Genomic DNA, 72,089 nt, shown 5'->3' with positions numbered 1-72,089 from the left:
TCAGCTCCACATGTCAGCATGTATAGTGAACGTAGGCACTAGGCGATGGAGTGTGAGATGGATGAGGCAACAGCCTGTCTACATTAAGGCGAGAGTGAAAGGCCATCAGGGTCTCAAGAAAGAAGGTATATTTGAGATTGTCCTGAGCCTCCCTTTTGCATCTCTCATTTATCCCTTGCCTCTGGTGGGAGATGTTTCTCATCCTGTGCCTCCTGCTCAGCAGCTTCCTCCACATCCTCCTCATTGGATGAGGAGTGCCAATCAATAATGTCCTGATTATACAAGTCCTCCCCCGTCTGCAGTGTTGGATTATACAGAGCACAGCAGATCCCTAAGAAAAGGGGGACCCTTGCTGAAGCATACAATAGGGTTCCACTGGATCAGTGAGTTACCTGAATCTCATTTTCAGCAACCCAATGGCTTGCTCAATGGTCATTCGGGTATTCATGTGGCAGATGTCAACCCTCTCCTCTTTTGCAATGCAAGGGTTCCTCACAGGCAGGAGTAACCATGTGTTCAATCAATAGCTCTGGCCACTAGAATCACCTTCTAGAAACACTGCAATCTGTGTGGATTAGGTCCACCCATAGTGCTGTTGGGGAAGAAGTTTCAATATTTTGATCCAGTGATCTTGAAGGAACAGTGATATATTTCCAAATCAGGGTGGTAGATGACTTGGAGGGGAGTTTATAGGTAGTGGTATTCCCTTGCATCCGTTGCCCTTGTTCTTCTAGGTCACTTCAGTATATGAGAAATTGTGAATGGAACTGAACACTGTGCGATAATGAGCCTACATCCCTATTTCTGACCTTATGATGGAGAGGAGGTCATTAATGAAGCAGCTGAGGAAGGTTGGATGTAGGACACTGCACTGCAGATCTCCCACAATAAGATCCTGGGATTGTGATGGTTGGCCTCAACAACCATAACTGTCTTCCTTTGGGCTAGGTGTGACTCCAACCAGTGGAAAGTTTTGCCTCTGATTCCCATTGAGTTCAGTTCTACCAGGATTCCTTGGAGCTGTTCTCAGTCAAATGCTGCCTTGATGTTTTCCTCACAACCCCTCCTGAATTCAGCACTTCTGTCCATTTTTAGACCAAGATTGTAATGAGTGCATACATGAAATATCAATTTAAAAAATAAGGTTGTGTCTTAAGGTAATCTTACCTGATTACCTGAATCCTCTGAATTACAGGACCAAATGGAAATACTCACATTTCAACTCTATCTCTCATTTGAATGTGTCCCTTCTGGTATCTATCAGGGATCCATAATTACTTTATACAAGAAATGTTGCAGCACAATAACTATCCCTTTATTTGTTGCCTGATTATTACAGTAATTATTTGTGGAATATCCTAACCACAAGCAAATAATTGTGTTTTCTCTCAACGGGGTCAAAAGCTCGGATCAATTCCTGGGGCTATTTTAGAGCTAGGGGTGGATTTAATTTCCACAAATGGTTTTGTGTGCAGAAAAAATGAAAAGTTAACTAAAAAGAATTAACATTACTGAGCACGGAAAGGGGTCAACATTAAATCCAGCCCTACTACTGTGACATTTCCATTCCTACAGTGGCTATCCTTTTTTTCATTTTTTTTATTTATTCAGTCATGGGGTGTGGACGTCACTGGCAAGACCAGCTTTTATTGCCTATCCCCAGTAGTCCTCAAGAAGATGGTGTTAAGCTGCCTTCTTGAACCATTATAATCCATGTATGATAGGTGCTCTCACAGTGGTGTTAGGTAGGGAGATGCATGATTGAGACCCATGGAAGCAAGAGCAAATTACTATTTCCAAGTCAGCATAGTGTGAGACTTGGTGGTGGTGGTGTTCCAGGATGACTGCTGCCCTTGTGCTCTTAGGTGGTGGAGATCTTGCGTTTGGGAGGCATTGTTGAAGGACACCAGGTGAGTTGCTGCAATGCATCTTGTAATTGGTACGCACTGCAGAGTTGCATCACTGATTTTGGGAGTGAATGTTTAAAATGGTGAAATCAAATGGATTGCTCTGCCTTGGATGGTGTTGAATTGCTTGAATGTTGTTAGAGCTGCACTAATCCGGGCAAGCGGAGGGTATTCCATCACTCTTCTAACTTGTGCCTTGTAAGTGGTGGCAAGGAGGTAAACTGGAAACGCTGGGAATACTCAGCAGATCAGGCAGTACCTATGGAGAGAAAAACAGATTTCAGGCCAATACATTTCATCAGAAGAGGTCTTAAATTTTAGGTTAAATTTTCAGCATCTGCACTATTTTGCTTTTGTGTAGGTGATGGAGCTTTGGGAATTCAAGAGATGAATCACTCACCTACATTCTATCTCAGTGTGATTGTCACTTTGGTGCCAGAGGAGCTGGAAGACTCCTCAGAGGAGGTTGTACATTGAGGAGGCACCTTCACTTGACTCATGTGCAATCTCCACCAGCTAAGCTGTGTACACCTCAGTGGGGTACCAGGATTTTTACTTGGTTTATTAATATCATGTTGTTATAATGATATAAGTGCCAATTACTCAAGGCCAGAATTTATTGCCCATCCCTAACTGATCTTGTTCAGAGGGCATTTATCAGTCTACCACATTGCTGTGCGTCTGGAGACACATGTAGGCCAAACCAGGTAAGGACAGCAGATTCTGTTCCCTAAAGGACATTCCCTAAAGGGTTTTTACAACAATCAGCAATGGATTCATGGTCGACATTAGATTTTTAACTCCAGATTTTTTTTTACTGAATTCAAATTCCACCAACTGCCACGGCAGGGTTTGAACCAAGGTCCCAAAAGCATTACCCTGGATCTCTGGATTACCAGCCCAGCAACAAAACCACTACACCATCACCTCCCCTCAGTTTATTTAAGCTAGGCACATGAGAGCATTTAAACATGAAGCTTTAAGACATCAGTAGCAGAGCTCTGTGTGTGTGCTCTGCTCAGAAGCAAAACTGAACTAAGACTGGATCGCATGATACACTTCCCTTCTAGTGATGTCACGGTGCTATCCCTTAAAAGCCATTTACAACAGTCACATGATGAAGCACACATTACAGGTGAGAAGGAGCAGTTATTGAAAATAATGACAGCAGTAGAGCCCTTGTTTGAGGGCACAGGATGCTCCAAGCTCTGCTGAGCTGCATGCAGCTGCTGAACCTCTCAGTCGACTGAGGAAGGTTCCTATCCAGGAGCAGCAGCAGAAAATGTGCAAGGTTCTGTCAACCTGTCCAGGTTGCACACAGTTAGAGAGAGATTGGAGGAGCCTATCTCAGCATGAGCACTATGATGTCTCAGGTCTTTGTGCTGATGTCCATGCCCATGTAAAAAATAGCCACCTGCATGGAACATCAGACGGGACAGCCCACTGAGTGCATGCTCACTCTCACCAATGGCCTGGACACTCAGGTTGCCACCTTAACCACGATGGAGAAAGGCCCTTCAGCTCCTCGTTGAAGTGAAACAAAGTGCTCTCCAACTCTTGGCTAACAGGGAAGTACAGCTAGGTCATGAGAGGGAGGACGAAAAGAGGGAACATGGAAGTGGGGAAACATGGAAGTGGGGACTTTGTTCAAGGTCCCTTCCTTTCCCGAACCCTTGACCCCTCCCACCCCCCACCCCCTCTCCGCAATCAGAGCCCTGCATCCTGCCTCCTGTTCCAATGCCATATCTGACCCAGAATAGGTGTAGGTGGGGCAGTCTTTGGCAGGACCCTCCCCTTAGCTCTGAAACCCAGAGGACACCACCACGGGCGTCTCATCTGTGAGACCAGAGGCACAAGCAGCCTGCCTCTAGCACTGCTGAAGCCACAGGAGTCACAACACTACAAAAGGAGGAGAAAGGGTCTGTAGTTGCACATCCTGGATGTGGTTAACGGTATCACATTGTTACATTTTTATTTCATGATTGTAAACCGTAAAATTTATTTCAAAGCTCCATTATCACATCCTCCCAATTTTCACCTGCCGCTTGCCCGGGGGGCTTCTGTTTTGTGAGGGATGGGGAATGAGAAGAGGAAAAGAATAGGTGTCCGTGATAGGAATGAATTATTGTTTGTGGGACTGCTTTGTGCAAGGGGCTGACAGGGGATGGGGAGCACCGTGAGTTCAAATTAATCTGTCAGAAGGCTGTACTGCCTCAGATTAACTGAAGCATGCCTGAATATGACTGTCCCAGGCATGCCTGACAGCTAGGTGTGTGGCTGCACATGCCCTCGCCATTTCAGGCTCCTCCTCTTCCTGCTCCTTCTCCTCCTCTGCACATGCAGAGTATTCATCACCTTCCTCCTCCTGGAGCTCCAGACTTCACTGCTGAGCAATGCTGTGTAAGATGCAGCAAACCACTACCAGCTTGGAAACCCTGGCCAGTAAATAATAAAGGCTCCTCAGATCTGTCCATTCATCTGAATCATATCTTCAGCATCCCGATTTGCTTGCTCAATTACAAATCTTGCGCTCATGTGTCTTCTGTTGCTCCTTTCCTGGGTGTCACTGCTTGGGCTTCTCACAGGTGTCACCAGCCTCATCTTTAGAGGGTAGCCCTTGTCTCCAAGGAGCCATCTGCTGACTCTGCTTAGAGATGAATATCTCTGGGAGACCTGGCTGATGCAGGATGAATGCACCATAGCAGCTCCCTGAATATCTTTGGCTGCAAATCGGCTGAACATTGATGGAGTGGAATCCCTTTAAGTTGATGAACACTCCAGGGTGATATGAGGGTGCCTCGATTGTCACACATGTGCAAAGTCTATGACCTCCCAGGCCTTTGGGAATCCAGCCAGAGCATCAATTCAGAGCACTGCTCATTCTGACTGCTCTCATCAGTGACAATGTGTGCATGAGTGCTCACCGTCATGTCCCAGTACATTCTCAATTTCAAACTAAGCTTTATATGTTAAACTAACTGCAAAAAGATGGCTGCCCGAGGATCTCTTGTGGATTAAAACATGCCCCTGTCTCAAGAGGGAACAAACAGAACCTTCCAGACTGATGTTGACTCAATGCCTTTTCCTGAAACTAATTCAAAAGGATGATTTAAAATTGGATGGGTCATCCAGATACAAATTCATTGGCTGACTCAAATTCTCAGGGTGTGAAAGCTACCACATAAGATGTATAATCGACTTAACCACCCACCTTATTTGGAAAAGGACTTTAGACTTGATAAAGGTCACTTGATGAGACAGCCATACTTTCTGCTGCTTTTTTAAAAAAGCAAGAAGCTGTTCTGCAGAGTTCCATCAGAAAGCTATCAAACCAGCTGTGAGTCATCTAAGCATTCAAGGTAATAAACAGCAATACCCTGAAAATGGGAAAAGAAGCTTACGTGATAATCAACCTCCTGGAATTTCAACTACAAGAAACCTCACAGTTACTGAGAATCATCTGCGTTACAAGACCTTCACTTCAACTAAAGCATCAACGTCATCTACGAAATGACAGGCCTGCTACGAAAGAGACTGAGACAGTCATAAATTGTAATTGTATTGTTTTATCTTCACCTGTATCTAATCTTCATGTGTATGTGATAGAGTCTGTGAGTCAATTGAGCGAAATGTCACATGATAAAAATCCTGTTCAAGTGTGTGAGAATGAATAACCTTTTTATTTTTAAAAAACTCATAAAAAGCTTGCTGTTGGGCTTACTTAAATTGGGACAATCACTCTGAGGGTAAGAAAATACATGCCTTTAACATACAAACTACCCTGGCAAACATGGCATCCCACCATTTTACCAACTCCCCACCCTCCAGCCTGTCACCAATGGGACAGGAGCTTTCAGTCCACTATTCCTATTTACTCTCCCTCATCCATCCATAATCCCTTCAGATCTTTATCAAATCACCAGAGTCACCTCCATGCTAAATGAAACAGCTCAAATTGCTCAAGTCAGTCATCATATTTATGTACTGTCATACCGGATGACATCTGCACTTTATCTTCACTATTATCTCAACATTCTTCCTCTAATGTGGCATTCCAAACTGCATGTAATATTCCAGTTGTGGTTTTACTAAGCTTTTGCATAGATTCACCATTGCATTTAGACTTTTACATCCCCTGGGCCAGGAATTGGACAGCCCTGTTTTTTTGGGCTTGGGGTTGTGATACACAGTCTGTCTATGCCAGGTCAAAATGAAATGGGCAGCACGTAAAATTTGTTCACCCACCTCATCTGCCTGAGTGACTCCGATACTGAACTGCTCTCTATAGTACCTGGCCTCTGGGCATCGCAGGGGGCCAAGTACTGTTCTGAACTGACCACATGCCCCAGGAAGCCTTCTTTTTTAAGCACTAATGCACACTACAATGCTTGGTGCCTTGGCAGACACAGGCTGAAGGAATCCTGCTGTTACATTAGCTCTTTCGGATTACTGACATCACAATAGCGCCCATTCAAGGTCTCCACACACGCACAGGGGATGCACCTGCGTGTGCCACTGCACTTCATTAATATCACACGGGCAGCGCAGAAAATGGCCAATTGACCTGCATAGTGTTACTAGAAGTTAGAACTGAATTTTGCATCTGAAACCTCTTACCATGAAACCAGTTTTTCATGAGCTATATTTCCAGCCTTATCCACTTGAGCTGGTACTTTTAATATTATGTAAACCTGAAACCCCAAACCTCTTTGCTCTTCCACATTACTCATCTTTCCACCATTCAAGTGATAATTGCTGCTTTGTTGAAATATACCACTTCAAATTTACCGACTTTGAATTCCATTTGGCACTTTTTCCCCAATTCGTTATCTTATCAAAATCCCTTTGCATATTTCTTTGTTTCTCAGAATTATTTGCTGTCATATTTTATTGTCTAAAAATTTGAACACCAAATTATTGATGCGAACAGAAGCTGACGGAACACCATATCCCTCCCTAATCATTCTGAGATATAGTCTTCTAGGTAGTTTTTATTCCAGTTAAATTCCTTTCTCTTAATTCCATGCCCCTTAGTACTCACCCCAACCCCATCCACCTATTACTTCAGGATCTTGGCCTTGTTTGTCAAGCAGAGCTCCCCCTTCTGAAATCTGCATTGCTTGTTTCAAATTACTTTTCTCTTCACTGAGATGTTTCGTAATTTCAGCTTTAATTAGAAACTCCAAATTCTTTCCCACCAGGATGGCTACTAATTATCCAGGTTAACTCTCCCTCCCAAAGTATCTGTCAAAACCATCTAGAGGAAGATACATGAAAACCAAGAGTCTTGGGTTGACATTGGGGTAGGAGTGGGGGTGGGTGAGGTAGGGGTAGGGGTCGGGTGGGGGTGGGGTGGGAGTGGGGGCAGTGGCGGGTAGGGGAATACATAAGAGACAGTAATTCTCCTGAAGAAAAAAGTTCTGTGCAAATCTATAGCATGTTGAGGATGCAACAAATGAGGGTTTATGAAGAGTTGAACCATAGAATTAATGAAAAGAAGTATTGAGAGTAAATATGGAGCTTTGAGCCCACATACATCAGCAATATCATACCTCCACCCCCCGAAATCTCAACCCAACACCACCCAACACCCAACCTGTTCTTAATTTCAAATGTGTTAGAATAGGACTAAAATCATTAAGTTATAGAATAATAGAGCAGAGAAGGAGGCCATTTGGCCTATTGTGCCAGTGACAGAACTATCCAATTAGTCCCACTCCCCTGCTCATTCCGTATAGCCCTACAATTTTTTTTCCTTTTCAAGAATTTATCCAAATCCCTTTTAAGAGGGAATGTATTCCAGATTACAATGACTAGCTGCATGTTTTTTCCTTGTGTTGTCCCTGGTTCTTTTCTATAATTAGTTAGAAGCCAGAGCCCTTTGGTCTATCAACAGCAATAGTAGCATTGATATTCAATGAATGCATACTGTGAAAGGGAGGAATTATGCCTTTAATAAAAGAATAGTTTCAGTTTGTTTGAATTTTGGGAAGTACACTAAAGGCTGCAAAGCTTGAGAGTCGCAGCAGGAAGAGTTTACTCTAATAATTCTGAAATTTGTCTAAAGACTTGTCTTGTTTTACAGAGTATTTGAGTCTTCGATCCCTGAAGGGTTATCACATCAACCAGTTATCTCCATCATGGCCATAGCTAGCATTGGATTACATGTTCTCAACAATGGAACGTTTGAGTGTAGGACAACTCTCTCCAGACATCAATTGTCCTCAATCGCCAGAGGAATTTTTCTTTATAATTTTGTATAAAGGTGATTATTAATCATATGATTAAGATTAATATATTTTTGTACAAAAGTTCCAAACTTACTGCCTGAATGGTGAAATGTAATGCTTGTCTCAGGAATAAAGCCAGAAACTGATATCCTCTGTACCACGCCTTACAAAGCATGAAAAGGCATTGGCTGGAACCTAGCAATGATTCACCAGGGAGGATGACAAAGCTAAATGGAATTAGTTATGATGAGAAATGGTAAAATTTGATTACATTACCTGCTGATGAAGAGGTTATGGGTAATCCAAATAGGGTATCTTAAGTAATGAAGGGAACTGACAGAGTAGATAAGGAATCAATCTATCTTCAAGTGGAACAAAGAGTCATGATGTAAAATCAGAAGGAAGCCAATTAAAAAAGAATCTAGAAAAAGGATCTTTCATGCAAAGGTTTGTGAGAGTGCAGGATGCACAGCCCACAATGCCAATATCCAGAATCAATTAAGGTGTTCAAAAGTGAGATAATTACTTACCCTAGAAGTAAAGGTGTTAAAAGAACATAGGAAGATATGATAAAGAGACAAGCAAATGAGTTAAATGCCTGTCATGACTTGCAAAATGGTGGAACAGGTTCAATGGGTAAATAGTCTACTCCTGATTATATTATTCATTTTTATCAGTCACAAAATTAAGTTATTATAATGATAAATCACTCCTCTATATTTACTGATCGAAAGGCATAAAATCATAATTTATCAATAAAAGCTTACTGTTATTAATGGAAGTTGATTTCAATGTTTTAAATCTTTAATAAACTTCAAGTGCTGGAAGATTTACAGACTTAACATCACTCCACAGAGGAGGAACTTTTGCAAACACAATGTATTGCAGAGGTAACATTATCCAGAATGACTGCAGAAACAGTTTATTCGGGCGCTGTACAATTAAGTGCAGCTGTCTTGTTTATACTATAGTCACTGCATTAAAGCTCAGAGGAGAGAAAAAGCAACAACTTGTTTGTGTTTAAGCACTTGATAAAATTTGCTTCATTGCATTTACACTATAAGAACGCATGTGGTTTGTAGGCAACCCAGAGTCTTATGGAATATGTATTGCAATGTCATGTTGGAAGTTGAGTTAAAATACTGATAGTCACTTGGAAAATTGATTTGGAGTTCACCATCACTGGACTCTATATATATATATATATATATATATATATACACATTTATATATACATATACATTTATATATACATACACATATATATATATATATATATATACGGCACATACATTAGACATTATAAAGCCTACTCCAGATTTACCATGAATAAACATCTCTGGTCCAAATGAGATAAAAAACAATTGACTCTGTGGCTGATTAGCACAATTTGATCCTGCTACACCTAAAATGCCCTTCTCGGTCTCTAGGCAGAAATAATGCTCTTCTAACGAAGATAAAGGCGGGAATGCAAAATGCATGGAAGCGAGCCAGGTCAGAGTGACACAGCTGCCCAGTTTTTCCTCTCAACTGACTTAGTGTCCAATTTGCCACCACATGATCTGTGCCCTTGTCAAAGTTGAATTTCACCCCAAAAAATGTGGCCAGAATATGGCCCAGAGGGTCATAGATGTGAAATCACTTGAAGTAAAATACACTGTGAGGTGTGACATTGAACCATTACGACCTGGAATATTCAAAATCCCATCCCTCATCTGAGGTAAGTTAGCTGCTGCATTACAATTGCCCTTAATGTTTTGAAGCTACATGGGGGAGAAATCTAGATTGCAATTCCTCATCGCTGCCCAGTGACCCCCAATACAAAGTACCTGTGAAAGACATCAGGTCAAAGTAAAACCAAGATTGGTTGCAATGATTGAATAGGTTGCCCATGCTTTCTTCTTGGGCTCAATCATAAAGAATGACTGCCAGAGCAAGGTAGTGGAGGCTTTCAGGCATCCACCTTAAAGAACCCCAGCATGAGTGGTGGACTTGCAGGACATTAAGGGAGAAATCTGGGGAGAGGAAGGGGACAAAAATAAATATTATTCTAGGCATTACCTTCATAACTCTAAAACACTGATGTCCCTCCTCCACTGTACTCACCTTTGTCTGAAGTTACGTAAAATGTATTTACATAGCACAGCGATAATCTATAGCTTTGCGCGCATGATGGACACATCTCTTCATATCCTACTCCTTGAACCAAGAAGTTCTTCCCCAATAAATTTATTTCTCAAAAAAACTATGCTTGTATTCTCAAAGGTGCTGAAATCGGTTCCCGCTGCAGCTGGTGGGGTTTAAGTGTTTTTATTAGTGAATAAGCAGCATTGCTGTGCTCGTTATAAAGTATCCTCAGAATGAATGAAGACAAAAGAGGTTTGTGCAAATCATTATAACTTATTTAATTTCCTGTGTGGGACCAATAATTTCAATAAGTATTGGACCTGCATTGAATGGGTGAGAAAATTAAAAATGATCACTTAGACATCAAATAATACTTAATAAATCTCAGCATTGTGTGATATTTTAGAATTCAGGGCGGATTTACAGTTTTGCCAGGTCTGTAGAGCTACAAAATACACATGTAATTTAAATATCATCTAACATCTATTGTGATATTATTAAATCAGATTTGCCTACATTCCTGTGGCTACTATTTTTCTATATCAAATGCCTTTTATAAGCTCCAAGTAATTAACTAAATCCAAATGTTGGCTATAATTCCTCCTTCTGAATAGGATTAAAAATGACTTCTTCAATTATTTTTTTTAAGAAGTAATTTTCTTGCCAGTTTTCTCTACTCCCCTCCTTTTCTCTACAAAAGCCACTTTTATTGAGAAACAACTTGACTGCCATTCATGGACGTGGGAAATCTGTTGAGGCGACTGATTTCCTTGAATTGTCTGAACTGAAATTAGATATGCACAAGTGCAGAGAAATTCTTGTAAGCAGGAGCAGAATTTAGGATATTTGTTTTCACCTCTCGGATGCTTCGTACATTTACAAGAAGGTTTATTATGTGACACCAGAGGAGAACGGAATGTTTCAATCCTTTATTGCATCAACTGTATAGGTGACAGATAAGCAATTGAAACTGGAAGTCTGATTATCATACAATCAGCTACTGTTGTTAGGAACATAGGCCAGAATTGTATGCTCTCCCCGCACCCCGGTGGATCCTAAAGTGGGTGGAGAGTGTGAAATTGCATGGATGGAATTCCCTCTAGGATCCCAGCGCTCCGACCTGGTCGCAATTTTACACTGGGGCAGGCAGGGCCTCGGATGGGAAGCCTGCCCTTGCCCCAATTAAGGCCCCTAATTGGCCATTAAGTTTTCGTGCCCAGCCTCAATTTTTAGGCTGGCAGGCAGATGATAGATCAGCGGGGAAGACATGAAATTGAACAAAGTTCGATCTCGGGCGGGAGAGGGGCCCCTTCTGACTGGGGCCGCCCTCCCTTTAGGGCCCGGTGACCTCTGGACCACCCTCTCTCTCCGACCTATCCCTGAAATTCCAATTGCCATCACCTCCCCCCGCCACCTCGCTGCCCCCCAAGGCCTTCCCTCGCGCCCCCACCCCCCAACCCTGCCCCCTGTCACTTATCTCTCCTCTGGGCCCACTTAGTTCCAGGTAGGTGGCGCCAGTGCCTCTTCCGGCCATTGCAATGCTGTTCCTGGAATGATTGGAGAGTTGCCGGCCATTCTGATTGGCTGGCAGCTCTCCAAGACGGGACTTTCTCCCGCTGATGTAACAGCATGAAATGGCATTGGGGCTGCTGAAGTTGGCGCGGGTGTATTCCTCACTAACTCTTTGGATGGCGGGCGCTGAGACCCTACCATCCTGAAAATTCTGGCCATAGAAACACAAGAACAGGAGTAGGCCATAGGAACATAAGACTTAGGAGTAGGAGTAGATCATTCAGCTCTTCAAGCCATTTAGTCATTTAGACCCTGGAACCTGTTCCATCATTCAATCAGATTACTTATCCTCCTCCTACCCCCTTTGGACAGCCTCCCACTCCAAGGTGGCATTGTCTGCATTGTGGGTGACATCCTGACAATCTTTATCCTTAAACTCATAGGTAAAAAGTACATTGATGGCAAGGATCAACATCCGCAGATCCTTATTCACTCTTTGAGTTCCCCTTTGTACGTTATTGGTCACTCACCCCTCTTCTGAACCTACACCTCTCTACAAGGTGTGACTGAAACCTGGAGCAAATTGTTCAAGTACTGCACCCTCCCCTCCCTCCCTACCCCTCCTCCCATTTGTCATACTCTCTCTAAGTTGCACTCCTGCTCAATAACTCTGAGAGGGAAAAAATCAAAACCGAGCCATCCACTGCAAGATGTGTTTACCCTTAATAGTCTTAATGTCCACGAACTCTTGCATATTGCAGTCTAGACATGCAAAGCTGCTCTGACATATTGTAGTCTAGATTATTTATCTTTACTCTTTAGTTGACTCCTTAGACAGCACCTTCTAAACCCACGACCACTACCATCTAGAAGGACAAGGACAGCAAATAGATGGGACCACCATCACCTGGAAGTTCCCCTCCAATAACTCACCATCCTGACTTGGAAAATTATCACCGTTCTTTCATTGTTACTGGGTCAAAATCGTGGAACTACCTTGCTAACAGCACTGTGGTGTCCCTACACCACATGGACTGCAGCGGTTCAAGAAGGCAGCTCACCACCACCTTATCAATTAGGGATGGGCAATAAATGCTGGCCCAGCCAGTGACTCCCACATCCTTTGAATGAATAAAAAAAAGTTGCAATCTGAAATGTAAAATAATTCTGTTGAATCTATACACCAGGTTAAAATTTCTAATTCTCAGTTCTGCTCCCAGCACAAGTCAGGCCCTTTGGACCGAAGAAGAACTATGTTGATAATGCAGTCATTTCCCCATAGAACATAATTTCAATGGCATTGCATGACCTTGAGTGACAAACCCCAGCAGTTTTAATATTACAGAATATTGCTTCCAATATGGCAACACATGATGTAAGGGAAATAAACAACTTGTGACAAAAGGTTTAACCCCAGAAGAGCAGAGAAGCTGTGATTCCACAAACTATGTAAATCCCGTCTTCCAACTTTTAGCCTAAATGCAGAAACGTACAGGTTGGTTTTTAATGGATTCCAGGGAGAGTAGTTACTGTGAGTAAATAATATTTTGATTTAGCCAGGCTGTTTACTTAACTGAGAGCGCTACTGTTTTACTTTACTGTAACGATTGTGGCTATTCTTTCCTTCAGTCCCATGAGTTTAGGTATGTTAACATCAGTTACATGTGTGTAGTCTTAATCCCAACAGTCTGTACCATAAAAATAAAACATTTTAGTTCCTGAGGAGCACCCAGTATACCAAAGGCGCATATGGATGTGCTGCAGTCTCTTGGCGGCTACTGATCAACTCCCAGAGTATGGCTTCTCAGGAATTATTGAATATTAGTACGAGAAAAGATCTGCTCTTATTGCCTTAAGCATCAAGTGGAATATCTTCACTTAACAGGAAAATGCATTCCTTAAGCAGTATTTCCCTAAAGGCATTGACATTGTGAAGTATGATTCCATGAAGGTCAGTGATTTTCCAGTAAAATAAAAGCAAAATACTGCTGATGTTGGAAATCTGAAATAAAAACAGAAAATGCTGAAAAAAACGCAGCATGTCTGGCAGCATTTGTGGAGAGAGAAACAGAGTTAATGTTTCGAGTCCATATGACTCTTCTTCAGAACTCATCTCCCAGTAGCACATTTAGTGAACATTGGATGAAGACAGAATTGATTTTGGTCTTCTACAGTTGAATAGTTCACTGATTCTCACATCCAGACTCACATATGAAGATGTGGCTTACATGGTTATGTAGTATTTACAGTACAGAAACAGGCCAATCAACCCAACTGGTCTGTGCCAATGTTTATGTTTCATCTGAGCTTCCTCCCATCACCTCTTCAATTAACTTTATCAACATGTCCTTTTATTCCTTTCTCCCTCATATGTTTATCTATGTTTCCCCTCAATCCATCAATGCTAGTTGCCTCAACTACTCATTATGATAGTGAGTTCCACTTTCTCACCATAGTCTGGGTGAAGAGGTTTCTCCTGAATTCGCTATTGGATTTATTAGTGACTATCTTATAGTTATGACCCCTAATTCTAGTCTTACCCACAAGTGGAAACATCCTCTCTGCTTGTATCATGTTAAGCTCTTTCATAATCTTAAAGATCCCTATCAGGCTGCCCCTCAGTTCTCCCTTTTCTAAGGAAAAAAGACTCAACCTGCTTAATTATTCTGAGCAGGAATAATTTCTCAGGTGTGGTATCATTCTAGTAAATCTTTCTGCACCTCCTTCAGTGCTTTCATATGCTTTCCATTGGAGATTATAACTGTTCAGAGTACTCCAAGTGTGGTTTAACCAAGCTCTATATAATTTTAATGTAACTTCTTCTTCTCCTGGCACTATTTCCTTCTTTAATTAGTTTTATTTATACGTAATAGTGCCTCTGTTATCTCTTCCATAACTTACTTCAATACGTGATGGTACGAAGATTGGGAGTATTGTGAACTGTGAGGAGGATGGTGTGGAACTTCAAGAGGACATAGGCAAGTTGGTGGAGTGGGCAGACAGGTAGCAGAAGAAGTTCAATGTGGAGAAGTGTGAGGTGATGCATTTTGGTAGGAGGAACATGGACAGACAATATAAAATAAGGGGTGAAATTTTGAAGGGAGTGCAGGAGGAGTAAGACTTGGGTGTATATATGCATGAATCATTGAAGGTGGCATGACAAGTGGAAAGCACAGTTAATAAAGCTTATAGTGTCTTGGGCTTTATTAATAGGGGCATAGAGTACAAGTGCAGGGAGATTACGCTGAATTTATATAAGACATTTGTTAGACCTTTGCTGGAGTATTGTGTATAGTTCTGCACACCACACTATAGGAAGGATGTGAACACATTGGAGAGAGTGCAGGAGACGTTTACAAGAATGGTTCCAGGGATGAGAAACTTCAGCTATGAGGATAGATTGGAGAACTTGGGACTGTTCTCCTTGTTGAGAAGAAGGCTAAGAGGGGATTTGATAGAAATGTTCAAAATTATGAGGGGGCTGGACAGTGTAAGTAGGGAGAAGCTGTTCCCATTCGTAAAAGGATCAAGAATGAGAGGGTGCAGATTTAAAGTGATTTGCAAAATAAGCAAATGTGACATGAGAATAAATGTTTTCACACAATGAATGGTTCGAGTCTGGAATGCACTGCCTGGAAGTGTGGTGGAGGCAGATTCAATTGAGACATTCAAAAAGGCATTGGATGATTATTTGAATAGAAACAATGTGCAGGGGTACAAGGAAAAGGCAGGGTAATGGCACTAGGTCATAATGTTCATTTGGAGAGCTGGTGCAGGAGCGATGGGATTAATGGCCTCCTTCTGTGCTGTTAAAATACTGTGATTCTATGATTTTGTGTGGGTGCAATCCATCCAGATTAGGGATATTATCCTGTCTAGATTTTATTAGTTTATCCACAATATTATGACAGGTTTAGATAAGGTAGACAAGGAAAACTCTTCCCATTAGCTGATGGTACAACGGCTAGTGTTCACAGATTTAAGGTTTTGGTTAAGGGATGCAGGGGATAAGTGAAGGGGAGCTCTTTTAGACAGTGAGTGGTAATGACCTGGAACTCACTGTCCACAATGATTTTCAAAAGGAAAGTGAAGAAAATAAACTTTCAGGACTACTGGGATCGAGCAGGTTGCTGGCATGGACTGAAGGTCCTAGTGGTATCCTTCTGTGCTGTAAATGACTCCAAGGCTCTTTCCCTCTAATCATCTCCCTCCTTTCTACCAACAATATCTTTATGTCATTTTTGATCTCCATTTCTAGTATCATGTGCACCATGTTAGTCTACTTGGTAAATATCGAGGCAAAGTTGACTTCTTCCTGAATTATGCTCTTTAACCATCCTCTGTTTTGCTGTCTTTGCACTTAGTGCATGGCGTTTTCTTTAGCTTCATACAGGGAGAAATGCAACTAGAGGCCATTAATATAAGATAGATACTGGGGAGGTGTTGGCGTAGTGGTATTGTCGCTGGACTAGTAATTCAGACACCCAGGGTAATGCTCTGGGGAGATGGTGGAATTTGAATTCAATAAAAATCTGGAATTAAAAGTCTAATGATGAGCATGAAACCATTGTCGAATGTTGTAAAAACCCATCTGGTTCTTTAATGTCCTTTAGGGAAGGAAATCTGCCGTCCTTAACTGGCCTGGCCTACATGTGACTCCAGACCCACAGCAATGTGGGTGACTCTTAAACACCTTCTGCAATGGCCCAGCAAACCAGTCAGTTGTATCAAACCGCTACAAAGTCTCAAAAAAGAAGTGAAACTAGATGGACCACTCGGCATCGACCTAGGCACTGGAAATGACAACGGCAATCTCAGCCCTGTTGACCCTGCAAAGTCCTCCTTACCAACACTCTGGAGGCTAGTGCTGAAATCGGGAGAGCTGTCCCACAGCCTGACATAGTCATCCTCACGGAATCATATCTTACAGACACCACCATCACCATCCCTGGGAATGTCCTGTCCCACCAGCAGGACAGACCCAGCAGAGGTGGCGGCACAGTGGTATACAGACAGGAGGGAGTTGGTCTGGGAGCATTCAGCATCGACTCTGGACCCCATGAAGTCGTATAGCATCAGGGCAAGGAAACCTCCTGATGATTATCACTTACCGCCCTCCCTCAGCTGAGAATCAGTGCTCCTCCATGTTGAACAACACTTGGAGGGAGCACTGAGGGTGGCAAGGATGCAGAATGTACCTTTGGTGTGGGCCGTCAATGTTCATCACCAAGAGTGGCTCGGTAGCACCACTACTGACCAAGCTGGCCGAGGCCTAAAGGACATAACTGGGTCTGCAGCAGGTGGTGAGGGAACCAACAAGAAGGAAAACATACTTGACCTCATCCTCACCAACCTGCCTGCTACAGATACATCTGTCCGTGACAGTATCGGGAGGAGTGACCACTGCACAGTCATTGTGAAGACGAAGGCTATGGGCCCTGACAACATCCCGGCAATAGTACTGAAGACCTGTGCTCTAGAACTTGCCATGCCCCTAGCCAAGCTGTTCCAGTACAGCTACAACACTGGCATCTACCTAGCTATGTGGAAACTTGCCCAGGTATGCCCTGTACACAAAAAACAGGACAAATCCAACCCGACCAGTTACCACCCCATCAGTCTACTCTCAACCATCAGAAAAGTAATGGAAGGGGTCATCAACAGTGCTATCAAGTGGCACTTGCTCAGCAATAACCTGCTCACTGATGCCCAGTTTGGGTTCCGCCAGAGCCACTCAGCTCCTGACATCATTACAGCCTTGGTTCAAACATGGACAAAAGAGCTGAACTCCCGAGATGAGATGATAGTAACCAAGATATCAAGGCAGCATTTGACCAAGATGGCATAAAGAAGCCCCAACAAAACTGGAGTCAATGGGAATCAGGGGGAAAACTCTCCATTGGATGGAGTCATACCTAGCATAAAGGAAGGTGATTGTGGTTGTTGGAGATCAGTCATCTCAGCTCCAGGACATCACTGCAGGAGTTCCTCGGGGTAGTGTCCTCAGCCCAACCATCTTCAGCTGATTCATCAATGACCTTTTTTCCACCATAAGGTCAGAAGTGGGGATGTTCGGTGATGATTGCAAAATGTTTAGCACCATTTGCGACTCCTCAGTTACTGAAGCAGTCCATGTCCAATTGCAGCAAGACCTGGACAATAACCAGGCTTGGGCTGACAACTGGCAGGTAACATTCATGCCACACAAGTGCCAGGCAATGACCATCTCCAACAAGAGAGAATCTACCCATCGCATCTTGACGTTCAATGGGATTACCATCACTGAATCCCCCATTATCAATATTCTGGAGGTTACCATTGATCAGAAACTGAGCTGGCCTAGCCATATTAATACTGTGGCTACATGAGCAGGTCAGAGGCTAGGAATTCTGCCTGCGGTGAGTAAATCACCTCCTGACTCCCCAAAGCCTGTTCATCATCTAAAAGGCACAAGTCAGGAGTGTGATGGAATACTCCCCACTTGCCTGGATCAGTGCAACTCCCACAACACTTGAGAAGTTTGACCCAATCCAGGACAAAGCAGCCCACTTGATTGGCACCACATCAACAAACATTCATTCTCTCCACCACCGATGCACAGTAACAGCAGTGTGTACCATCCACAAGATGCACTGTAGGAATTCACCAGGTCTCCTTAGACAGCACCTTAAAAACCCACGACTACCACCATCCAGAAAGAAGGCAGCAGATAGATGGGAACATCACATCTGGAAGTTCCTCTCCAAGCCACTCAGCATCCTGACTTGGAAATATATAGCCGTTCCTTAACAGTTTTTGGGTCAAAATCCTGGAACTCACTCCCTAATGCACTGTGGGTGTACCTACACCACACGGCCTGCAGCGGTTCAAGATGGCAGCTCACCACCACCTTCTCATGGGCAACTAGGGATGGACAATAAATGCTGGCCCAGCCAGCAAAGCTCACATCCCATGAATTAATTTTTAAAAAATCAAATAGTGAATTCAAAAGAAACTTATTTACCTAGAGAGTGGTGAGAATGTGGCACTGGCTATCACAGAGACTGGTTGAGGCTTATAGTATATGTACATTTAAGGGTAGGCTAGGTAAGCATATGAAGTAGAAGGGAATAGAGGGTTATGTTGATAGAATTAAATCAAATGTGCTTGCTTCTCTTTTAAATATTTCAGAAAAGGCTGAACTCAGCGCATTAGTCTTTTTTACTTGCTCTTTCACTCTAGGTAAGAATAGACAGAATTAAAATTATAGTTCTCCAGAGAAGACTATGTAATGGTATCCACTGAATTCAACACAGACATCTTTCTGGAATTTACTGGCTATTACACAATTCACTGGGAATAGAAAGATTCTACACTGAAACCTGTCCTCGGGTAGATAGACAACGATTCTGAGTTTCCAGACCTTTAGACCTGCTTTTTGACTTCTATGTATAAAGGAAACCACAGAATAGTTTGAGATCATGGTTAGAGAAGCCACTCTTGAATACTAGGATAGGGATGGGTTAGTCAACTCTAAGTTATCTCTGGAGACCACATTCTTTAGGAAACATTTCCTCAAAATGCCTGTTGGAAATGTTTGCATGTGTACATGGAGTAAAATTAGAACTAGCCTTTGCTGAAACACCCTCCACAGTAGAACAGCCTTCAACACTTTCCTTCCAGATACATTCATGGAGGATGGTCAATTGGCCCAAGTCCCAGAGAACTAACGTGCGCAAGAGACCTCAACACACATCAAAGCCTCCAAGCGATGAGGGGAGAAAATTGGAAAAAATCAAAGAAAAAACAAATCTGGATGTACAATGTTGCTGAAAATGGAATGTTGCTGCTACTGGAAAACACAAACATTAAATAATGCACTGATAGTTTTGTTTTGAATGCCTTTGGCCAACACCAACTCCTTTAACTGTTTATCCAAATAAATCACTTTTAAAACTCGTCATTCATTTACTGTCAATCTAGATGCTGGCCTTGTATAATCCTAAAACTGTCCACTAAACCAATTTTAGCATCTGCAGACCACATGTGCTATGCCTGTGTAAAAAATGTGGAGAAAACAGAGGAGAACAAGCATATTAGTCCACATTTAAGTAGTTTATCCCCAACTTTTGAAGCACTCCCAAAGATAAGGCTGATGTCCATGTACTGAGTGAGCTGTCATTCGCTGAAACAAATAAATCTTCAGTGCCGTTGTTGCAAATGAGACGTGTCAGTTAATCATAGGAGTGCAATTAGAGACAACAGCCCTTCAGTTTCTCCCTCCCCCACGCTGACTGCCTGCAGCCTGTCTTAGCATTCGACTGATTGAATATTTTGCTCATTGCGAAGATTTGACATTGTACGGTCTCAAAAAGTAACTAGCTTTCACCTGCTTGTTTCCTTCCTTTGTAAGTGAAAGTAATTTATTATCTTTAAACTGAAGCGGTAACATGTACCTTTAAGAAGAGTACACATGATTATTTTTATAATTATTTTTATATTTTTATTTTTATATATTATTTTTATTATTATTATTTTTATATATTTTATAATTTTAATTATTTTATCCAATTCTATTTTATAACATTGAATTTTACTAAGGACTATCCCTGTTGTAACTTTACCATATCATTGATTTTGAAGATCTTTATGTTGAATTTTATTCCATGTTCTTTTTCGGATGTTCTCTAACACGTAACCTTCTGGAAAATGTATGAATCACTTCTGGAATTATCTGGTATTCAAATATGTAGAAAGCAAATCCTTTCTTTTAAATCCTCTCAGGGATATTCTGCTGCTAACCTGTACTCAAGTGAAATAAAATTGTTCCCAAAGATTATTATACTTCTGGGTTGACTTTGGTGGCAGAGGGTCAAGTCTGAGCAAAAAGCTTATAAATTGAGGTCCCCAAAATATGGCACTCTACAGACAGTCCTGGGCATATGACTCTTTTAATAATCCAGGTCAGCAGCACTGTAATATTTAAATTACAAAGTTAGGATCTAATAATGGGCTATAATGTTGATCTGGCATTCCCCTTTTTCAGATGTTTCAGATATAATCCCTCTTTGTATTTCAAGTATTTCTCTTTTTATTTATTATTGAAAATTAGCGCCTGCCTGTAAACCATTTCTTGCAATCGTTCCTTAGCTACTAATAGAAAATATTCAATGTAATAAAATTGCCCTACTGCTTAACTAATGAGAAATATGTATCCTCTAGCCATTAATATACATGTTGTTAAACCTGGACTTACTGCCACTAAACAACCATGGACTAAGACCAATCACAAACATGATTACATGTGACCAGAGCATTGGCATCAAAGCAACCAGCCACATGAGGACCTTTGTGACATGACTCATGCTTTCATCTTTTTTAAGCTATTGGTCTATCAAATAGCTTGATTTAGAAATAATGCAGAAATGCCCATAGGAATATTACCAAATAATGAGCAATGTCATTCCACTGGAGTGATGAGATACACTGATGGAACTACTTTTTCTTTGTGGGTTTAAAAGGCAAGAATGGGTATAAATTTATTGAAAAGTAAGATTTTATTAAAATTACAGAAATAGAAGTTAAACTAGGACTAACATTTCAAATGCACTCTTTCTTGTGGAGTTGCACACTAACTTAACACAAAGAGGTGTGATTAATCATATACAAAAGTGAGAATGTATTAAAGCTTGCCACAAAATGATCTTGGGCACATAACTCAGAAGCTATTTTATTTGTGAATAAATTGTCTCTATTTTCTCTGATGCCAGGTCTCCCTCAGCACCACTCCAAACAGGATCAGATTAGCAGAAATAATTCTTTTATTAAGACAAAATAAAAGCAAAATACTGTGGATGCTGGAAACCTGATATAAAAACAGAAAATGCTGGAAAAGCTCAGCAGGTGTGGCAGCATCTGTGGAGAGAGAAACAGAGCTAATTTTCTGAGTCCGTATGACCCTTCTTCAGAGCTCTGAAGAAGGGTCATATGGACTCGAAACATTAACACAGTTTCTCTCTCCACAGATGCTACCAGATCTGCTGAGTTTTTCCAGCATTTCCTGTTTTTATTTATTTTATTGAGACCTTTTGCAATGACTTCATAATAGTTAGTGAATGCAAATCCCGGAAGCCAAGCGATAGCCTCCTCAGTTGCTGAGTTTAAGGTGATTAATCTGCTACTTAGTATGTACAGGGGACACTCTTCGGTAATGGGGAGCATTGTTTGTGTCTTGCTACAAGAACATAAGGGGTTCTATGACTTCATAGAACCAAAGGAACATGAGTAATTAGGCCTATACCTTAATTCCATTTATCTACCTTCAATCCATATACTTTGATACCCTTATCTAGTAAATATTTCAATCTCAGTTTTGAAATGATGCAGCAACCACAGTTTTGGGGGAAAGAATGTTAGATTTCCACTATGTTTTGTGTGGAAAACTGCTTCCTGATTTTACTCTTTAATAGCGTATCTCTAATTTTAAGATCATACCCCCTTTCCTGGATTCCCTCACCATTGGAAATAGCTTCTCTGTATTATCTTGGCTCATCCTTTAATAATTCTGAATAGCTCAATTAGATCTCTTTTCAACTGTTAAACACAAGGGAATACAAGCCAAGATTATACAACCTGGTCTCATAATTTTAACCATTTAAGCCCTGGTATCATTCTGGTGAATACACCTCTCAAAGGTCAATATATTGTTCCTGAAATGTAGGGCCCAAAAGCTGAATGCAGTACATCAGATGGGACCTGACCCGATCAGTACAACTGAAGTATCACTTTGTCCTCAGCCTCCTTGACTTAAACACCAACGTTCCATTATTCTGTTTGTTCACACTTGTACCTGTGCACCGGCCTTGAGTGATTTGTGTACTTTAGCACTTAAATCTCTCTGCTTTTCCACAGTCCTGGCGCTCTAGCAATTAAGAAAATTTGTCCTTCTTAGGTCCAAAGTGAATGGCTTCACACTTCCCACATTGAGGGTGGAATTTTATGGCCACATCATGGTGGCTTCAGGGATGTAAAATACAATGAGCCCATTCAAAACTCCACTGGCTTCAACAGGAACGGATGATCCCACTAGTGGGAGGGGCCATAAAATTCCACCCTGAAGTTCACCTGCTGCAGTTTGGCCCACTCATTTAAACTACCTCTATTCCTTTGTAGCTCCCTTCTCCCATCCACACAGCCTACTGCCCCTCCTAATTTAGTGTGATCTGAAAACTTGGATATACAACTGGATATTCCCTCATCCAAGTCACTGATGTATATGGTGAAAAGCTGAGGCCCCAGTACTAATATTTGGGAATAACCAACTGAAGAATCCCGCCAATCAGGCGATACTTTCCTTTACTGTCACTCTCAGGCTCTTACCTTTTAATCAATTGTCAACCCACCCCTCAATTTAATTTAAGCCTTATAAAGTCTTGAACTTTAGAATTGCCAATATCTGCACAAAATAATTTAACCAACTTCAATCTTGAATATAGAAAGGTCCTAAAGAGCAGCTCCAGTCAATTTCTACTTACCTTGTGGTTGGTTGTCATCTCCCTTCACTTCAACATTACCATGGGCATCTCTTATAGAGGACAACACTCTAAATCAGTTAACTTCAAGATGGTCTCCACTGGGGCCTGCTTTTATTAAACAAATTCTTTGCTATTGTTAAAGAAAATGTAAGAATTGTATTTGGAATTATCTTACTATGGTATTCAAATATGCAAAAAACAAATCCCTCCTTATGAAATCCTTTCAGGAACGTAAGTAGTGCTTGTACTGAAGAACATAGTTTTAAATTTTCTTTGAGAAGGAAGAGCTTGCGCAAATATACCTTATAACTTCCTCAGGAAGTTTGAAAATGATTCACAATCAATTAACACATTTCAAAGTTCAGCTACAGCTGTATGTCATGGGTCAGGTCAAAGATGGGTTTGGAAGCTTCCTGCTGATTATCACTCACTGCCCTCACCGAGCCGAAGAATTAGCACTTCTCCATGTTGAAACAAGAAACATTGAGTGTACTCTAGGTGGGGGATTTCAATAGCATCACCAAAATTAGTTCAATTACACAGCTACTGGCTGAGTTCTGAAGAACATAGCTACCAGGTTGGGCTTGTGTAAATGGTGAAAGAATAAAAGTTAGGAAAAAAACCTACTTGACCGCATCCTCACCAATTCACCTGTTGCAGATCCATCTACCCATGACAGTGCTGGCAGGAGTGACCACCTCATAGTCTTTGTGGAGACTAAGGCCTACTTGTACACCGAGGACTCTCCACCGTGGTTAGTAGTGCTACCACTGTTCTAAATGCGATAGATTCAGAACAGATCTACCAGCCTAAGACTGGGCATCTATGAGATGATGTAGGCCATCAGCAACAGCAGAATTGTATTCAAACACAACCTGTAAATCTGTGGCCCAGCACATCCCTCACTCTACTATTATTGGTGACCAATCCTGATTCAACGAAGAATGCAGAAGAAAATGCCAGGAGCAGCATCAGGCGTATTTAAAACTGAACTGTCAATCCAATGATGCTACAACATAGGAGTACGCACATCTACAGACAAAGCTAAGCAATCTCACAACCAACAGATCAGATCAAAGCTCTACAGTCCTGCCACATCCAGTTGTGAATGGTGGTGGACATCTAAGTAATTAACTGGAGGAGGGAGTTCCATAAACGTTTCCAAAAATGGCTGAACCTAACACATGAGTGCAAAAGACAAGGCTGAAGCATTTTCCAGAGGCAGATTATTTATCTCAGCCTCCTCTTAAAATGTTCTCCATTACTCACCAATAACCTGCTCACTGATGCTCAGTTTGGGTTCTGCTAGATCCACTAGGCTCCAGACTTCATTACAGCCTTGGTCCAAAAATGGACAAAAAGCTGAACTCAAGTAATGAGGTGTGAATGACTGCCCTTTACCGAGTGTGGCATCACGGAGCCCTAGCAAAACTGAAGTCAATGGGAATCGGGGGGAAAACTCTCCAATGGTCAGAGTCATACCTACCACAAAGGAAGATGGTTGTGGTTGTTGGAGTTAAGTCATCTCAGTCCTAGGACATTGCTGTAGGAATTCCTTAGGGTAGTGACCTAGGCCCAACTATCTTCAGCTACTTCATAAATAAGGTCAGAAGTGGGGATGCATGATGTTCAGCACCATTCATAACTCCTCAGATACAGAAGCAGTCCATGTCCAATTGCAGCAAGATGTGGACAACATTCGAGCTTGGGCTGATGAGTGATAAGTAACATTCACACCACTCAAGTGCCAGGCAATGACCATCTCCAGCAAGAGAGAATCTAACCATCTCCCTTTGACATTCAATGGAATTGCCATCACCGAATTCCCTACTATTAACATCCTGGGTGTTATCATTGACCAGAAACAGAACTGGACCAGCCATATAAATACTGTGGCTACAAGAACAGGTCAGAGGCTGGGAATTCTGAGGTATCTGGCTCACCTTCTGACTCCCCAGATCCTGTTCACCATCTACAAGGCACAAGTCAGGAGTGTGATGGAATACTCTCCACTTGTCTGGATGAGTGCAGCTCCAACAACACTCAAGAAGCTTGACACCATCCAGGACAAAGCAACCTGCTTGATTTGCACCTCATCCATGAACTTAAACATTCACTTCCTCCGCCACTGGAGCATTGTGGCAGCAATGTGTGCAATATACAAGACACACTGCAGAAGGTTGCCAAGGCTCCTTCGATAGCACCTTCCAAACCCACGACCTCTATCACCTAGAAGGACAAGGAACACCACCACCTGCAAGTTCCCCTCCAAGTCGCACACCATCCTGACTAAGTACAATATCGCTGTTCCTTCACTCCCGCTGGACAAAAATCCTGGAACGCCTTTCCTAATAGCACTGTGGGAACACCCACATCAGATGGACTGTAGCGGTTCAAGAAGATGGCTCACCACCACCACCACAATGGCAACTGGGGATGGACAATAAATGTAGGCCTTGCCAGCAACACCCTCATCCCATGAAAGAACATTTAAAAAACCCTGAAAATGACCATCATGTTGGGTTCCAGAGGTTTTTGTCAAAATTCAGCCCTTTATGTCAACTGTTACCAGTATGAATCATGTTTGATAAAGGATCAATGAAGGAGCAATACCTACCCTGTCAAGTGTTCAAGAAATTAAACAAAATGCTTATGAACAAATGTCTGCTTTAGTGCACAAGCTTTTTTCAGTTTTCAAAGGAGTTGAAAGGCACAAAAATCAAAGCTGACATCCCAGTACTGAGGGAGTGCACATTATTGGAGGTGCAGTCTTCCAGATAAGGCAATAAAACAAGACTCTGCCTGTACTGTCAAGTGGAGATAAAAGATCCTGCGGTACTATTTTGAAGAAGAGCAGGTGATTTATTTCGGTGTCCTGGTCATATTTATCCTTCAATCAGAATCAAAAAAACAAATTATCTGGTCATTATCACATTGCTGTTAGTGGGAGTTTGCTGTGTTTCCTACATTACAACAGTATCTACATGTCAGAAGTACTTCATTGGTTGTAAAGTGCTTTGGAGTGTCCTATGATTGTGGAAGATGCTATATAAATGCAAACCTTTCTTCCTTTGGCTGGGGGGGCGGGTAGGGGGTGGAAGGACACAGCAATGATTGCTTCCTTAGTAGCATCAGATGTGTCAATGTTTCCAGTGTCATTTCTCATGGGAGGTGTTACAGCAGCAATTGATTGGCCCTCTCAACAGCTGCTTCCCCTAAAAGGCGCAGCATAGAATCAGTGGATCATCAGCACGTAGCTGCCTTCTTTCCTTTTTTGGTTAGCAAGTGTGAAGCATGATTCTTAAATAATTATACGAGGCTCCCAGAGGCAATAGTATGCTTACTGTGCACTCACACAACTCTTGTAATTGTAACAGTGCAATCTCAAGAGTCCAGTAGTTTCAGTCAGTGGTGCTTCAGTTATATCCCTAACTCACCAGAGCTAACTGGAAAAATAAGTCCCAGCATAATAAATCACACGACACTACATTTGAAAAGGACAAAAAAAAATTGCAGTCAAATTACAGGTTATTGCCAGTACAATGAGATGTGCGTTCATGATAAATCTCTCTCACCACAATCATAAAGTAATTGATCTCGTGATGCAATGCTTTCCCTGGCGGTACTTTGGGACTCAACATAGCCAACATTTATTATTAGATAAACTGGCAACTGCATGTTGTAGGTCAAAGCTCAACATTTATAAATAGAATGGAACCTTTGAGCATGGGCAACAAAACATACTAGGCTGAAATACTGCAATTAGAAGTTGGGTGCGATATAGAAGAACACTTTACAACTTAACTGGATTGTTTCCCCGCTGGGCCCCCCTCCAATTCCCCTGTATGATCTTCCAAAATATCCATGTTTTCTGTTTTTGAAGTGTATAGCAGATAGATCTGTTCTGACTCAGTGATGAAGGGCTAGTTGCACCCAAACCTTTAACCTTTTGCTTTTAGACAATGGGGCTGAAATTCAATGGGAGTGGTGGCCCTGTCCACCAGCCAGACAGCTGGTGGTAGTCCTCCTGTGGTCATTTCCAGGAGCCCCAGTGGGATTAAATCCCAATCATGCACTCACTTAACTGCCATTGGGGTTCTCAGACCTTTTTAACCTGGTGACTTGCCCACATGGCATGGGTAACTCCAGCCCCGCTGGTTAGAATGCCAGAGGCAGCAAGATAAGGCCCTTAAGTGGCCACTTAAAGGGCATCAATTGGCCAAGGGATGGGGAGGTCAGCGTTGACTTTCCCCACCCAACCTAAATCAGGTGATGGGTTTGCCAACTTACCACGCTACCCTCACCAGGTTCCAGCCCACTACTCAGGTAGGGGGAAGGAGGCAGGGAGCTACAGGCATTAAATTTCATCCTGTGTATTTTGCATTTGATTTTCAGATTTCCAAAGTTTTGTTTTTGTCTGTTTATTTTTTACTCACTTGTCATGTGAATAGAGTGTACTCCTTCAACTTAAATTCTGTTTCATTTAAAATTAGAAACTCATTGAATAAACTAGCACTCTGGCCCAGAATTTGCTGCCATGGCACATCTCATCCTGCAGCTTGAAAAACTCTGCTATAAATTGCTGGAAGTGTGAACTGATGATGGAAAGGTAAGCCAATGGGGCATCTGGGATATTGATGAATGACTGAACCAAAAGTCTGTCCCCTTAATCAATGAGATTTAAGGATAGAAAAAGAAACAGTGCAAACTACAGAAAAGGCAATATGATGAATTAGGCACAGAGAGGGGGATTTTTTAACGATTTAATCCTTCCAAAGATTTAAAATCCCTTTAAAGGGTCCATAGATTGATAAGTGCCAGCCCTAACTTTATCTGGTGAGTTTAATTTATTTTAACAGTGCAAGTGCAACTTCTTGAAATTGATGATGAAACTGACAGCGAGCTCCCACTGTGAAGCTAGTAATGAGATTTGATAGAGGTGTTCAAAATCATTATGGGTCTAGACAAAGTAGATAGAGAGAAACTGTTTTCATTGCCAGAAGGGCCAAGAACCTGAGGATACAGATTTAAGGTGATTGGCAACAAAACCAAAGGTGACATGAGGAAAAACATCTTTATTCTTTTTAAAAAGCAGCAATGGTTATCTGGAAAGCACTGCTTGAAAGGGTGGTTTAGGCAGATTCAACTGCAGCTTTCCAAATGGAATTAGATAAGTACTTGAAGGGAAAACAAAATTGGGGTAAGGTTGGGGGAGTGGGACTAGCTGGATTGCTCTTGCATGGGCTCGACAGGCCAAATAGCCTCCTGCTGCACTGTAACTATTCTAGGATGCTATAATGGCAGAGTGACACAAATTGTTCAGCCATTTGCAGCAGTTTGCAACTCATGGCAGATCTCTCCCCTGCCACAAATTGCTGGATTATTTACACACTAATAACAATGTGCCCATTAAAGCTGCCAATATATTGTCAGCAAATTCTGTATTCAGATAAATTCTCCCTATGCTTCCATTATAGCGCTTGATACTTGTTAACTCATGACACTTTTTACCTGTGGCATAATGTTAACCCACCTCTATACACACTCTCCTACTATGGCTTTCTTGCTCAGCATGAGAGGTAAGGAAGGGTTTGGCACTCAGATTGGGAAATGCTTTGGAGTTAATGGATGGGGAAAGTTCATCTCAGAGTAACAAAGAGAAGCAGTGGGTGGGGAACTAGGCAACAGGCCTAAAATAGATGCCCTATGGAGAATAGCACCACCTGTCCTAGACATGAAGCTGGGCAGACCCAGAGGCATTATGACAGGTGTGGTGGAAATAAAATGGTAGGAAAGTGGTACAGGAAATAAATAACAATGACAGGAAGTATGCACTAAAAGAAAGACTAATATGTTACAAATCGAAAAAAAAACTTTTAAAACAGACTCAATGGCAATAAAATAAAAATCACAATTTTGCTTTATTAAAAAGTGAATGACAGAAGCACAGAAATTGAGGGAGAAACATACAGGGTCACACTGTTTTAAACAAAGATTACTGTTTACCATAAATTATATTTTTCTTTGACACATTTAAGCCTAATCTTAAATGTCTCCATCTACTAACAAGAAATCCATACTTCCATCAAGGGTTCCTATTTTCATGCCCCTAAGAGAGGAAGTTAACGTCCATACTTGTTTTTTAAGCTATAATGCAAAACCCACAAAATGTTATGAAATATGCCAGTTTCGCAAAGTTAAATATTTCAGATGCAAAATTATGCAAATTTGCCAAACACCCAGTTCTCTTCACAGTCTTTTGCGTTAGATAAAGACTCTGGGCAGTACAGGACATGGTCCTTGAATTAATGAGAGGAAGGAAAAGAATCTAAACTAACAAAGTATCTACAATGATAACTATCATTACAGATATGAAACAACGGTCTGGAAGGAACTACATTTTAGAGGAGCCCTTGTCGCTTTAAATCTTCGTAGGTCTTCTTGTTAACCACGTTTCCACTTGAATCTTCATATTCTTCCTGAAATTTAAGATTACCAGTGAACGGTTAAAATATCTTGCAGAAAGCATTCTGTTTTTGCTTTTCATTATGCTTACCAAGGCTGCATGTTAAATTTCACCTATTGCAGAAACAAATGAATTTAAATAACACATTAAAGCAACTGCGCATTAATTAACTAGTATAAGATTTTACAGCACAAAAGAATCAGAATCGCTACAATAATCACACACACGGGGCTTCAGGTTGACTTGGTAGTACTAACCCAAGTGAAAAGCTCCATGCACTGCTGGCACTTTCTTGGTACCACACTTTTAGAGGGGTCACTGTTTGGATGAGACGTTAAACCAAGGCCACATATGCCTGTTCAAATTGACACAAAAAATCCTACTGCTGTATTCGAAGAACAGCAAGATAAGTTCCCATGATGTCCTTGCAAACATTTATCTCTCAACCAAAATCACAAACAGATTAACTATCTATCCAGCTCATTGCTCTTTATAGCCATTTGCAAATTACCTGCTGTGCTCGTCAACAAAACTACTGCGACTATACTTTAAAAGTGACAGCTTGGCTGTGTAGCACTTTGGGACATCCAAAGGGACCATGCTAAATGCACATTTTTAAACTATTTTTACTTCACAATATTTTATGTATAAATTGATGACATGTTCACAAAAAGGATCTGAAGTATTGTATAAATGCTACAAAAAACACCAGACTAACTGAGTGGGCAATATGCTTGCCCTGTTACCCAAGGCTACCCAATTTCCCAAAGCCCAAGAAAATGCTTTATGAACGTGGCATAAGTCAGTCCAGCGTTTCGAGTTGGGCAAAATAAAGGGAGCTACATATGGGCACTTTTTCTATCAGTTTTCCAAGAATGAGCAGGCTGATTGCCAAATCAACTAGAATTTTTTGTAAAATTTACAGAATTTCTAGCTATTTCCAACTAGCAAGAATTGGCAAGGGGATCACTCAATCACCAAAGAAACACAGAAGTATATTAAATCAGCAAATCTAAATAAAATGCAAATCAATTGGCTCACAAAACGAAGATCAAGTTTTGAATGGCTCAGGCCTTTCAAAGTTCCAAATCATAAATACTGCGCCAAAATAGAATACGAGTGAGCTTCACAGTTGGAACTGCCTCTGTAGCAGATGCTACAAACATATATGGCAAACCTGATTCAAAAACAAGGTGGCAAACTAAATAAGCAGAAAAAGCTGCATTTACTGCAGCTGCATTCATGACCAAACAGGCTCTGAGGGCACTACACGTCTTTAGGGTAAGCGGGTTTGTAAGTTGATGAATTCTCAGACTGGTTACCACATTACCAGGGAATGACAACAGTTCCTACAAATTCCCAATTAATATAGCTGGCTGGAATAGGCTGACACTGATTGCAGTGAGAGCAGCCAACTATTAGCAATTAGAAGTCTCCAAACCAAGACAAGCATTGTGTGTTGCATGATACTGTAACTATTCAGAATGTTATTGAGGAAATATTGAGAGATGGGAAAGAGTTGTATCATTATATAAAAGTAACTGGTGTATCTATCATGAGCTAGTTATTAATTTCAGCCACGCTGTTTCACAAACAGAAATATAGCTAAATTGTGCCTGAATCCTTAAGCAGAACATTCAAGCATTGCATAAAAGCAAAATACTGCAGATTCTGGAAATCTGAAACAAACACAGAAAATACTGGAAAAACTCAACAGATCTAACAGCATCTGTGGAGAAAAAAAACGTTTTGAGTCTGTATGATTCTTCTTCAGAGCTAAAGAGACCTTCTCTTTAGCTCTGAAGAAGACACATATGGACTCGAAACTTTAACACTTTTTTCTCTCTCCACAGATGCTGTTAGACCTGCTGAGTTTTTCCAGTATTTTCTGTTTTTGATTCAAGCGTTGCAACCGAGTTGCCTAAATAATTTATTTAACCAGCTCACACCCCCGCTTTCCTTTTCATTTTAGAACTGTTTAACTCATCTTTTGTCTTTTCAATACCCTTTAGATGCCTGACTGACAGGGTATTTGTGCTTTAAAATTTGTTTATTGGGTATTAAACCCATTAAAGATTTAATTGTGGTTAGTTTGTCTGTACAAATGCCCTCCACTTGTTCTCCACTCGCTGATTTTGCTGTGCGCTATCAAAGTCCCTCCGGTAATAAGTACTGATCCAAAATGTTAATAGGTCTTTTCAAATGCTGACTAACTACATCATGGCCAGGATTTTTCAGACAGCGTGCAGGGGATGGGCCTGAAACACCAGCATGTAAAATGATGCGCAATGACGTTGGGCGTGTGTGATGTTTCCCTCGGCGAGCATGACCGGAGTCAGCTGAGTGCCGGCCGATAACCAATAATTGATAGGCTTATTAAGGCCATTAACTAAGTAATTAATGTCAAACTTACACTGCCCGTCCAAATTTATGGTTGGCGGATAGGCGAAAAGGCCTTTACATTTTTTAGGAAACCTCATCCACGAGCGGGATGAGGTTTCCTAAAGTGTTTACGAATTAAATAAAAATAATTTCAGAGAAATAAATACATGTCCCATCTCATGTGACATGGTCATTAAATTTTTATTCCATTTATTTTTCTTCCTAGAGCGCTTCAATCTCCCTGAGGCAGCTCTGTGTTTCAGAGAGACGCTTTCGAGTGCAAGTGTGAAAGAGCACTGGACCTGACTCTCCTTCCTCCCCCCACCCGCACAGGTAGCGCTACCGCTCACATATTAAACTGGGCAGGTCTTAACTGACCCGCCTGCGTAAAATGGCGGTGCGGAGCCGATCGTGGGCGGCGGTTGGCTCTGCGACTCCCCCCGCCCGCTCCTGCCCGACAGGGGAAAAATTCAGGCCCATGTACTTGTATTATTTTCCATTTTGAGTTCTCTTTGAAGGGCTATGTGACTCCACACTGGCCCACCCTCAAACATTTCCATAGCAGACTAGTAGAATCCATTAAGTAATGTGCCTCATTCACAGTTCAAGCAGCTCATTTACAGTAATTACCTCAGTGTCTGGCTGCCATCTCTCTGCTGCCTTTGAATGCTTCAGTTTTGCCCACACTGATCAGAAAAACAAAGTTAGTATTATTCTTGGTCCAAATAAAACAGTAGCATGAATTCTTTATGCCAGACCAGTCCCAGAAAGTAGCAATTGTCCCTGAAGCCAAAGCTTGTTCAAAAAAATGCAATTTCTTTATGCATTGAGAAAATAGAGTTACATACAGAATTGAAACAGATAACACAATGGATTCCAATTAACCTCTTGTATGCATGTAAAAAATAAGCAATGCTATCATTTCTGCAGAGAATTATGTAACTCAAACCAAGCACCAACAGGAGAATTTTTTTAATACATTTTACAGGATGTGGGTGTCGCTGGCTAGGCCACTATTTATTGCCCATCCCTAACTGTTCTCGAGAAGGTGGTGTTGAGCTACCTTCTTGAACCTCTGCAGTCCCTGTGGTGTAGGGACACTCACAGTGCTATTAGGGAGGGGGTTCCAGGATTTTGACCCAGTAACAGTGAAAGAACAGTTGTATTTATGTATTTTCACAGAGGAACTCATTCTTTCTATATCCTGCCACTGTCTGGATGGCAGAAAGAATGAAAGCAAGAGAAAACGGAGAAGCAGTGTTTTAGAACCAGAGATCAAAACAGATGGAACATTTGAGAGCATAACCAAACATGAACATTGTTATTTTTCTTAGGTCCGTTTGCCATTCTGGGTTTACTTTAGTTCAGATTGAAATATCAGATTGAAAGTTAGGAGGCATGGAGTAAAAAGGTATAGCATTTTTTTTAAAAAGCAATGTAATGGCCTTTTACAAATCAACCAGCAGGCCAGGCTAGTGATTTGCTGTGATCATGAATCCATGTAATAGAAATGGAACTTGGTTTATTCAGTTACCATAGAACAGGTTTCTAGCTGCTAGAGATGGCTTTGTACACAAACAATCTATAAGTACAGCAGTCTAGAGATGGAATCACAGCCAGAATTTTGCCACTTAATGTGGGTCCCCATTGTTTATTACAATACCTCAATTGCTAAGACCAGTTAAAATCAGCAGAGGGTTTGGATTGAATCTGGAACTTTCCTGGTTTGAGAAGCTTAGCACCCACATTACACAATGTCACGCCCAGCAGGTAATGCCAGGCACAAGTGAAATGAATGTTTAAAAGGAAGCGCAGTGAAGAGGAAAATCTTATCACTGTGCAGTAGTATTTTAAGCAGGATTTATTTCAGTGAAATGCAGTGTTCCACTTGGACAAATTTAACAGGAGCCATTTCAGAGTGTTGCTACTGCAATTCAATGACTTCTGAGATTTGGTGTCAAATGGAAGGGGCCAGGAGCTCTTATCTGACGCCATGATAAGCTGCATGCAAGAAAACTTATAAAAATGTACGTCAAAAAGACATTTGGAAAGATGGACCACAACAAGTGAAATGAATTCTGAAGAGATGGCTACGTTCTTCAATTATTTCCCCAAAATATATAATTCACCCGTTGCAAATCCCTCCACATTCTCAAATATCAATTTTCAGGAGTTTAGTATTTAAGGAAACAAAGAAGAATGTTCCAACTGCCATTAGATATCTAGAGCACATTTTTGAAATACTATGTTGCTTCTTAATTTCTCAAAGAATTTTTTTTTTAAAAAGATGCTGCTTGTCCCATTTTTCCTTTTGGGATGGTTGAAAAGTAGAAAATTCAAAATGATAGCTGTAAAGAAAAAAGTCTTCCAGTTACCCATTAGTTTAAACAAATACAAGTATCTTTTCAACAATCTGCAATTTTTATCAACTGTTCCATTTCTTTGGAAACTTGCTCTATAAATGGAGATAGTTTGGAATATTCTAAAATCAACTCTCCACAGAAATGAATAGATGTACTATACACTTTTTATACCAAAAGAATAAGCAACATGAAACATTAACCTGTCTTACCTTTCCAGATACTGATGGATCTGCTGCATATTTCTAGCATTCCCTCTATTTTTAAAATAGTCCCCCTTGTGCACAGCAGCAGTATTCATGCTAAAATGACCTGCTCATTATGCACGATGGATGATACAACTGTAATAGGTTGTAGGAATGAATAACTCTCTGTAATTGTAAACACTGCCCCAAACTCAACAGACTTTTGATTTACAATGTACTGAACTGCACAAAATCACCAACACCCTCAATACATGTGAAGTATAAAATACTTAGTGATCGAAGCCTATGGCGATGATAAAGGTTCAGTACCATTTGTCTGTTATAGGTGGCTGTCTGGGATAAATGCGGGCAGGGAAAGTGCTGGAGAATGATTAAGTGATTGTTCTAAGAAATGCTTTGGGTTAGTGGAGATTTACCATGAGCTTTTATTCAGTTTTGACCTGACTTTAACAGTAAAATACTTACAGGATACAGCATCCTCAATTTGAGTGACATTTGCAAAATGTGCTGTGTTAGGGATTCCAAGACACCTCATACCATGAGCATGACGCCATTCCTAGAAAAAAAATACAAAAAACCGACATTTACATGAAGCAATATGGAAAACTTGAACAACTATCTCTCTTCTATTTTCACTTAGTTCTGTTGTAGAGTCCTACGGACTTGAAACATTAACTGTGTTCCTCTCTGAAGATGCTGCCGGACCTGATGAGTTTTTTCCAGATATTTTTATTTTTGATTTGGATTTCCAGCATCCGCAGTTTTTTGCTTTTAACTATTTATCCACGTCATGCCATTTACTGAGCAGCTGTTTTACAAGAGCAGAGGAATTTATTCAATCATACACTATTTAACAGCTTGGTCAGATTATTCTACTCTTTTCTCCTCTCTTCCCAAATCTGTTCTAACTAATCTTGTAGGTACCTCAATTGAACACTGAGTTACTAATCACTAGCCTGGGTTGTATATACTGGAATAGAGCATGATGGCATCAAACTCATTGGACAGAGCAGAATATCTTTAAAATAGAAGCTCATTTAATGGCCCAGGTAGGAACTGGAAAACCCTGGTCCAGACTTAAATGGCAGGTTCTTCTGGAACTCAACTCCATGGCCTTTTCTTTAAAAAAAGTGTTCAATAAAGTAAGCAGCCTCCAATGGTGTATATATAAAACAAGTTAAACCAGCTTAATATCACCATCACTGACATTTTAATTCAGCAGAAAATGTTACATATCAGAAATCAGACTGTGTTAAAGGACTAGGTGATACAGCATTCCCATGTCCTCATGATCACCGTAGCCAGGGTTTCCTGATCTCAGCTTTGTTGCTCCGTGTAACTGCAAAGCAGGGAGCAGGCACCTTCCCACATTACTACTTTCACCCCATCTTCTAACAGAGGATGCCGGCAACTATACTAATTGTAACCTCTACATGACTGAGTTACCAATCTTAGCTGTGTTGCTACAGGAAGTGCTAAGCTGAAGTTAGTCACTTCCGCAGAGGTAATCAACTTCAGTGCACATGAAGAGAGCCTAGAATCAATTAATTTTTCTCCCTAGCCACTCAGCCCTAAATACCTGGTCTGGGGAGACACTAAGGAAAATTGGAATTCAGATGGAGTGCCATTCTCAGAATCAAATCACTACCACCTCAGTTGCAATTCTCCACCAAGACCATTTGAGAAGGACCAAACAGAAGCTAGGAAGCTTCGCAAAGGGAAGGGAGAGGAAGTCTGAATGGGAGTCACCCAAGTAACTTATGTACATCACCTAGAAGCCAATTATAAAACCGGCTAATTAAATAACCCTAACACACAGTCCCTTGTCCAGGAATTAGTGCATGGTACAGCATAAGGGAATATCTAACCAGCAAAAATAAATTCCATTCAGAACTGCGTTTTTTAAATGAAAAAGCTTACACACAAAGTTCAAGTCATTATTCTTACAGCAAAGTGGCGTTGGAATGCTTTGGGTCCTCTGTAAGTGTAATTTCCACAGATTTCACAGTTATAATTGATGTTCAAACCATGTAGCTTGTACAACCAATATGGAATGGGCTGAAATGGAAAATGTAAAGACACAAAAATTGAAACTATAAAATTACGATCCAAAAACATCACACTGAGAATTACAAAATAATTAGCTCTGCCATCTACTGATAGTCAACAGTATTGCTGGTTACTGAATAATACAATAGGGAAATAATTGCTAAAGCACACAGAAATATCACCAATATATCATACTGAATATTTAAAACCACTCAAAGAAAAATAACACAACCTGCACCAAAAATAAACTACCACAGAACTCAGGCAGTCACCACTTGGGCCCAGCTTAAACATGAGTTAAGCGACTAGTTTTTGGTCTTTTATTCTATTAAATTCATCAAGTATCATGACTAAACTTGAAGGCATTTAAACTATTGAAGAGATTTGCATGTGACTTTTAGGGAAGTCTAGCACCAGGATTTTCCCCTCGGCGATTTGGGGGCGGGGCCCACTCACCAAGGGGAAAATGACGCGGGATGACTTCGGGAGGAACCCCCGACGTCATACCGGTCCATTTAAATCTTCAGGAAGGCGGGTGGACAGCGAAATCAGCTGTCTGCCCGCCCGCCGACCTGTCAACGTCGCTTAAGGCTGGTGGGCAGGCCAGGAGCCCCTGCGGGCTCCAGATTATTCACGAAACTTCATCCACTGATGGGATGAAGTTTCATGTCCATTTTTTAAAAATTTAATAAACTTTATGTGTTTCTTATTAACATGTCCCATCTCGTGTGACACTGTCACATGAGGGGGAACATGTTAATAATTTTAATATTTCTCTATTTTTTGACTTTTCTTACCTGTCAGTAAACTCCCTGAGACAGCACATTGCCTCAGGGAGCAGTTTGACAGTTGGGGATTCCCTCCAACCCCGCACAGAAAGCGCTAACTGGTCCACGCACTCAAAATGGCAGCGGGCCCCGTTTTGGTGGCGGGGGTCGGCTGCCCCCCTGCTGCTGAGCCGGTGGGGCCCGCTCGCCCATCAAGGGCAAAATTCTGCCCTAGGACTCAGTGTCGGGCAACCTGGTTAGGAGTCGATCGGCACTGAGGAACCCAGTACCCAGCCTTTACTATTTGTTTTTTTTTGGAGCATTACTTCAATTTAGTTACTTTCCTTTTTTCTCCATTGGGAGAGAAGTAGATTCACCACCATTAAGGGGCTTACTGCACTAGGAGCACATTTAAACATCATGTTCTTCTGCAGAGTACTCAATTTCAAGGGTGAGGAAGATTCATCACTGATCAATTCTTATCATGAAGTAAAAAATTAGGATTCCTCATTTTTGCCCAGCAATTTACCCCCTCTCTCCTTGGAGTAATACCTAACTTTATGGGATATAAATTTGGCGCCGTGTAATTTCTTCTTCAACTTCACAAACATGATTCAATTTTAATCACAAAAGTGCATAAGTAGATAAAACACCATAGCAGGATATGGATAACAGTGATTAGAAGAATCTCAGCAGTTAAGAATTAAAACTTAGATCTTACAATATTCTACTGAATGTTGTTATTTAATCACAAAGATTAAAGTGACTCATTAGGGAGTACAAGTGTGATCTTTGGCCATTTTCCTTTAAGCTCACCTTGCCATCCCAACCTAATGGTAGGTTCTTGGGATTGTAGATGATTTCATTCTCCTCATCTTCACTTTCACTCTCACTGACGTGCTCCTCCTCCTCCTCCTCTCGTTCCTCGCCAGTCCGAGCTTGTTTGCGTTGTACGTTTTCTCTAGTGAGCTGTCTCTGCTCCTGTCGGGTGGAAAAAAATATAATTGAACACTCAAAAGGCCACAGGTACATCACTGTATCAACATAAATATAAAAACAGTTAGGATATAACTCAGTGAATTCTGAGAATCAGGAATTATTTTATGATTGTACAAATTCTACATTAATAATCAGCAGTGGATAATTAGATAAATAATTTTTACAGCTTACTAAATGTTAGAAATTGCATCAGGCAGACCTAGAATTTTTATGCAATATTTTTATGCAATGAAAACTAACTCCATGAGATATACTGCAGGGTCATAATCAATATACCTCCAGTTTATTTCAATTCGCTACAATTACTACTACATGAAAGTAACAATAGTCTGCTCTTTTCCTGCACCATGAAAACATTTACCCCTTTGACACTATAACATTTCAGCATCAAAATGCTGAAATATCAGTCTATAATCATCAAGATTTTTCCAAATCTTGCACTTGAATAGACAATATTCAAAAACAACAAATGTACTATTTTGATACAGGCAAATTTGTTTATATTTTCAATCACTGAATATTTTTTCTGTAAGGCTAATGGAATCGATTATTTTGCAAAAAAAATCTCAAAAATCCCTCCGCAGCATTTGATAAAGAAATCTTGCGGGGACATCTTTGGTAACATGATATTCTCACGAGTGTATATACAGGAGAAACTGAAGATGGCTAACAGCCAAGTAATAACATTTTCATAGCTGCACTGCTGGGATTTAAAATTATGCGTCGTTAACTTAGAATTTTTTTTTAAAAAAAGAGAAGCTTCTTGCTCAAGTCGTTCTTTCACACCACCTAGCAGCTAGTTTCACTGAAACATGAGCAGTGGTCAAAGAACATGCTGTACCATTCTCTTGACTGGAGACAAGGGACTGGTTACACCTCAACAGGACTGGGACCAATATCCTCGTGGGGAGGTTCACTAGTGTGGTTTGGTGGGGGTTTACTTTGGCAGGGGGATGGATAATAGTAGATTAAAGTAGAAAAGAGGAATAAAGTGCATAAAGAAGTGAGGATTTTGGATAGTATTATAAAGGAAGTAGCACCAAATTAGATATGAGCAGACTAAGAAGGACTACACAGAATACAAAAATAGGTTTGGAATGCAAGTATATAAGTGCACAAAGTGTGGTGAATACTTGGTTAAAAATAGGCTTAAAGATAGAAAACAGCAAGCCATTGTAAATAGTTGTTTTTCAGATTGGAGGATGGCAGACATTGGTGTTCCTCAAGGGTCAGTGTTTGGAACAATGCTTTCTTTCATTTATAAATATGGCTTGGATATTGGAGTTAAAATTTCAAAATTTGTCAGAGATACCAAACTTAGAGCTGTGACAAACAGGATCGTACCAATCAACTGCAACAGAACCTAGATAGGCTAGCACAATGGGAAGACACATGAAAGATAGAATTTAATACAGAGAAGTATAAGGTGATTAATTTTGGCAGAAGGGATAGGGAGAGGCAGTATAGACTTAATGGCATAATTCTAAGGAGCTTGCAGGGAAGTAGAGATCTGCAGCTTCATGTGTATAGATCCTTGAAGGTGGCAGGACATTGAAAAGAGTATTTAGCAAATGTGGGATCTTGGGCTTCATATATAGAGGTATGGAGTACAAAATCAGGGAAGTTATGCTTAACTTTTATAAAGCTTTGGCTGGGTTGCCATTAGAGTGTTGTATCCAGTTCTGGTCACCACACTTTAGAAAGGCTGTGAGGACCTTTGAGAGGTTGCAGAGGAAATTTATCAGAGTGGTTCCACGGATGAGGGATTTTAGTGACAAGGTTAGGCTGGAGATGCTGTGAATGTTCTCCTTGGAGCAAAGGAGGTTGAGATGGAGATTTGATGTGCAAGATTACAGCAGCTTTAGATGAGGTAGACAAAGAAAAGTTGTTCCCGTTAGCTGATAGTACAAGGGCTAAGGAATACAGATTTAAGGTTTTGGGCAAGAACTGCAGTGTGTGAAGAAGAAATTGTTTTATGTAGCAAGTGGTAATGACCTGGAACACTCTACCTATAAAGGTTGTGGAAGGAGAGATGGTCAATGATTTCAACAGGAAATTGGAAGGACGCTTGAGAAAATTACAGGATAAAACAAGGGAATGGGACTGACTAGATGGCTCTACACAGAACTGGCATGGAGTCAATAGGCCAAATATCCTCCTTCTGGACTGTAATGACTCTGTCTCTATACAATACAACTCAGAGAACTCATGAAAGAAAAAGGGGAAGGGCAGAACACACTGGAGAGTTATTTCGCTGGAAAATACAATAATTAAAAATTACTTCCAAAAAGACAAGCATACTGAGCTTGTCTGCAATTTTTCTCATAAGAAACCAGAAACATCTCACTAAGCCACCGACAACTTCTACAGAGCCAGGAGCTAGGAAATGCACAATCATTGGTCACCCTTCAAGAGAGCAGCACAAAAACCAAAAACACCTCACACTGCAGTCACATCCATGACCATATGTCCTACTATTCAGATTCTATAGCAACAATGAGCCAACTACTTGTGTAGATTTCAATTGAAGAATAAACTGAAGCTGATTCTACAAATTTATCCATCCAATACATTTTATAGAATATATAGAAAGGTTGCAAATAATTAAATATAACGTGAGAGGAATGTTACATTTGAGAGGAAAGGATCATAAACAAGGTCCCTGTAATGTATTCCAACATTGTATTATATACAAGTGGATCTCACAATGCATTATCTTTTGCTATACAGACAATATGCTGCTTTAGAAGGACAAGAATGTTAAACTACATAATCCACAATAACTGTCTGAAGATGGAGGTTTCTCTCTTTGAGATCACAATGTTCATTAGAGAGAGGTTCAGGTTCAGGTCACAGAGGTTTGTTGCCAATTGGTCAGGGAATTTTGCAAACTGAAATGTGCTTTGTAATTTCAGGATAGGGTATAAGACTTTTTTTAAAAATCAGTAAATGTGTGTGAATTGTTGTTTTCACTAGGTTACACACAAACCTCCCTCTGGCAAGTCAAATATTACATTCTTATAAGGGTAAGGTAAGAATGTGCATTTTAAAAATTCTTTTATGGGGTGTGAGCATCGCTGGCTAAGCCAGCATTTAATGCACATACCTAACTTCTTTCTCTTCCCCATGGTGTCTCAAAAAATAGTTAGCACTGCTGCGATATTAAAATCTTTCTAAAAATATTTCCAAATTCTCAGTATAACCAAACAAAATTTAGCTACTGTAATTATCTCCTGCCTCTTGGTGACTGTCTTGGAGCTCTTTCTTCCTCCAGTGTGAAGAAAAGGACTTCAGTTTCATTACACGCCACCCTCAAAATCGTCTGAATTTATTTGAGCCCATCTTCAAATAATTTGGGGAAAAAACAGTTCAACTACTGTTAAAGGCTAACAAAATACAAGCCTTGATTTTCGCATGGAGAAGAATGATCAAATCTGTAAACAACTTGTTTTTGAATTTGCCAATACAAAGTAAGCACAAGCTGTAATTGTTCCAGTTGTATTGCGTGTTAAGTAATAAAAAAGTAAGCACTTGATAATTTCTGGTGAAATTTTACCTCAAGCTTCAAATTCATATTTTGGCTTGTTTCAAATCATTTGGAAAAACAAGATCATAAATGTTAACATAACATGGGGAAATAAATTCTTAAAAGTTGCACCGAGGCCACGCCAATAAACATGCAGATCCTCTTTCCCTTAAAGCAACCCGGAAAATATAGGTACAGTGCTGGCAAATCTGCTTAGCTAAAGGAGTGACATCTCTGGGAAAAGCATCAACTTCAAACCCAGTATTTTTGAGAGCAGTACAAGCCTCAGAATAACAATTTAAGACCACTCAATGCAAGTTTTATTAGTAAATATAATATTATTGTGAAATATCTATTTTTTAAGCATCTATTGTTACAAAACATATTTTCAGCCCTAAACATTTGGGTTTGTTAGAAAGAAAAATGGGCACAGGTACCAGGTGAAAGCTTCTTGCTAAAGCATTTTGAGCAGCTTAATTGGTTAAATTTTTGCTTTATTTTTTATTGACAGAGTTTGGTTACAGGTCATAAGTGCTCACATTTCTTGCCCTTTATGAATATGAAATTTAAGCCACCAAGATGCAATTGTGGAATGACAAGGCAAGTAAGGCAGGCTCCTGCGATACCAAATGCTATTTTTCCACACAATCAGTGACAATAGCAGGTTTCTTTCACTGTGATATATAGGATCTGCTTTTCCCGTAATAATGAGTAAATCTTTTATGCAAGCAAGCTAAATCAAAATGATACTCTATTGGTCTGCTGGGAGAAAGCCAGCAAATGTCCAGACAAAACTAAACAAGTGATCAATTCAGTTTTAAAACAATGACCATAATGAATTTTAAACACTTCCAATCAGAAACGTCAGACAAAGAAACAATCTCAGAAAACTTACCCCAAGAATTTCTATATATTCATACACTTGAGCTTCAAGAAAAGCAATTTCTTTATTGCGCTCTGAATCCCTGTAGTGGTAGTGGGGGAAAAATTAACTATGTTGAAAGCAGTTCACAAATCAAGTCAACACATGAAAGCATCAGCTCTTAAAGCTTATGTGCTGTAGAACATTCACATGAACTGATAGCAGAATCCCTCCGTAATTTTCAATTTTACAAAGTTGAGTATTTGAAGTGTTTTCTGTTTTTATTTCTGTACAAGCATCCCAGCTGAGGAGGACAGAGTTGGCCTTGGTCAAATTACCTACCCACGCTCAATGCTTCTGCTCACACATGAAGGTGGGCACATGAGCAAAGTACCAGAGGGCATAGTGCCAATGTAAATCTACCCCAGTACGTGCAGGTAAAGAGAGGGGAATGAGTTACAGGATAATGTAGATGTAGAGATAGTGGACTGAATTTTTCCGTCAGTGATTTGGGGAGTGGGACCCGCTCACCAACGGGAAAATGACCTGGGTGACATTGGGAGGAACCCCCGATGTCATCCCGTCCCACTTAGAAGGCGGGCAGACAGCAAAAGCAGCTGTCCGCCCGTCGACCTGGCAATGGCCAATTAGAACCATAGAACACTACAGCACAGAAAAACAGGCCATTCGGCCCTTCTAGTCTGTGCCGAAATATTATTCCGCTAGTCCCATTGACCTGCACCCAGTCCATAACCCTCCAGACCTTTCCCATCCATGTATCTATCCAATTTATTCTTAAAACTTGAGTGATCCCGCATTTACCACGTCAGATGGCAGCTTGTTCCACGCTCCCACCACTCTCTGAGTGAAGAAGTTCCCCCTAATGTTCCCCCTAAACCTTTCCCCTTTCACCCTAAAGCCATGTCCTCTCATGTTTATCACTCCTAATCTAAGTGGAAAGAGCCTACTCACATTTACTCTGTCTATACCTCTCATAATTTTGTAAACTTCTATCAAATCTCTCCTCATTCTTCTACGCTCCAAGGAATAAAGTCCTAACCTGTTTAATCTTTCCCTGTAACTCAACTCACGAAGACCTGGCAACATCCTAGTAAATCTTCTCCGCACTCTTTTAATCTTACTGATATCCTTCCTGTAGTAAGGCAACCAGAACTGCACACAATACTCCAAAGTTGGCCTCACCAATGTCTTATACAACCTCACCATAACATCCCAACTCCTATACTCAATACTTTGATTTATGAAGGCCAATATGCCAAAAGCTTTCTTTACAACCCTGTCTACCTGTGACGCCACTTTCAGGGAATTATGTATGTGAACTCCCAGATCCCTCTGTTCCTCCGCACTCCTCAGTGCCCTACCATTTACTGTGTATGTCCAACCTTGGCTTGTCCTTCCAAAATGCAACACTTTACACTTTTCTGCATTAAATTCCATCTGCCATTTTCTGGCCCATTTTTCCAGTTGGTCCAGATCCCTCTGCAAGCTTTGAAAGCCTTCCTCGCTGTCCACAATGCCTCCAATCTTAGTGTCATCAGCAAACTTGCTGATCCAATTTACCACATTATCATCCAGATCATTGATATAGACAACAAACAACAATAGTCCTAGCACAGATCCCTGAGGCACACCACTGGTCATAGGCCTCCAGTCTGAGAAGCAATCATCCACTACCACTCTCTGTCTTCTCCCACACAGCCAATTTTGAATCCAGTTTACAACCTCCCCATGGATACCAAGTGTCTGAACCTTCTGAACTAACCTCCCATGTGGGACCTTGTCAAAGGCCTTACTAAAGTCCATGTAGACAACATCCACGGCCTTTCCTTCATCTACTTTCTTGGTAACCTCCTCGAAAAACTCTACAAGATTCGTTAAACATGACCTACCATGCACAAAGCCATGCTGACTATCCTTAATCAGCCCTTGGTTGTCCAAATAATTGTATATCCGATCTCTCAGAACACCTTCCAATAATTTACCTACTACTGACATCAGGCTCACTGGCCTGTAATTACCTGGTTTACTTTTGGAGCCTTTTTTAAACAACGGAACAACATGAGCTACCCTCCAATCCTCCAGCACCTCACCCATGGCTAAGGACATTTTAAATATTTCTACCAGGGCCCCTGCAATTTCTACACTAGTCTCCCTCAAGGTCCGAGGGAATATCATGTCAGGCCCGGGGGATTTATCTACCTTTATTCGCTGTAAGGCAGCAAGCACCTCCTCCTCTTTAATCTCTATATGTTCCATGACACTACTGCTTGTTTCCCTTCCTTCCTTATACAACTCTGCCAGTTTCCTGAGTAAATAGTGATCCAAAAAAACTGTTTAAGATCTCCCCCATCTCTTGAGGCTCCACATATAGATGACTGCTCTGATCTTCAAGGGGACCAATTGTGTCCCTTACTATCCTTTTACTCTTAATATACTTGTAGAAACCCTTCGGGTTTACCTTCACATTATCTGCCAAAGCAACCTCATGTCTTCATTTTGCCTTCCTGATTTCCTTCTTTAGAATTTTCTTACATTTTCTATACTCTATAAGTACCTCATTTGCTCCTTGTTGCCTATACCTGCTATACACCTCTTTCTTCTTCTTAACCAGATCGCCAATATCCCCTGAAAACCAAGGTTCCCTATGCCTGTTAACTTTGACTTTAATCCTGACAGGAACATGCAAACTCTGCACTCTCAAAATTTCGCCTTTGAATGCCTTCCACTTACTGAACACATCCTTGCCAGAAAACAACTTATCCCAATCCACTCTTCCTAGATCCTTTCTCATTTCCACAAAATTGGCCTTTCTCCAATTTAGAATCTCAACTCGAGGACCAGACCTATCCTTATCCATAATTAACTTAAAACTAATGACATTGTGGTCACTGGACCCAAAAAGTTCGACTACACATACTTCTGTCACCTGACATGTCTGGTTCCCTAATAGGAGATCAAGTATTGCATCCTCTCTCGTTGGTACCTCTATATATTGATTTAGAAAACTTTCCTGAACACATTTGACAAACTCCAAGCCATCTAGCCCTTTTACAGTATGGGAGTCCCAGTCAATATGTGGAAAGTTAAAATCTCCTACTATCACAACTTTCTGTTTCTTACATCGGTCTGCTATCTCTCTATAGATTTGCTCCTCTAATTCTCTTTGACTATTGGGCAGTCTATAATACAACCCTATTAGTGTGGTCACACCTTTCCCGTTCCTCAGCTCCACCCATATGGCTTCTGTAGACGAGCCCTCCGGGCTGTCCTGTCTACGCACAGCTGTGATATTTTCCCTGACTAGTAATGCCACTCCTCCCCCTTTCATCCCTCCCCCTCTATCACGTCTGAAACAACGGAACCCCGGAACATTAAGCTGCCAGTCCTGCCCCTCCTGCAACCAAGTCTCACTAATAGCAATAATGTCGTAATCCCACATGCCAATCCATGCCCTAAGCTCATCTGCCTTTCCGACAATATTCCTTGCATTGAAATAGATGCACCTGAGAACATTTCTATCATGTACAAACCTTTGATTTCTGTCTATACATGCATTCCTCCCTTGACCTTTATCCTCCTCCACCTCACTATCTGCTCTAACACTCTGGTTCCCCTCTAGTTTAAACCCCCTGGAGCAGCACTAGCAAACCTACCTGCAAGAATGTTAGTCCCCCTCCAGTTCAGATGCAAACTGTCATGTCAGAACAGGTCCCACCTTCCCTGGAACAGAGCCCAATTGTCCAGAAACATGAAGCCTCCCTCCTGCACCATCTCCTTAGCCACGTATTTATCTTCCTATTTCTAGCCTCACTAGCACGTGGCTTGGGTAGCATTCCTGAGATCGCAACCCTGGAGGTCCTGTCTTTCAACTTTGCACCTAACTGCCTAAACTCTCTTTGCAGGACCTCCTCCTCTTTCCTATCCATGTCATTGGTCCCTACATGGACCACGACATCTGGCTGCTCACCCTCCCTCCTGAGAATACTGACAACTCGATCCGAGATATCGCGGACCCTGGCACCAGGGAGGCAACAGACCATCCGGGATTCTTGATCTCTCCCACAGAGCCTCTTATCTGTCCCCCTAACTATCGAATCGTCCATCACTACTGCTCTCCTCTTTTCCCTCCTTCCTTTCTGAGCTGAGGGTCCAGTCTCGGTGCCAGAAACGCGACCACTACAACTTGTCCCTGGTAGGTCATCCCCACCAACAGTATCCAAAACGGTATACCTATTGTTGATGGGAACGGCCACAGGGGTGCTCTGCTCTTTCTGTCTATTCCCCTTCCCTCTCCTGCAGTCACCCAGCTACCTGCCTCCTGACTTTTAGGGGTGACTGTCTCCCTGAAACTCCTGTCTATTACCGCCTCTGTCTCCTGTATGATCCAAAGTTCATCCAGCTCCAACTCCAGTTCCCTAACTCGGTTTGTCAGGAGCTGTAGCTGGATGCATCTTTTGCAGGTGTAGTCATCAGGGACAATTGTGCTGTCCCAGACTTCCCACATTCGGAGCACTTGACTGCCCTAACTGCTGCCTCCATTACCTACTCCTAATTTAATTAAAGGAACTTACCCGGCCTTACCTCACTGGGAGCAAGCTCGTCCTCAGCCTCTGCTTGCCGAAGCCTCTCGAGCCAAAGCCTCAAAGCTCCACTCCTTCACTGGGCCGCTCACACACTGACCATTGACAGGATAATTAAGGTAATTAAATGCCCTGCCCGTCCAACCTTAAGGCTGGTGGGCAGGCCAGGAGCTCCAGCAGGTTTCTGATAAAACATGAAACCTCATCCACTGGCGGGATGAGGTTTCACGTCTGTTTCAAAAATCTTAAATAAACTTTGTATGAGATTTATTAATATGTCCCATCCTGTGTGACGTTGTCACATGAGGGGGAACATGTTAATTTTTTTTTATTTTACTATTTTGACACTTTGAAGCACTGTCACTAATCTCCCTGAGACAGCACTTGGTCTCAGGGAGCAGTGCGCTCTTTCATATGCATGCAATTGGGGAATCCCTCCCCCACCCCCGCTTCCCATCGGGCAGGCCGCTGGGTGGGCCTTAATTGGCCTGCCCACTCAAAATGGCGGTGTGGCCTGCTTCAGTGGCGGAGTTTGGCTGCCCGCTTGCCGCCGAGCCGGTGGGGCCCATCCGCCCATCGAGGGCTAAATTCTGCCCAGTGTTCAAGAGGGCGGGCAGAGGAGGGACAGAAAGTGGGGCAAGGGGGGAGGACGGAGGGTGGGCAAAGGGGGTATGGGGGAAGAGACAGAGGGGGCAGAGACACAGAGGGAGAGACACAGAGATAAGAATTTTATTAGGAGTTCTGCTGAACCAATACAGCAATGATGCTGGCAGCACGAGTCTCCTGCTAGAATTGGACTTTATGTGCTTAACTAACAACACAAATATACATTTTTATAATTTACTAACTTCTTAGTGCCTTTGGATTTAGATTTTGCAAATAGTGAAGGGTCCAGTGCCTCCAAAGATTTCCCCTTAGTGCTGAATAACCTCTGGGCTCTCTCTTCTAAGGTTCTGAAGAAAGAAAAAAGTGTTTTTAACATGTTTTGGACTACTAATGGAAAGCATAATAACAATGAATATTCATGGCCTTTAATTTGTATTTAAGGTCAGCAGCCCAGTAATTGTAGGACATGAATATTACAACCTTACAGACATTAAATGCAGTACATCAAATCTGCTCTCATATGTCGAACTTGCCACATTATCCTACTTTAATAGTCAGAAAATGAAATCATTTTGTAGTGATTTCAAAAACTTACACAATTAAACAGCAAATTTACAAAACAACTTCCAGGTTATATTTCCTTTCATACATTTATTTTAAAACTTGCTCCTTTAAAATATGCAGACAAAGCCTCCCAAATTCCAAAATTAAGCTTGTTTACTTTTTAAGTTTGGTTGTGGCCAAGATATTTGTCTTGAGGAGTAGCACAAAATATCGAATGCAATGGAACAGAAAATCAGGCGCTATGAACAGTGGGTGGCTGATCCAATACTGCTCTTTTTGTACCACCGGCCGAGATGAATTTCTACTCCATAGCATTTCTTCCTGTAAACCGTTGACTTAAGCTATGCACTTACCCACCACATTTCAGACCCAAAGCCATCAAAGCAGATTTTAGTCTGTCCAATCCCAAGGAAGCCAATTCCTGTTGGTTCAAAAATAACCAGTTTATGAAGAGAGTCTGCCGCAGTATTTTTAAATTTATAAATGCCCCATGCAGTCATAAGTGAACAGAGAACTGTCTAGCAGGCACAGTCTAGCAATCCCAACTAGGACCATCATAAACTGCTTTTGCAATCGTATCAAAACAAAAGGGACATAATCATATAGTGCATCAACCAATATCAGTGAGCCCAGTCACAGCCAGTGCACCAACCACTTTAAAAAACACAGGGCTGGATTTAATGTAGCCTGTTGCAATGGGAACTGTAGCAGCCAGGCCCACTTAATCATGAGAAGTCCCACATCAGTCTCTCAGCGGTAGGATAACCTCCCCCGATTGAATGGAGGGGTATCAGGGACTGACGCAATATTCCCAGCTGCTGGCTGTTAATCAGGCTCATAGATGACACCCATTATCCCTGAGCCCACTGCCATTTAATGATGTTTCAAGGGATTTAACAGGAGCTGCAAGGCTTTCCCATGCCCTTGAAAGGCCACCCAGAAAGCCCTGCCAGTGGTCTCGGGGGTGCGGGGTGTCCCCCAGTATCAGGAACTCTGTGTCCAACTGAGGGATCTGGCATCGGGAAGGGGAGGGGCTACTGAAAGCCACCCCACTGCCTTTGCCTCTGACCCCTCCCTGCACTCACAGTGACCCCCCACCCCACCCTCACTCATCTTTGGTCTGGGCTCCCATGACTTTCCTGGGCCTCTGCTGGGGTGCAGTGCCACCAGCAGCCACTGCTGCAGCTGGCATTGGCAGTGACCAATAACTGGCAAGTCGGACTTCTGTCACCAGGAACCTCCATCGTGGGGGAAGCCTGACAATGGCCACGGAAGTATCTGAAGGGTACTTTATTTCCTCGGATCTCCCCATGGAACTGACTCCCGTCCGTTCTCAGACTGGTAGGCAAGACCCCCGTCAGCCCCACGAAAAATCCAGCCCATACAGTCTGCATTCCTACCCTTAATTGTTACCCTGTTATCTTTGCTGGATACATGTGCATGAGTATACTGGGTGAGATGATGATCAGGCTTGGAGGTGGGAAGCTAGTTGATATCCACTACATAGCCTCACACGAAAATTAGCCACTTGAACAAGATACTGGAGATCTGTGGGTGTATACTATAAACTAACTCAATTTTTTTGCCATTAGTAAAGAACTAGAAAAATGAGAAAAGTTGGAGTGGAACACAAAAGACAGAAATTAAAATGTTCTCTCCCAAACTTAGTGTTTTATAAATGGCAGGTGCTCTTCTACATCCTTGCCTCCCCTCCATTCAAACACTGCTGAACTATTGCCATTATAATTTGATGTTCTGTCAAGGGCTACACATGGGTTGAGAATGACAAGGAGGGATGTTTACCACAGCTGCATAGGATGTCAATTGTGACTTTAACATATTGACAAAATGAATAGTATAGTATTTATTTAGTCTCATTCCTTCAATGACTCAATGGGCTAGAATTTCCTTCAACTGAATCCCATGAAAATTTACTCCAGTTTCTACACTGAATTTGCCATTGGCAATTTGAACCAAAAATATTTAAAAACCTGCATAAAGCAAGTAGAAATCTCCATAAACAATCGAGACTTCAGGAAACCTTGGAAAACATACCATCAATATCTTTTATGTTCCTTTCATTTCCTATTAGTGTTATGAAAAAAGTTTAAGAGCATCAAAGTATCATTTATGCACATTAAACACAGCCATGTTTAAAAAAAAATCTTTCTCACATGATGTAATAGCATAAAAATGCATTTGAAGACATAGAACATAGGACTTTCTGGGAACTCCAGGCCAAAGCAATTTGAACAATGATTACCATAAGCTTCAAAACAAACCAGACAGAATTGAAGCCACAATTAATTAAAAGGAGAACCTACTTCCCAGGATGAGAAAGCTGACAAGTCTAAATGAGCTCCAGCGTGAGTCAGGGCACTGCTTGTCTCTTTCTGTCAAGAGAAACCGCAATTATATTCACTCAGTCATGATAAATGATAAACATATAAAGATTATCATAAACCCTTTGTGTAGTATTACACTTCTCGATGACTTGGCCCAAATAATCAAATTTGGGCTTCTCACAATTAAGTGATCCCTTCATAGCAGATAAATTTGATACAAATCAGGTCATAGAATCATATTTAGGTTAGAAAATGTTTTTATCCGCATCATGGTCCAGCAATCAGCTGTGTGAAAATGTTCAAGCTGTTTCGTGACCAAATTCCAGGTTCCTGACACGCAAATCATTCAGGTCAGCGTGAACTTCTAACCCCCTCCTCCTCCTCTTCCCCTTAACAAGACCACTATTTCATCATACACTGTCTGCTGTCTAATAAATGGTTATTGTATTCACGGGCAGTTTGCTTCTAGGTCAAACACACAATTTTACTAGAATCTCAAAAGAAAAAAAGTGCAAACCTAATAAACTCAAAAAAAAAGCAACAGTTAAAGGTTACCAGGCGAACCTTACACAAACTTAGGGCCTGCAAACAACAGAAAGGCCTTGGACTGCAGTCTGAGCATTGGCAATAACAACTAAGATTAAGTGTGCTCTTCAACAGATAGGGAAAGAACAGATGGTCCCAGCTTAGATAGGAGGGAAGGTCTCTGCCTGGGTGAAAAATAGGGACATACGATACATGTACCTGTTACCAGAGATGTCTGTTTAATGTAAACCTATATGTTGACGAGGTCGGAATCTGGAAACTGTTCTTGTACGTGACCAATAATGTATAAATATGTTGAACACTTGTAATTTAGCAGAGTGTTATCTCAAGCTGCATTGAGATGGTTCTCCCTTTGCAATTGCTCGAATAAACGATTGTGACCTGTACCCGAGACTCCTGCGGTCCGTTTGTCAAAGTGACTACAACAAAACTAAATAATCTTGTTTGGGCAGGGGGCGAGTGGATGAAACAGAGTGGGGGGTGACAACGGCTAGCTAATCAGTTTTTACCTGTTTTTAAATCAGCATCACCCTTCAAGATGGAGTGAGGAGGGGAAAATTGGAAGTGGGCAGACACAATTCATAAGCAATTATTAGATGTGCCCATTTCAAAATTTCTAGGAGCGATGACATAAAGCCATGTCAAGTGATGAGTTCGAACCAACAAGTCCAGTATATGGGACAGCAACAACCGAATCTACTTTTAGAAGACACTTCACACCAATAATGAATACAATCTCAATTTCAGTTACATAACGGCATCAAACCTTTTCAGCGACTTTGGTTTCATTGTTCATTTATTTTTTGCAATCCAGATTTTAGTAGGTAAGTAGTAGTCTGCCTGTTGGCTGCAAGAATCCTGCGGGAAACAATGTGGGGGATTTCAATCCTGCTCAATGGACCTACTGCTCCACGGACCAACTGCCCCAAATTGCCCCAGCTTCTGTTTGAATTATCAACCTCACTCTTAGGCCACAAAATGACTACTGGGGGAAATAACAGTCATGACACATGAAGCCAGGATTTTTCACTTTCCCTCTGCCAGTTTCTTGGGGCTTGTGAGGATTAACTATGGGACAGGGCAACCTCAACTTTGTCCCTATCCAGTTTCCTGCTTAAGTGAACATAGCAAGGACCTACTGAAATGATATGGTTACATCTGAATACTTCATCTGACATATTTTCCAACATTTGCTCCATAGCAACACTTGATGCCAGGGGCTAGAGATGCCTTCTGATTGTTATTGCCACAATAGCTGCCATTTAAAGACCCAGCAGTCAGTGTAGAGTGGTTGGCTGTAGCGTGAGAGCTTTATTGTTAAAAAATTACAGCATCAACATTAGTTCTAAAATTATTATTTCTAGCAATTCTATAATATTCCTAGAACTGCTCTTTCTTATATCTATTTTATTGAAACTACCATTTTCTTATCTTGAGCCCCAATTCACCTTAAAAGGAATATCTGGGCCTTGACAGAGGCAAAAAATTAACAATACGTATTACATAGAATGCAGGAGAAATAAATGTACACTTGTACAAATGTACTCTTGTACACTGCCATCAAATTTATTACAATTCTTTGAGGAGGTAACAAGTAGGATAGATAAATGGGAACCAGTAGATGTAATATATTTGGATTTCCAAAAGAAGTTTGATAAGGTACCACACATAAGGCTACTTAATAAGAGCCCGTGGTGTTGGGGGCAATAAATTAGCATGGGTAGAGAATTGGCTAACTAATAAAAGACAGAGGGTTGGGATACGGGAGGCATTTTCAGGATGGCAACCTGTAACTAGTGGAGTGCCACAGGGATCAGTACTGTGGCCACAATTAATTACAATATATATTAATGACTTGGATGAGGGAAATGAATGTACTATGGCCAAGTTTGCAGATGACACAAACATAGGTGGGAAGGTACGTGGTGAGGATGACACAAAGAGTCTACAGAGGGAAATAGACAGATTAAGTGAGTGGGCAAAAAGGTGGCAGATGGAATATAATGTGGGAAAGCGTGATATTATGCGCTTTGGCAGGAAGAATAGAGGAGCTGAATATTAATTAAATGGAGAAAGACTGTAGAAAGAAGCAGCAGAGAGGAATTTGGGGGTCCTTGTGCATGAATCCCAAACAGCTAGCATACAAGTTCAGCAGGTAATATGTAAGGCAAATGGAATGTTGGCCTTTATTTCAAAGGGAATGGAGTATAAAAATAGGGAAGTCTTGCTAAAACTACACAAAGTAACTAGTTAGACCACATAGTTTTGGTCCCCTTATCTAAGGAGAGATATACTGGGATTAGAGGCAGTCCAGAGAAGGTTCACTAGGTTGATCCCAGGGATGGAGGGATTTTCTTATGAGGACAGGTTGAGTAGGTTTGGCCTGTACTCATTTGAGTTTAGAAGAATGAGAGGCGACCTAATTGAAAAATAAGATTCTTAGGGAGCTTGACAGGGTAGATGCTGAGAAGTTGTGGGGGAGTCTAGGACCAGAGGGCATAATCTCAGAGTAAGGGGGTGCCCATTTAAAACAGAGATGAGGAGGAATTTCTTCTCTCAGAGGGTAGTCAATCTGTGCAATTCTCTACTGCAAAGGGCTGTAGAGTCAGGGTCGTTGAGTATATTGAAGGCTGAGATAGGCAGATTTTTAATCAGTAAGCGAAACAAGGGTTATGGGGAAAAGGCAGGAAAATGGAGTTAAGGATTATCAGATCAGCCATGATCTCATTGAATGGCGGAGCAGACTCGATGGGCTGAATGGCCTACTTCTGCTCCTACATCTAATGGTCTCATGGTCTTATCTTGGTTAAGCTAACACTTATATTGCAAGTGGTGAGCAGTAGAGTGATGATTTTCTACCAGCTTTTCCAATGTTCAACAAGTTATTTCAGCTGTCTAGGAATATTTCAATCACTTTGTTAACTTTGGGTAATAGAAGTGAGCCCATGCGAAGTGAAAATGGCACTGAATACAATGGGTTTTAGTTGTCGAGGAGCCCACAAAGTTAGCTTTGTTCATTTCGACAAACACAAGTCTGACATGTCATGTTCCAATATATTATGAACTTGCAAACAATACAGACTGTTAAAAAAGCCACTGCCAATTATGCTACTTTTGGCAGTATTATCTCCAGGCAGTCCTGAGGCTCAAGTAAATACCTAATTAGAGATGGACACTCACAGCCATCCGGGAAATCCACATATTCCTTTAAGGATGGAATGTCAACAAAAGGACTAAAGCATTCCATCTTCCTGGTTCACAAAAGGCACATTGAAATTCAACTTGTTAAACAAATGTGAAAGGCTTGTATTATGGTTCCTCATCCAAACCCAGACTGGGTAAATTTCAAATGACAAACACAGGACCTTTATTGACCTGGCCACACACCCTATTTAAAAAAGGACTTTGGACTTGGAACAGGTCAACTGGGTGAGTCAGCCATGATTGTTGCCTGCATTTAAAACAGCAAGCAAGAATCATTTCTATAGAGGTAGACACATCTTCAGGGAGCCTTTAAACCAGCTGCAGCCAAGGTAATAAACAGCAATATCTTGAAATTGGGAGAAGGACCCTCCCCAAACTGTTCCAAGTTCAAATTCACCTGAGAAAATATCTCCTGGAAATCCAACCACAAGAAGCCTTGCAGTTTACTGAGGAACTTCTGGTTACAAGACCTTCACTTCAACTAAAAGCATCAACTCATCTAAGAAACCACAGGCCTGCCACAAAAGAGAGACTGAGACAATTATACACTGTAATCATTTTTTTCCATCTAATCTTTGTGATAGTGTATGTGAGGAGAGTGAGTGAAATATTTATTTTTAAACCTCTGGGGCAAGCGTGGGATAACAAATAACCTTCTTTACCTTAAAAAACTTGCCCTGTAGAGGTGTGCAGGGCAAGTTTTTTTTACGCCGAGGGTAGTGAGTGTCTGGAATTCGCTGCCAGAGGAGGTGGTGGAAGCAGGTACAACAGTGGTGTTTAAGAGGCAGCTTGACAAATACATGAATAGGATGGGAAGTGCAAAATGTTTTAGTTTGACAGGTAATATGATCGGCACAGGCTTGGAGGGTCGAAGGGCCTGTCCTGTGATGTACTTTTCTTCGTTCTTTGTTCTAAAACTCACAAAAAGGCTTGCTGCCGGGATTATTTAAATTGGGACAACCACTCTGATGGCGAGAAAATACACACACCTCACATATAGAACACACGGACAGTAAGAGAACACAAATTCTGCCCATAACACATATTTATCCAACATAATATTATACTAGAATGATTAAAATATTACATACTGGCCAGCCAGGAAAGGTGCCATTTTCCCATTTTTTCTCAAAGTCAATTTGTATTTTTCCAAAGAGTTCATTTTGATCTAGTAAAGGCTTCACTCGGTCTGTATAATCTTGGAGGTAATCCAACAACATTTCCAGATACCTAGAGGAATTAAAAGCCGATTTTACTCTTGTTGGTTATGGCCTTTCAAGAACAATAATGTCATGTTAAACAGTGAAGAGGATAGTGATTGATATTTGACCCAGTTAAAGCAAAACAAAGCATGTAGGGACCAAAAAAAATATTGCTCACTCAACTCAAAGAGCTTAATTTTTAAAAATCATTGATGGGATGTGGGTACCGCTAACTAGACCAGCATTTGTTGCCCATCTTTAATTGCCCTGTTCAGCAGGCATTTAAGAGTCACCCACATTGCTGTTGGTCTGGAGTCACATGTAGGCCAGACCAGGTAAGGATGACAGGTTTCCTTCCCTAAAGGACATTAGTGAACCAGATGGGTTTTCATTCATCATCAGACTTTTAATTCTACCATCTGCTGTGGTGGGATTCAAACCCAGATACCCAGAGCATTACCCTGGGTCTCTAATCCAGTGACAATACCACGAAGCCACCACCTCCCCTGAATGGAATTGAATTAAAGAGAGACAAGTTGTGGCCCATCGGGTTTGACCTTTGAAGTCAGTTCCTCCTTAATACACAACATATTTTGCTTTAACCCACCCATAAGGATATTAAAACTTTTCAGAAATATTCCTAATTTATGGACATTTGCACGCTTCATAATCATGCACATAATCCATCAACTTCCCTAATTTTCTGCAATATCATTTGGTGGTTGTGAAATTGCATCGTATGCAGAAAATTTGCACTGATATAAAGGTGCAAGTTGCTTTTAGTTCATATTCAAGAGGTAAAATTTCAGTGTAAAGTTAGATGAATTAGTTACCAGAGAAATCAGAATCATTCCAAGTTCAGCACTATTGCCAAGTAAATGATTTACAGTTCACCTTTCAAAATGTTTCAAAGAAAGAGCGAGCTACATTTATATGAAAAGAAATAGAAGCAGTAAGCTTTATAGCCCCTCAAGCCTACTCCACCATTTAATAAGATCATGGCAGATCTATTCTTGGCTTCAACTCTACTTTCCTGCCTGTTCCTCATAAGCATTGTTTTCCCTATGGATCAAATATATTCAATGTCTCAGCCTCCACAACTCTCTATTATGGCCCCGAGAGAAGAAACCTCTCATGTCAGTCTTAAAATGAGTGACCCCCTTATTCTCAAGCTATGCTCTCGTGAGGGCAAATGTCCCCTCAGCATCTACCCTTTCAAGCCCCCTCAGAATCTTGGTTTAATTTTTCTAAACACCAATGTGTACAGGCCCGACTTGCTCAAGCTTTCCTCATAAAACAACCTTTTCTTCTCAGGAATCAACCGAATTAAGCGTCTCTGAAGTGCCTGCAAAACAAGTACAGCCCCCTTTAAATAAAGGAGACCAAAACTGTAAGCAGCACTCGACACGGTTTCAGCAACAACCTGTACACATTTAGTAAGACTTTGCTGCTTTTATACTCCATTCCCCTTGCAATAAAGGGCAACAATCCACTTGTCTTCATAATTATTTGTTGTACCTGCATGCTAATTTTTTCCTCTTTCATGTACAAGGACGCTTAGATCCCTCTGTACTGCAGCATTCTGTATTCTCTTTATTTAAACAACATTCTGCTTTTCCAAGAGGATGACTTCACATTTACTCACATTATACACCATCTGCCAAATTTTTGCCCAATCACTTATCTACATCCCTTTGCAAACTGTGTACTCTTCATACCTTGCTTTCCTACCCACCTTTGTATCATCAGCAAATTTAGCTACAATACACATGTTCCCTTCGTCCAAATTAATAAAGATTGTCACTAGTTGAGGCCCCAGCACTGATTGCTGTGGCACCTAACTATTCAGTTTCATTCAACATATTCGCCATTTCCTTATTTTTTTTAATCATTTTCTCAATTTTCAAGAGTCACACATTACTCTTAACCATCCTTTTCTTTCCTATGTAATTGTAAAAGTTCTGTGTGTTGATCTTTTTATCACCTTTCATGACATCAGGACACCCCAAAACACTTTACAACTAACGAAGTACTTCTGAAGTGTAGTCACTGGCGTAATGTAGGAAATGTAGCAAACAATTTGTGCACAGCAAGCTCCCATAAACAGCAATAGGGAATGCAACAATTGTTTATTCCTGTCTGGTGCAAAAGTAAAACAGGAAAGGTGGCCAAACCATGGCTTACAAGGGAAATTAGAGATAGTATTAGATGCAAGGAAGAGGCATACAAATTGGCCAAAAAAAAAACAACAGACCTGAGGATTGGGAGCCGTTTAGAATTCAGCAAACGAGGACTAGGGGATTGAGTAAGAAGGGGAAAATAGAGTATGAGAGTAAGCTTACAGGGAACATAAAAACTGAATGTAAAAGTTTCTATAGGTATGTGAAGAGAAAAAGATTGGTGAAGACAAATGTAGGTCCCTTACAGTCAGAAACAGGGGAATTTATAATGGGGAACAAAAAAATGACTGACCAACTAAACATACTTTGGTTCTGTCTTCACAAAGGAGAACACTAATAACATGCCAGAAATGTTGCGGAACACAGGGTTTAGTGAGAGGGAGGAACTGAAAGAAATCAGTACTAGTAGGGAAATGATGTTGGGGAAAATGATGGCTGATAAATCCCTGGGGCCTGATAATCTACATCCCAGAGTACTTAAAGAAGTGGTCCTAGAAATAGTGGATGCATTGGTGGTCATCTTCCTAGATTCTATAGGCTCTGGAACAGTTCCTACAGATTGGAGGGTAGCTAATGTAACCCCACTATATAAAAAGGGAGGCAGAGAGGAAACAGGGAATTATAGACCAGTCAGCCTGACGTCGGTAGTGGGGAAAATTCTAGAGTCCATTATAAAAGATTTAATAGCTGAGCACATGGAAAACAGTGGCAGAATCGGACAGAGTCAGCATGGATTTATCAAAGTGAAATCATGCTTGACAAATCTACTGGAATTTTTTGAGGATGTAACTAGTAGAGTTGATGAGGGGGAGCCAGTGGATGTAGTTTATTTGGACTTTCAGAAGGCTTTCGACAAAGTTCCACGTAAGAGATTGGCGTGTAAAATTAAAGCGCATGGGATGGGGGGTAGTGTATTGAGATGGATAGAAAACTGGTTGGCAGACAGGAAGCAAAGAGTAGGAATAAATGGGTCTTTTTCCGAATGGCAAGCAGTGACTAGTGGGGTACCGCAAGGATCGGTGCTGGGACCCCAGCTACTCACAATATATATTAATGATTTAGATGAGGGAACTAAGTGTAATATCTCCAAAATTGCAGATGACACAAAGCTGGGTGGGAGGGTGAGCTGTGAGGAGGATGCAGAGATGCTTCAGTGTGATTTGGACAAGCTGAGTGGGCAAATGCATGGCAGATGCAGTATAATATGGATAAACGTGAGGTTATCCACTTTGGTAGCAAAAACAGGAAGGCAAATTATCTGCATGGCTATAAATTGAGAGAGGGGAATGTGCAACGAGACCTGGGTGTCCTCGTACACCAGTCGCTGAAGGTAAGCATGCAGGTGCAGCTGGCGGTAAAGAAGGCAAAAAGAAGCCAGAAGATTCGAGTACAGGAACAGGGATGTCTTGCTGCAATTGTACAGGGCCTTGGTGAGACCGCACCTGGAATATTGTGTGCAGTTTTGGTCTCCAGATCTGAGGAAGGATATAGAGGGAGTGCTATAGAGGGAGTGCAGCAAAGGTTTACCCGACTGAATCCTGGGATGGCGGGACTGACATATGAGGAGAGATTGAGTTGATTAGGATTATATTCACTGGAGTTCAGAAGAATGAGGGGGGGATCTCATAGAAACCTATAAAATTCTAACAGCACTAGACAGGGTGGATGCAGGAAGGATGTTCCCGATGGTGGGGGAGTCCAGAACCAGGGGTTACAATCTGAGGATATGGGATAGATCATTTAGGACTGAGACGAGGAGAAATTTCTTCACCCAGAGAATGGTGAGCCTGTGGAATTCGTTACCACAGAAAGTAGTTGAGACCAAAACATTGTATGCTTTCAAGAAGGAGTTCGATATAGCTCTTGGGGCGAAAGGGATCAAAGGGTATGGGGAGAAAGCGGTTGCAGGCTATTGAATTTGATGATCAGCCATGGTCATAAATGAATGGCAGAGCAGGCTCGAAGGGCCGAATGGCCTACTCCTGCTCCTAGTTTCTATAATGGCCAGATAATCTGTATTTGTGATGATGATTGAGTGATAAATATTAGTCAGGACACTGAGGATAACTCCCCTGCTCTTCTTCAAAATAGAGTCATGGGATCTTTTACTTCCACCTGAGAGCATGGATGGGCCTTGGTTTAAAGCCCCAGCTGAAAGTGGGCACCCCTTCAGTCTGGCACTGCAGCATCAACTAGATTTTTGTTCACAACTTCCAGAGTGGAATGCATGATCTTCTGAGCTAGAGGCAAGAGTGCTACGAACTGAGCCATGGATGAGACAGAAATGGATTACAAAGAGTGAACATAATGGAGATATCCCAGAGGCTTGTGCTTCTCACATGGTTACATAACCAGTACTAGTTTATCACTTATATAGATATACTCTACAGAAAATTTCCAACTTAGAACTTAAGAAAACCTCAGTCAAGCTCCAACTGTTCTTGGAAAATAAGAACATGTATTCAATTGTAACTAACTTTGGGCCAAATTCCCAATGAAAAAAAATCAGGGGCATAGAAAGAAATGAAGGAGGAACTTGCACTTGTAACAGACCTTTCACATCATCAGCTTGTCTCAGAGTGCTCCATAGTCAGTGAATATCTTTTTGATACATGGTGTTGTAGATGTCTAGTTCATGGTTCATGTTAATGCTTTAGAGGTAATGTTTAGTTCTGGGAAGATTATTGTTGTACAGGTAAGGTAATTAAAATGCCAGGCTTTAGTGATTGCCAGAACACCTAAAGAAATGGCAGTTCAGAAGATTACCTATGTTTGTTTAATTGAGTCAGGATAAAAGAGATAGAGCTATAAAACAACAGGTAGGTTTACTTAGCTGGAGAAATTATAAGGGATAATTAACTTAAAGGCCAGTTTGAGGATAGCCCAGAGCAGGCTGCATTGTCATGGAGATAACAAGGTTCTCTGGTTTCAATTTATCTGGGTGTTTGCTGGGAGAGGTTTTTAGTTGCAGTTTGGGCCTCATGTGATGTGCAGCTCACTGAGAGAAGTTATAATGACAGTTAGGCAGATCTGCACTGTAAGCAGCACAAATATTAACTTCATCTTTGACCATGTGGAAGGCGGGTGAGGCTTGATCTCAGTTTGAATTTTGAGAGGAATAGAAGATTGCCTCATTTGAAGGTACTGGGGGAGTATACACTTGGCCTCACACTGTCTTATTGCAAAAGAAAGTAACCAGCCAATTATCTTGGAAGTATTGGAAAAGTAACCAGAACTAGGGACTGAAGCACAGTCAAGAGAGGGTAAATGAAAGTTAGCCTCAGGGAAATGAGTGTGCTCTTTCGATTTTAGGCATTTCCCCCTGGCTGCACAGGCAGTGCATAGCACTTTCCTGTGAGCGTCAAGCTGGGCGGGCCTTATTTGGCGCCTAGCCTCCGATCAGGGGTGCGTCCGTCCATCAACTGCATCCCCCCCACCCCCAACCCCGATGGGGGTGGGGGGGCAATTCAGCCTCTTGTCTTTCTGCCCAATCAGTTTCAAAAGTGAGGCAAATTTTAAAAAAAGCACAGACTGTATATGGTTAACCCAAACGCAGGATAAAACAGATGAAATTAAAAGTAATATTGAAATTCTTGAAAGGGCATCTTAATGCATGAATAGGTAGGATTAAGTAGTTGTGTATGATAAAAAATTTTTCTTTCTTCCCATTAGGTAACTTGTTCAATATAATCTCAGTTACAGGGTGTTTCCACCTGCACTAACTTGAGTGGCAAACAACAGTACTGTTGTTAATTGCATCTGTCTGCGAGGCCAGGATAGAATCCTGTATGTAAAATTAAACACATGATAATTCTAACACACAAGTACTTAAAAATCTTCACCACCCTAATTAGCCATCAATATCCAGCTTATTTAAAAGCTGATTGCTGAAAAATAGCTTTTGTACAGTGCAGCAGCTGCTAACCGAAAAAGCATCCGCAGTCTAAACCGTGAGGAGCCAATGTGCGTGCAAAAAGTAATTCCACTTACCGCTTATATTCTGCATTTTTTCTCTCTTTCGGAATATCAAAAAGTTGATCAAATGTAATCAAGTAGGTAATATAATCAGATTTCTGGAAAATGAAAACATGTGTTATGAAATCCTCTGGAGCTTTACAATCTATTACATTCAGATAACAGACATCTAGAATGTTTTATGCTTATTTTCATGGTGCAAATACTGGCTTTTGGACCAATGTTAGTTAGACATGAAGTGCCAGTTGTATCCCAGGACACATTTCTCCCAAATTCTTACCACCACCACCTGTGCTTTATTGAAATTCAAGCAAAAGATACCTACAGCCCAGATACAGGAATATTTCCATATGCTTGCCATTATCTTTTCCTGAAATCTTCATAACAACAATGCAGATTGTAATAACATTTAATTATTTAGACAATCCAACTACTTTGATTCCACAGAAATTCATCTTTGCAGATATAACAGGACGTATGAGTTATAACCATACTAGCAGCTGAGAAGGGCTCCTAGAGACATTAATGTTAATATGAATTCACTATAATACTTCAGACAAGCACCACTACAGTCAGAATCAGTAATGCTTCATTGCTGAACAAAAAAAAACCCAGGTAAGGAAATACAACCACCTGCCACCAGAGGGAACATTATCCAAACCGGTAGACAGACGCACCTCAACAGTTATATTAACGCTGTTATGCTGCATATTTATCAACTGAATGCTCTAGTGTACATTAGAATATTTCTGAAATTGGCACTAATACCTCCTAGAACACAATCAATTAAGCAGTCAATAATACTGGCATTTTAACCTGTGAAATAATTTTACTATAGCCTCTAACAGTTAACAATTAATTAGTTTCTTGAAGATTCACGTGAACCAAATTAACAATGACAAACGGTGTACAGGATAAATAGTACTCCTGCATGATGGTAAATCCCCACAGAATAAACCCACTGTGCTATTTCAGAGTAGTCATTAACAAATTCACAGAACCAATCAACCTGTGGCTGGTTCAAAAGCCAAGTCACACCACACAGCCTCTAGTTAACACACAATTATTTTTAATGATTCGACAAGTAAAACGCTAAGAAGAAAATTAATGCTTTAATGATTCCTGGATGAAGGGGTTGACTTATCAAGAACAGTTAAAGAGGTTAGGCCTTTATTCATTCGAGTTTAGAAGAATAAAGGGTGATCTTATTGAAACGTACAAGCCCCCGAGGGGGCTTGACACAGTAGATGTTGAGAAGATGTTTCCACTAGTGGGGGGAAATCTCGAACTAGGGGATGTAGTTACAGAATAAGGGGGCACTCATTTAAAACCAAGATGCAAAGGAACTTCTTCTCTCAGAGGGTAGTGAATGTCTGGAATTCTCTACCCCAGAGAGTTAGGGAGGCTAGATCTCTAAATATTTAAAGAGGAGATAGATAGATTTTTGAAATATTGCGGAGTTAAGGGCTATGAGGAGCTGGCATGAAAGGAGTTGAAACAGATCAGCCATGATCTTATTGAATGGCAGGGCAGGCTTGAGGGGCCAAATGGCCAACTTCTACTCCTATTTCTTATGTTTTTACCTCTGAACCTTTCAGGTTGATGTACTTGAGATAACAGTCATGAAGGTCAAGATATCGTCCATATCCTTCCTCATCTGTGAACTCCACTAGATCTTTAAAGAGCAAATGTAATTAATTTTTATTCACATATATTTCAATCACAAGCCAGAGTAAGTCTATAGAGAGAAAACTGTACTAACAATGACATTAGGGAGATTCACAAAAGCAATTATGGAACATTGTCAAGAGGCGAAATAGACTGATATGTTGCAGAGAGAAATATTAAGTTGTATAAATACTGCACGTGAAGGGAATAAAACAATATCTCAATGCTAAAAGCATTCATCATGCTATTGACAGCAGCAGTTAGGGGCTTTCACATAACTCAGAAGTGAACCATGTAACATTCATGCTGGTTATAATTAACCAACACACCTAAATTTAATAAATATTTTGCACATTAATGGGCTAAGACTAGGTGTGCCATGTAGAAATGATCGGCCATTTGTAAAATGAGTGTGTTAAGTGCATTCAAATATGCATGGAAGTCGTACATAACTGCGTACATATCTGTGTGGCTGTTATAGTAATAAATGTTAAATATAGTTCCCATAGTTTACAAGAACCATAAGCAGGTTATAAAGATTGGAAGAAAATCTCCCCACTTAGATAAATGGAAAAATGTAACACTTAGTTTTAACAGAATTTTGTATTTCATGGTCATTGGTATAGTAGGTATATGTTTAATGCAGTTGAACCAATAAAACAAGCGATTAATTATAACGTACTGACAAATTATTTTCATGTGTGATCCGATGCTGAATTAAGGTTACCTATTGATAATAATTCAGTGTTGCATATAAAAAAGCAGAAACCTTAAAAGAAACTGTGCAGACTTACTCTGTGCCTCCTCGCTTGGATTATCCCTGGTCTTCATCAGCTCTTCAAACTCCACCGACATTGGAATACTTATCTAAAAGGAGGAAAAGGACAAAGGTGAACGACAATCTCAAAATAGTTTCATTTGAATTTAAAAAAAAATCTAGATGACAGATGTTCACCTTAACTGAAACATTTTTATTCTATTTATTTCACACCATATCAAACGTACAGGTTACAAGTTGATCAATAAACAGTGAATAGATATAATATATAGAAATCTAATAAATATAACTCAATAAATAGTGATAGCGAACAGTAAATTGAGAGACATGCAGGTTACAAGGGTAGTCGTAAAGTTATAAGGATATATTAACTACCCCACTATTTCCCATTGTGCAAAGCACTTTATTTACATCAGACCTAAATACCTTGATACATGACATGGATCGACTTACACGAAGGACGGTTAAACTTCTCTTTCTAACAGGACCAAACCAGTGCAATAACTGAATGCCAATGAATATTACTTCGACACTGGAATACAGGGTTTGGAGATTTCACATTACTGCTTCCATGAGTATTGCAAACTAGTTAGGAGATCTTTCTCAATGAAATCAAATAAATGATGGCAAATAAGTTATCCCCACTTGCTGTAGAATCTGCTCACAGAGAGCATTGACAATACAGTTTATTTAACTTGCGGCAAAAGATCTCCATGATCAGTTCATGAAAAACTCAGCAATTTTTTTTTACATTTTATCATGCTGTATGACTGTGTGTGCCTATTATTCAAATGCAAGCACTTTACTCTATTTAAATCATTTAGTGGAAAGAATTATATTCCATTATGATGCTAATTGTGGAAAGGTGTTTTATAAAAATGTCAAGATTATTCTGAATTGAGCTCAGGGTCTATGAGGGAACAAACCTCATTTGGGTGTTTTCTGTGGAATTCTTTGATCATCTTCAGCCGGTTGTAGAATTCTCCAAATTCATTTGGTCCTGAAATGGCATTCAACTCATCCTTCCTCATGCTGTCAACATAACAAAACCATAACAATGTGAAGGAGTGCATAATGCACAATCTAACAGACAAAACAAATAATAGCAATAAATCAACCTTTAGGGCACTGAATATGTTTTCTATAGACCTCAAACAGGACACACTTGCAGTCAAAGGACAGCTACAGGATATATTTCAAATACTGATTAAATTTGAAGAAAACATCATCATTTATTTGTTTTTGAACAGGACTTCGAAAGCTGTAATTTTGAATTACTTTACTACAGGCAGAGGCACTAATGCTGGTTAAAATCCAAGACAGCATTCCTGGAAAAGGAATACATTTTTAATATTAGTGCAACACCAAGAACACCCAAGCAGGGCAGAAGATGAGTTAGTTGTCAATGCAGCGCCAACCTCACCAGAGAGAATCCACCATACCTGTGTAATTGTTCCAATACCCTACCATTTATGCAGCTGAAGTGCAATATCACTTTTTACATGTTTCATTAAACATTAATTAACTCAAAAATGCTCAAGTTGTACAGCATTTGTCACCAAGTACAAAATAATCTGAAGTTATTATACCAGTAATAATACATACCTGTCCTTGTCTTCATACAAGTCTCTTAAATTTCCAGCCACTTCCATGTATCTCTGGAAAATAAATTAAGATATCTCAAAACTTAATAATTTAAAATTGGTACTGGTGAACAGGAGGCAGTAATCAACATTTGGAAAGAAACCATTTCCAAGCTTCAAAATGTAAAACAATGCTCACACTCATTTCAATTGACTAAGTTCTTACAGATAAATAACATGAAAAAACATTTTTAAAATTGCTCTTAATTCCAGCCCACCTGCAGCAATCATTGTAGAATTAACGCTCCAGCAACACACTCAAAACTAAAGCATCCTCAATCACACCAGAATGTGCTGCAATTGAAGACTGATTGCTTACAAGAAATAAAGAGAATAATTCACCCCTGCCATAAAATCCCCTTTTAAATAAAGATCATTATAGTTACTTGGTGGTACAGAACTTGAGTAATGCCGAAAAAGAGACACATACTGTCAAAGCTTTTTGACTTGTACTCATCAGGACTGAATCGCAAGAATGTCAGATTTCAAAGAGAACAATAATTTATAATGCATGAGAAGAGGGTGCTGATTGATTGGCAAGTGGGCTCTGATTGGCAGAGGCATCACTATGGAGAATGTAGCAAAGAACAGTTAACGGCCAAGCCTTTGTTTAAATAAAAACCAAGCAAGTCGACTCTGATTGGTCAAGTCATTTCCATGGGGAATGAACCAGTGAATAACTGCCCCCAAGCATCTGCTCAGCTGAAAAAGGCCCAATGTGTGGACATGTCCTTTCTGGTTGAAAAGGACAGGGCCCTGTGTGTGATTGTTTAGTAAGTGTTGTCCAATAGCAGAATCACATCTAATGTTGAATGCTAGGTTTTGAGTTTTGCAAGCATGGGCTGGTTGAGTATGATCAGTACTTTGGCTGTTCATGCTGTTTGATACAATCTACCAGTCATTGGGATGTATGACCTACACACCTGCATCACACTGGCACTGAAATACCACTTGTGTTGCGACTGCATAGTTGGAGCATGAAATAACTAACTTCACTTGTTGCTCAAATTTTGAGATATTTTACCTTTCCACGGTAATTGAAGGTAGACTGGGCACATTTCAGGACTGAAAGTGGCAGTCTTAGGTCCATTCACAAGTTTGCGTGATATAGAGCAATGATCTGATTGGAGAAGCCATTATCCCGCAGGATAGCTTTGATGTGCCTTATTTTGGCATCAAGCTTGAACAGTAACCAAGTGCTCAGGCCCTATTTACGAGGTTGCTGATAAGGCCAATCTTATAGCGTGTGGAGCTGTAGGAACTCCAACGCAGGCTTGCAGTAGATAGTAGCAGAGAACCCATTGGCAGATTTCTCAACTAGCACATAGAGGAAAGGGAGCTCGTCTGACAGCCCCATTTCAAAGGACAATTTGAGCACAGGATGCAGCCCATTAAGGTATAAATGGAAATTCTTACACCAAGCTGCAGATTCAAACATCCACGTATCAGAAATGTGCAAGGGGTAGAAAGTTAAGGATCATTCCATTGAGGATGTGTTTCTTATGGAAACCGACGAAGGTATTAGCAAGAGCTGGGCCCAGAAGGAACGTAGAGGTGTCTCAAAACCAGATTACTTAATAAATCTGGCAGGCAAACATTTGAAAACAAGTTCAATCCCAATTGAACAGGCTTTCCATATTTGCAAACAGCAGCATTGTCAATGTCCATGGAAACTCACCCGCTTTGAGGAAAAAAGAAAATGGGTCAATTATCATCAAGTATACAGCCTAATACAATGGCTACTTAAATTATGAAATGGTTGATTATTTAGAATGAAATTTTGTATGTTTAATAGGGAACAAATGAAACTGGTCGCAATTCAGAGCCATAACAAATCTACACATACCTGATCTATACAATCGATCTTACTGAAAGCAAATGTAATTTAACAGTGGTCCTAAAATGATGGACAGATATGAAGACCAGGTCACAACCATCTTACTTACATCAAGCACTGCTCTAGCACGATGATCAGAGTTGATTTGGTCTCGAAGCTGGAAAATAAATTAAAGAGTTAATGATTTTTAAAATAGTGGCTGAAATTGCTTTTCATCAGCAGAGCTTCACCACTTTTCATACCTACAGAGCCTGACACAACAGCAAGCACTTCTCCCTTCACAAGAAAATGTAAAAAAACTGAGATGTTTGTTCCCCCACACCTCCAAAAATGCTCACCATCTGACAACATCAAACAGAGGCAGCATAATCCATAGCCTAGACTATACCGGTGTGAACAGGAGCCCTGTCTATATTTTAATTGCTTCTAAATCAACCTGAGCAACTGCTAAAAATTCACTTCAGGACACAAAGGTAAAATAACTATGATAGGCATATAAATCTTATCAAAACAAACTGATTTCCTCCCAGAAACGTAACAAGTCCATGCTATTATTACCACTAATCAAGTGATGGCAGGTCAACATACTCCAGAATGCATTATATTCTGAAAGTGCAAGTGAAAGCGATTTCCTACTCTGGAGCTAAAGTAGTTCAACCTCAAAGTTAGATGGCTCCAATTAATTTGAAGACCATAAGGATGAACAAAGTACAATTAATCTCTGCCATGCAATCTAAAAACCCCAGCTCAGATGCATAATTTCTAATGGAAAGCTTGAAAACATATTTTTTTTAAATTACTGCGATACTCAATTAAGTCAACATGGAAACAGTGACAGTCAGCAACATGAACAAGAATTCAGGAGTGACACTGAACAGCAAGAGTGGCTCAGGATGCACTTGCACTTCAACTGAATCTGAAGTGATTCACTCTAGAGCTCACTTTGGGTTTGAAGGGTCCAATCACATTGGCAGCTTCAAGAACTGTCCTCAATTTACACTGAGCATTGGAATGCGCAAAGGAGAAGGGAAATCAGAAAACAGAGGCAATGCTCTCCAGATCAGTCTATATTTTGCAAAGAACAAGTTAACATAAAATAAAAACATATGCTCTGAAGAAGAGTCCTTCAGACTCGAAGCATTAACTCTGTTTCTCTCTCCACAGATGCTGCCAGACCTGCTGAGTTTTTCCAGCATTTTCCGTTTTTATTTCAGACGGGTTAACATTTCAGGTGTGGAACTATTGTCAGAACTGTTCTTATGAAACTTGCCACCTAAAAGATGACATTATGTGTTTCCTCCAAACTGAAGTGTTTTTCCAGCACTTTCTGTTTTTGCTTCAGGTTTCCAGAACGTGCAGAGTTTTTATTCTTTGCGTTTCTACGAATGTAGAGAAGTGGAAAAGCCTCCTGCAGCTCCATCGGGTTAGACCTCCTGTAAACTCATGGGGATTCCTCAGGCAATGCGCCTTGGAGCATGTGTAAAATTGATCATGTTGATTGATTTCCAGGGCAGATGAACAACTCAGGAAGGGCGAGAGACGCCTTCTCCGGGCTTACTGATGGGAAAGTGAACGGATATGGAGCGGCTGGCACTCAGCGGTCATCAACGATTCCTCCCCACCCCCCAACCCTCCCTCACTAAAACCGGAGCAGCACCGCCCGGGGTGGGAATCACCCACTCACCCGGCCCCGGCCCCGGGACCCGGCCCCCGGCCCCGGCCCCCGCTCTCCTCACCGTGGATTTCTTCACCATCATCTCCTTCACCATCACATCCATCAGCCGCTCCTTCTCCTCATGGTATCGGCGCTGTTGCTCCAGGATGGTCTCCATGGCGGCGACACACACACACACACGGACTCTCCCGAGCTGACGGACCCGCTCCCGGATTGGACAGCCCGCCGGACGTGACGTTCGCTGCCTTCCGGAGTACAGGGTGACCCCGTTCTCCCTCCGCCGCTCAGTGATCGCTGAAGAAAGATTCCGCCCTCCCAGGCGTTGGGGGGAGGGGTGGGTGCCTCTGAATAAAACTCTTCATCTCCGTGGAAGGTGCTTTATCTCTGGTTGGCTCAGTTAAGAAAAACACCTCACCATTTCCACAAGTTCCACTTCATCTGCAAATAATAGATATTGCTATGGGAACCCATATCCGACTGGAATGTTGACCACTGTCAACACCCCTTTGTCCTTTTGTCTATGACATCTTTGGCAATCTCTCCTCTACCTCCACCTATCACTGGCCCTCTATCCAGCTCTATCTGTCACACCCCCCTCAACCAGCTTATATTTCACCGCATTTCTATTTCTCCTCAGTTCTGATGAAGAGTCATACAGACTCGAAACGTTAACTGTGTTCCTCTCCGCAGATGCTGTCAGACCTGTTGAGTTTTTTCCAGCTATTTTTGTTTTTGTTTCGGATTTCCAGCACCCGCAGTATTTTGCGTTTATCCGACTGGAATTAACTCACTGGATCCATCTCCAGCCGAACCATTTCACCCAGTCAAACAGTCTATTTTACACAAACTTCAATATGTTTTCTAAGCGAACAAGTGTTCAAAGAAAATGATGCCTCTTTGATTTTTCCCCTGGGTTTCTGGCAGCTGGGCCCTGCAGGTTTTTTTTTTAAATTTTTTAATCAGAGCCTTAATCATCCTCCTGTATATCTTGTTCAGTAGGCCTTACAAAAAGATTCTGAGGGTTGTATGGTTGAACACTAACTTTTTATTCATAACACATAATTATATACATTTTTAATTCATTTACAGTATGTGGGCATCACTGTCTGGGCCAGCATTTATTGCCCACCCCTAATTACCCTTGAAAAGCTGGTGGTGAGATTTCTTCTTGAACCGCTGCAGTCAATGAGGTGTTAGGGTGGGAGTTCCAGCATTTTGACCAGCGACAGTGAAGGAATGGCAATATATTTCCAAAACAAAAACAGAATTACCTGGAAAAACTCAGCAGGTCTGGCAGCATCGGCGGAGAAGAAAAGAGTCGAGTCCTCATGACCCTTCAACAGAACTGAGTGAATATTAGGAGAGGGGTAAAATATAAACTGGTTTAAGGTGGGGGGTGGGGTGGGGAGGGGGAGAGAAGTGGGGGTGGTGGTGTGGTTGTAGGGACAAGCAAGCAGTGATAGAGCAGATAATCAAAAGATGTCACAGACAAAAAAACAAAGGTGTTGAAGGTGGTGATATTATCTAAACAAATGTGCTAATTAAGAATGGATGGTAGGGCACTCAAGGTAGAGCTCTAGTGGGGGTGGGGTGGAAAGACTAGCAGGGCATACAAGATTTAAAAATAATGGAAATAGGTGGGAAATGAAAAATCTATATAAATTATTGGAAAAAACAAAAGGAAGGGGGAAGAAACGGAAAGTGGGTGGGGATGGAGGAGGGAGTTCAAGACCTAAAGTTGTTGAATTCAATATTCAGTCCAGGAGGCTGTAAAGTACCTAGTCGGATGATGAGGTGCTGTTCCTCTAGTTTGTGTTGGGCTTCACTGGAACAGTGCAGCAGGCCAAGGACAGACATGTGGGCAAGAAAGCAGGGTGGAGTCTTAAAATGGCAAGCGACAGGGAGGTTTGGGTCTTTCTTGCGGACAGACCGCAGGTGTTCTGCAAAGTGGCCGCCCAGTTTATGTTTGGTCTCTCCAATGTAGATGAGACTGCATTGGGAGCAACGAATGCAGTAGACTAAGTGGGGGAAATGCAAGTGAAATGCTGCTTCACTTGAAAGGAGTGTTTGGGCCCTTGGACAGTGAGGAGAGAAGAAGTGAAGGGGCAGGTGTTGCATCTTTGCGTGGGCATGGGGAGATGCCATAGGTGGGGGTTGAGGAGTAGGGGGTGATGAAGGAGTGGACCAGGGTGTCCCAGAGGGAACGATCCCTACGGAATGCCGCCGGGGGGGTGAGGGAAGATGTGTTTGGTGGTGGCATCATGCTGGAGTTAGCGGAAATGGCGGAGGATGATCCTTTGAATGCGGAGGCTGGTGGGGTGATAAGTGAGGACAAGGGGGACCCTATCATGTTTCTGGG

At 41.2% G+C, this 72,089-nt stretch overlaps 1 protein-coding gene across 1 annotated transcript; it reads right to left on the bottom strand.

Moving 5' to 3' along the window:
• Positions 1 to 29,191: 29,191 nt before the first annotated feature.
• sf3a3 (splicing factor 3a, subunit 3) lies at positions 29,192 to 69,968 on the bottom strand. Its single transcript, XM_041213530.1, has 17 exons — positions 69,792 to 69,968; positions 68,165 to 68,212; positions 66,181 to 66,233; positions 65,502 to 65,607; positions 64,592 to 64,664; positions 63,713 to 63,804; positions 62,145 to 62,227; positions 55,864 to 56,002; positions 51,002 to 51,070; positions 49,031 to 49,098; positions 48,356 to 48,460; positions 42,940 to 43,009; positions 38,336 to 38,500; positions 36,651 to 36,761; positions 35,169 to 35,259; positions 32,768 to 32,823; positions 29,192 to 29,768 (listed from the first exon to the last, which is right to left on the bottom strand). Exons 1-17 carry the CDS (start codon positions 69,885 to 69,887, stop codon positions 29,691 to 29,693), a joined length of 1,503 nt encoding a protein of 500 aa, XP_041069464.1. The 5' UTR covers positions 69,888 to 69,968; the 3' UTR covers positions 29,192 to 29,690.
• Between the last annotated feature and the right edge of the window lie 2,121 nt (positions 69,969 to 72,089).

The sequence above is a fragment of the Carcharodon carcharias genome, chromosome 19, assembly GCF_017639515.1.
Source record: "Carcharodon carcharias isolate sCarCar2 chromosome 19, sCarCar2.pri, whole genome shotgun sequence".
Classification (NCBI taxonomy): domain Eukaryota; kingdom Metazoa; phylum Chordata; class Chondrichthyes; order Lamniformes; family Lamnidae; genus Carcharodon; species Carcharodon carcharias.
Note: the sequence above shows the minus strand (reverse complement) of the source record. Positions and strands in the feature narration are given on the sequence as shown.

What these genes read in the sequence shown, in the direction of transcription:
- sf3a3 (XM_041213530.1), bottom strand. Translation starts at nt 69,887, where the DNA reads ATGGAGACCATCCTGGAGCAACAGCGCCGATACCATGAGGAGAAGGAG. An exon ending in CATTCCAACGCCACTTTGCT is followed by an intron (nt 35,260 to 36,650) that starts GTAAGAATAATG and finishes TTTTTTTTCTAG; the next exon opens with GAATGGCGTCATGCTCATGG. An exon ending in AATTGAGGATGCTGTATCCT is followed by an intron (nt 32,824 to 35,168) that starts GTAAGTATTTTA and finishes TTTTCTGATCAG; the next exon opens with TGTGGGCAAAACTGAAGCAT.